The sequence below is a fragment of the Tachyglossus aculeatus genome, chromosome 6 (assembly GCF_015852505.1).
Source record: "Tachyglossus aculeatus isolate mTacAcu1 chromosome 6, mTacAcu1.pri, whole genome shotgun sequence".
NCBI lineage: Eukaryota > Metazoa > Chordata > Mammalia > Monotremata > Tachyglossidae > Tachyglossus > Tachyglossus aculeatus.
In genome coordinates this window covers 49,933,138-50,005,226 of record NC_052071.1, presented here as the reverse complement: position 1 = coordinate 50,005,226, position 72,089 = coordinate 49,933,138, and the positions used below count along the sequence as shown (strand labels likewise).

Genomic DNA, 72,089 nt, shown 5'->3' with positions numbered 1-72,089 from the left:
CTCCTCAAACACTTAATCAGAGAGCGCTAAACTGACATCTCTCTGCTTGGACTGATGCATCCGTCAATCTGTGATATTATTGAGCACTTCTTTTATGCAGTGTATTGTACCAAGTACTTGGAAGAGTGCAATACAATAGAGTTGGTAATAATAATAATTATGGTACTTATTAAGCATTATGTGCCTAGCATTGTTCTAAGTGCTGGGGTGGATACAAGCTAATCAGGTTGGACGCAGTCCCTGTCCCACGTGAAGGCTCACACTCTTAACCCTCACTGCACTCTCTCGAGCACTTAGTTCAATGCTCTGCACACAGTAAGTGCTCAATAAAGATCATTGATTGATTTGTCCTGCCTTTCCCCACCTGACTCTAGAATCCAAAAGTCCGTGTGTGGTTGCATTTAATGTAGAATACCCTCTCATCTTTTCTAGAGGGTGTTATTCTCTAACACCATGCTGAGCAAAATGGGAACAAGCCACTAGACGATTAGTGAACCCAAGCCATTGTGCAGGCTCGATGTGAGTGCCTGAAAGTTAATGGCAAACTGAATTTCATCCAGTTCACATACTCCTAATTATGACCGGCTGGTGTTTATAGGTCTTATGCCAATACAGGCGTCCAAAAACGACAAATGTAACTGGATCAGAGAGCACTTGGCTTTAATTCATTGTCAATTAGGAACAAGATGATGGATTCCAGATCCCCTTCTGAGTGGGTGTGAGTTTCAATTCTTTGCTTTTTCCCACCTCAACTCTCCCCAAATTGTACTGCAATGCAGCAAGGAGGGGTATCACTCTCAAACTAATTCTGGGGCAAAAGGAAACCCCATCATTTTCCTCGTAGTTTTACATTTTAAGCAAGGTAAACTTTCATTTACCCTTCAAAGGCAAGCAGACTAAACGGTGGCCAAAGAGGAGCTTCGTCCCAGAAATACAACATTATTAGAGGAGCAGCATGGCTTAGTGAAAGGAGCTTGGACCTGGGAATCAGAGAGGCTGTGTTAATTCCCAGCTGCAACGCTTGCTTTGTGTGTGACCTGAGCAAGTCACTTAACTTCTCTATGCCTCAGTTTTGTCATCTGTAAAATGGGGATTCGGTAATTCTTCTCCCTCCTACAAAGACCGCAAGCACCACATGGGACAGGGACTGTATCTGGGTATCTACTCCAGTGCTAAGCCCATAGTAAATGCTTACTAAATAAATATTAAATGCTTAATGCCACAGTCATCATCAATTGTAATAGTAATAATGGGATTCACTGAGCATCCACAGGGTGCAATACCAGAACTAAGTGCTCGGGAAAGTGGTGCAACAGAAGTTTAAGGCTGTTCCCTTCCCACAAAGGGCTTACACCTTAACGGGGCTGACTGACATAAACCTATTTCCAAAAAATGAAAGCAGAATACATAATGGGATGTACGACTGAATATAGATAGAAATACAAATGATGAGGATGGATATAATTAAATATATAAGTGATAGAGGTGGCTGTCAGTTTGACATAAACCAGTCAAACGACTTTCCAATGAGGGAGGAGAGAAGAAGTGAATGGTGGGGGGCAGGAATGTGGAGGGAGGGGCAAGAGAAACAACTGAGCTGAGAAACAAAAGTGCAACAAAGAGAAACAAAAGCGCTCAATGAATATGATTGAATGAATGAATGAATGAACTGGGAAAGATTGGAGTGGTGAAGAGGCCAGAAGACTAAATGGGAGAACTATTAAGATGAATTTGTCTCTGCTGGCCAGCTCTTCCCAGGGTCCTCACTGTCAGGTTTCTCCCCTCTCCCTAGTTCATTCCTCCCCTAAACTTCCTAAGCTGGCTGTCTCCCTCTTCTATTGTGAAGATGGAGTTGATTGGTCAGAAACTTTGGAAGACTGTCTGATATCCTGTCAACAGAGCCCATACTAATGGAAAGCAGAGGAGTAAGCTCCTCAAGGACGAGGATCATGTCTATCGTTCTCTGGTTTGAATAGGTCTTCACCCAAATTAAGGACTCTAGACTGTAAGCTCATTGTGGGCAGGGAACACACCTACCAACTCTGTTGTACTCTACCAAGCACTTAGCACAATGCTCTGCAGATAGTAAACACTCAGTAAATAAGATTGATTTATTGCCTTAATAATAATAATGTTGATATTTATTAAGTGCTTACTATGTGCCAAGCACTGTTCTAAGCGCTGGGGTAGATACAAAGTAATCAGGTTGTCCCACGTGGGGCTCACAGTCTTCATACTCATTTTTTACCACTGGTTAACTGATTGACTAGAGCAGAAAATCTAAACCCTAATAACTAAAGGTCAACTGTAATAATAATACTGTGGATTTATTAAGCCCTTTCTATAATGTCAAGCACTGTTCTAAACTCCGAGGTAAAGACAAGATAAGCAGGTTCTACATGGGCTCACAGCATAATAATAATAATAATGATGGAATTTATTAAGTGCTCACTATGTGCAAAGCACTGTTCTAAACGCTGGGGAGGTTACAGTGTGATCAGGTTGTCCCACAGGGGTCTCACAAACACACTTACCAACTCAGTTGTACTCTACCAGGCACTTAGCACAATGCTCTGCAGATAGTCAACACTCAGTAAATAAGATTGATTTATTGCCTTATTAAATACCACTGGTTAACTGATTGACTAGAGCAGCAAATCTAAACCCTAATGCCTAAAGGTCAATTGTAATAATAATAATGTGGATTTATTAAGCCCTTTCTATAATGTCAAGCACTTTTCTAAACTCTGAGGTAAAGACAAGATAAGCAGGTTCTACATGGGCTCACAGCATAATAATAATAATAATGGAATTTAAGTGCTCATTATGTGCCAAGCACTGTTCTAAGCACTGGGGAGGTTACAATGTGATCAGGTTGTCCCAAGGGGGTCTCACAGTCTTAATCCCAATTTTACAGATGAGGTAACTGAGGCACAGAGAAGTGAAGTGACTTGCCCAAAGTCACACAGCTGACAAATGACAGAGCCAAGATTTGAACCCATGACCTCTGACTCCAAACCCAGGCTCTTTCCACTGAGCCAGTGTAGGTAGAAGGGAGAAAAGGAATTGAATCCCCATTTTGCAGATGAAGGAACGGAGGCACTGAGAAGTTAAGTGCGTTGTCCAAACTTACACAGCAGGGGAGCAGCAGAGCTGGGATTAGAACCCAGGTTTTCTGACTCCCAGTCTTGTGCTCTTTACACTAGGCTATGCTCCTTCTCAATTGTCTACAAATTCCAATCAATCTTTGAAAAATGAACTGCAATTGTAAAATTAAAAAAAACTTTCTTAATCTTAAGATTCATAGTAAGGCCATTTTAAAGGCATGAACTAGGGTTATGGTTAGTGTTGGGAATCAGAGATAGGATTAGGGCTTTTGGTAAAGGCAAGACCCGTCGATTAGGACTGGGTGTTCACAGTCCTACTGTGGGAACACTGATTTTTCAATGACTGATCTGTAGATGTTGGTTTCTCAGCAGTTTTCCATTTCCACAGCAACAAACATACTCTATGAGGGAAATGGACACAGTCAGGGAAAAAATCCCTGTTTTGAAAATCCAGAAATCCTATTTTTCCCAAACCTCCAAATGGAAAGCAATGAGTACGTCTACCATATCTTTGTGTTTAAAAAAAACAAAGAAAAAAAAAAACCAAATGCACCCACGCAGTCACATTATGGCTAAGTCTGCAAGCATTTTTGAAGAGTGATTTCCTGGAAAAAATGCTGGGATAGCTATTTAGAATCATTTGGGTCAGGCCTGATGCTAAGAGCCAATCTAGCATTATTAGGGATTGTGCCATGCTGAAAGGACCCCAAATTTTAGAGCCAGTATCACTAGTCTCAGTGCCTGGCACAGGAAACTGGATGGCAGCCAATCCACCTTATTGACATATTTCAGTCTTTGCATCATTTGATTTTTTTAATAAATTTTAAGCACCAGGCACGGTCCTAAACACTGGGGTAGACACAAGAGAAGTGGGTTGGCCACAGTTCATGTCCTGCGTGGGGCTTGCAGTCTCAATCTCCATTTTGCAGATGAGATAACTGAGGCAAGAGTTGTGAAGTGACTTGCCCAAGGCCACACACCAGACAAGTGGCAGAGTTGCCCGTGCTACAGCTATAAGAGCATGCTGGTTCTCTAGTCTCCTACCTCATTCTTGATACTCTTTCTGAAAGGGGAATGTGTTTCATGCTTCTGTTGTTCTTTCCCAAGCACTCCATTCGGTGAATGGTGCCCAAAGGACACTCATTAAATATCTCCACCACCACCACCACCACAATCAGTCGATCAATCAGTGGAATTTACTGAGTGCTTACTGTGTGCCGACCCCTTTCTAAGGTACTTGTGAGAGGACAATATCATTCAGTTTTCTGCCCACAGAGGAACTTTTAGTCTTCAGGGGGAGACAGACATTAAAATAAATTACTGATAGGAGAAATGAGAGAGAATTTAGAGACATCCCCAATTCTTGTGGAACTGGGGCAAATGACCAGTTCATTCATTCATTCAATCGTATTTATTGAGCACTTACTGTGTGCAGGGCACTGTACTCAGTGCTTGGAAAGTACAATTCAGCAACAAAGAGAGACAATCCCTGCCCATGATGGGCTCACAGTCTAGAAGGGGGGAGACAATAATAATAATAATAACGTTGGTATGTGTTAAGCGCTTACTATGTGCCGAGCACTGTTCTAAGTGTTGGGGTATTCATTCATTCATTCAATTGTATTTATTGAGCACTTACTGTGTGCAGAGCACTGTACTAGGCACTTGGGAAGTACAAGTTGGCAACATATACAGACAGTCCCTACCCAACAGCGGGCTCACAATCTAGAAGGGGGAGACAGACAACAAAACATATTAACAAAATAAAATAAATAGAATAGTAAATATGTACATGTAAAATAAATAGAGTAATAAATCTGTACAAACATATATACAGGTGCTGTGGGGAGGGGAAGGAGGTAGGGTGGGGGGGATGGGGAGGGGAAGAGGAATGGGGGGGCTCATTCTGGGAAGGCAAGAGGTGAGCTCTCAGTAGGGCTTTGAAGGGAGGAAAAGAGCTAGCTTGGCGGATGCGCGGAGGGAGGGCATTCCAGGCCAGGGGAAGGACGTGGGCCGGGAGTTGATGGTGGGACAGGCAAGAACGAGGCACAGTGAGGAGGTTAGCGGCAGAGGAGCGGAGGGTGCGGGCTGGGCTGGAGAAGGAGAGAAGGGAGGTGAGGTAGGAAAGGGTGAGGTGATGGACAGCCTTGAAGCCGAGAGTGAGGATTTTTTGCCTGACGCGTAGGTTGACTGGTAGCCACTGGAGATTTTTGAGGAGGGGAGTATCATGCCCAGAGTGTTTCTGCACAAAGATGATCTGGGCAGTGGCATGAAGTATAGATTGAAGTGGGGAGAGACAGGACTATGGGAGATCAGAGAGGAGGCTGATACAGGGTAATCAGGTTGTCCCACGTGGGGCTCACAGTCTTAATCCCCATTTTACAGATGAGGGAACTGAGGCACAGAGAAGTTAAGTGACTTGCCCAAAGTCACACAGCTGACAAGTGGTGGAGTCGGGATTAGAACACACGACCTCTGACTCCTAAGTCCGTGCTCTTTCTGCTAACCATGCTGCTTCTCAAGGGCTTAAGGAGTACGGATCAAAGGTCATAGGCTTTGCAAAAGCAAGGGCGATTAGAAGGAATGAGGGTCTAGTACCAAAGTCATCTGGACATATTTAGGCTGGGGACAGGTTGAGTGGATCCACAGAACTTCCATCATCCCCTGGCAGCAGCTGTCAATCAAAAGGCTCTCATAAACAATCATACAATATATTCTCTTCTTGCATTAGCTCACTCTAATAGTCAGTCTGTTCATCATATCAAATTGCATCCAAGGGGGCTTTTTTGCTACACAACTGCTCCTCATCAAATTTTCACAAAGGCTAAGGTTTCTCCCTGGTAGTAGGTTTTGCCCTTTAGGAGGAATGAAACTTTTTCCTAACACTAGAAAATTACTGAGTGCAGAGGCATCAAACTACTGGAAAGAATGAGGGGCCAAGAGTCAGGAGACTCAGCTCCTAATTGCAACTCTACCAATGGTGGGCTGAATCTAGGCATTTAACCCCCCATGCCTGTTTTCTTATCTGTAAAATGGGTATAAAATAATTTCTCTTCCCAGTGCTTAGAAAGTGCTGCTCATTTAGGACGGGGACTATGTCTGCTCTGATTATTTTGCATTGCCCCATTATCTAACACAATGTTTTATCACTTAAAATCATAAATTAACTAGTTTGTCTCTTTAGTGTGGGTACACTATGGGCAGCAATGCACCAAACCAGGGGCTTTCAACCATTTTTAAGTACTCTCCCCCTGCAGCAGTGAATTCAATTAAGACTACTGACTGTGGCAAGCCATACTTAACATCCTGCTTTGGTAAGCCCCCCTTTCTGGTCTCACGGCCCATCTTCTTCACCCCACAAAGATTTTCACTTTTCTCCTAACATAAGTCACTAGAAATAGCTTACTGTAGTGCATTAGCCCTGGTTCAGATGAGCAGGGAGTGGATGAAAAATGAAAGGACTCAGAAATTCTGGAATATTAGTGATGCTTCAGGCAAGGAGGTGATCCGGAGAAAATAAGTTTAGTGGTAAAGTAAGAAAAAAGAGCTCTTTTTGGCCTTTGTACCAAGGACGGAAAATTCAACCTCAGCTCAGGAGAAATCAGAGGCTGAAAATGATACCATTGTCATCCACAATATTTATGTGCCAAGCGCTCTTCTAGGTGCTTAGGGAATTGAAGAAAGAAATAAAAGTCACAGCCCCTATCCAGACCAAACATCCATGACACCCCTGGCATGGTCCAGAGCTTTACTACATAAAAGTAATTTCTCTGATTTATTGTTTTTCCACCATTAAAATATGTTTTGTAAAGTCACGTGATACAGCCAGTAAATTAACAACAGATTTTCAGCATTTCTGTCCAGTTCCATCCAAGTCACTACACTCTTGGACACTTTTTTCTGTGACCTCAGACCTATCGCCAAAAGCGAAACAAAGTCCTTGGGAAGTTTAACACTGGAACTGCTTTGGGAAACTCTGTGCCAGATCACGGTCGAGAGAGCAATACAGATTGAAAGAGTCTTGGGAAGCAGCACTCTGAATTCTTCTGCAGTGACTCTCGTGCTAAACCAAAACACCCTCCCACAAAAGCCCTGCTTCTGGCCCTTCCGGTCAGCGTTCCTTAACCAAATGGTGCCACATCCCGAATCCCTTCTTGACCTAGACAATCCTCCCACATCACGGCCTAGAACCAGAGATTATTCTTAACTGTACACACGTACAATGCTGTCGTGATATCCATTTGAATATGTATCTAGGCTGTTACGGTCTAATTAAAATTCCAGTTGTAGTGGTAACAATATGAACCTTTATCCGACTTTCATTAAAATGCATTATTATATTCACCTGCACTTAACCAAGCAATTTATTTTGCATTTTATTTGGAGTGGAGCAGCAACACTGATCTATGATTGGAGGAAGAGGAAAAAAAACATATTTACTCTATTAATGATTTTTAGCAAACTGCCCTTGAACATCTCTAGATGTGATTTTCCTCAGTATTCTCTTATTAGCCCGAGGAGGCTTCTGATTACTTTGGAACCTGGTCATCGGACCATCACCAGGGGTTATGTCCCTCCCTAAGCAGAAATTCCACCAAAATGAAACGCTGTCACCCTGCCAAGGGAATGGATCTGTGCTCCGAACCCTCTGCAGGTGAGGGAGGGAGTCGGGAGTAAGGAGAGGACAAGGTTAGCGTGGGAGTTGGAAGGAACATCAAGATCACATAGATCTCATCCTTAGAAACCCTGGATTCCCATTAATGTTTCTCAGAAGGTTATTATATTTGTGCAATTTTTCTTTTCCCAAAGGAACTGTTTTTATTACATAGGTTAAGAAGGGTATTATTTAAAATAAATATAAAAAGTCACTTTAATTAGATTCCAATTGGGTTGCAAGAGAAATTCATTAAATGCGTACCAAACTTTCTAAAGCAACTTAGTTTTAACCACTGGAAAAGCACGTTCTGGAAAACCACACCTTTTCCTGAACTCCTGAACTTCACTGGGCCTCCCACCTGAAAGAGTGGGACCCACACTCAGGCCCGGAAAGAGCGAAGTTCCTTCCTGCCAGCCTAGCATTCTTTCTCTCACTCTGGCCAGCGGCTGTGAGAAGGGTCACCTCATCTGTGTGCTTTATCTCAGGGTCATATCTCTGTGAAGGTGAGCTTTTCGTTAAAGATGTTGGCCTTCCCACTGTACAGGTGGAGCAGATCAGCACCTATGGATTACACCTCTAAAGCTGCTTTTCAAAACAAAACTGCACAGAGAACCCCAGCCCCAGTGCCATCTCCTAGGTGTTCTTAGACCTCCCTGAAACAGAGTGATTTTTCCTTTGCCGTACTTTCCACCTCCATCCCTGCCCCTTATCTGGGTGTAGTCCCAGTGGCATCTCCAACAGCCAGGTAGTCTGGAATCTGGATGAAGACACCAAGATTGAGAATTCCTAGCCATCTCACCATCAGAAGAAGCATGGCGAAATGGATAGAACATGGGGCTGGGAGCCAGAAGGTCATGGGTTCTAATCCTGGCTCTGCCACTTGTCTGCTGTGTGGCCTTGGGCAAGTCACTTCACTTCTCTGTGCCTCAGTGACCTCATCTGTCAAACGGGGATTGAGACTATGAGCACCACGGGGGACAGGGACTGTGTCCAACCTGATTTGGTTGTGCCTGGCACAAAGTAAATGCTTAACAAATACTATTATTATTATTATTATTATTATTATTATCAACTGTCAACTAATCAATCAGCCAATCAGTCATCAACTGGCCTAGAGGAAAGAGCACGGACCAAAGAATCAGAGGAACTGGTTGCTAGTCCCAGCTCCACCAGGTGCCTGTTGTGTGACCTTGGGCAAGTCACTTAACTTCTCTGTACCTAAGTTTCCTCATCTTTAATATGAGGATTCATCATCTTCCTGTTTAGATTTTGAGCCTCATGTGGGACAGAAACTGTGTCTGACCCGTTTATTCTGTATTTTCACCAGTACTTAGAGCAGTACTAAGTACTGCTTAGTTTAGCAGTACTGTTAAACTACTAATTGTTGGTAGTAATTTACTAATTTACTACTAATTTAGCATACTAAACAATTAACAAATATGAGAATTATTATTAATCAGCATCCCAAACCAAGTAGATGGCTACACAGCCCCAACTGATATTTTCCGGAAAGGCTTTGCTGAATGCTGAGAAAAAACAACTTACTTTTATTAGGCTGGAAATGAGATATACAAACATCGCCTCTAATCTCTCATTTATCTGAAAAGTAGCATCTTAGTATGAATTAAGACCAGAAAAACAAAGTATTACTTTTCCATCTTAATTTACAGTCAATGTTTCCAATACGTTCCTGTGTGATCTTGACGTATAAAACCACCAGAGTCTTAAGTTTTCTCAGTAGTAAACAGAGTGAAATGTTGTGTGGATTAACTAATTATTCTCTTGACCATGTTTGCGAAACGGAAGCTATTAAATAATGGCAAGTTGAAAAAAATACTTACCCTGAAGCTGATATTCTCACTTTCTGCCTTCTGAACAGTTTTTGAAAAGATTTAACAAGAAAAATTAGGAACTTGATAATTGCCAAGAAATGTTAATAAACAATGCTTGCAAAGAAAGGTAAAGTGTGTTACCTCTAAATTACTCATAGCTTGGCCAGATAAAACACCCATGGCTCTTCTCATTTAGAACTCAAAATTAGAACTTCATGACTGTTCATCATTATCACCACATCACAAGGGAGTTCCTCTTTTCTGTGACTCACAGGATTAAGTACTAAGGGTGAAATCAAAGAGAAGCATCATGGCTTAAAGGAAAGAGCATGGGCCTGAGATCTAGGACCTGGGTTCTCATGCCTGCTCCTCCAGTTGTCAGCTGTGTGATCTTGGGCTAATAATTTTACTCCTCTGTGCCTCAGTTACCTCATCTGAAAAATGGGGATTGAGACTATGAGACATAGACTGTCTGTATCCAACCTGAATAACTTGTATCTAACCCGTAACTTAATACAGTGTCCAGAACATAGTAAGCACTTGGCAAACTCCATTAAAAAAACTACGAGAGGCACTAGATTGTGAATTCCTTGAGAACAGAGAACTTGTCTACCTTCTATATTGTACTCTCCCAATTGCTTAGCACAGGGCTCCACACACTAAAAGTGCTCAAAAATTCCAATGATTGAGTGATTTTACAGGAATGAAAACACTCACCCAGAAGAAGGTAAACATACATAGTATCATGAGGACATTTAATCTATTGTTGCAACTATATCTCTCTTACTTGAGTTCTTAAAATGAATTATCCATGGGCACAAGAGTGAAATGGAGAGCCCAGTTGGGCTGGGGAATAGTCTTCAATTTTAATTTGTAACCATTTTGCAAACTTGAAACTACCTGAAAAGCGATGCTAGCTAAAGTCCGGAATTAACTCTAACAGCAGCATTCGGTAGATTACCCAATCAAACCTCTGGAGTGTTTTGTTTGGAAAATGCTGGCTCCTTGGGATTACTTTGTGTTCTCAGATTCAGATAACAGTTACTTTTTACTAGCTGTTTCATATAGAACCACAAGAGAACTAACCTCTGTGACATGAAAAACAGCGGGGAAAGCAGGAAATGCTCTAAAATGTTGGTGAGAATACAGTTCCATTCACTAGGGCATTCAGCAGTATGTGTTGTGAGTAGTGATTTGTGATCACTGGCATTCTTTCAAAAAATCACATTTAAACTTCTCTTGGCTGGAAAAGTGAGAAGCCCTATTGGCAGAAATGGTGCAAGAGGTTATGTTAAAGGAACAAACAGGAAGATGACACATTTACCACAGCTAAACATTTGAGGTGATCCTCTGATCCCTAGCTTTGCTCTACACTGCATTCTTGGGCCTTTCTCCCTCCCCAAGCACAAGGGTCTTGAAGCTGGTGAGAAGCATGGTCATACATGGGATGTTTCCTACCTAAAGTTCCAAATCCATTTCAGTAACCCAACAGAATCCTTTCTTCAGTTAACACAAATCAATCAATCAATGGAATTTGTTGAGTGCTTACTGTGTGCGGAGCACCGCACTAAGTGCTTGGGAGAGTACATTGCAAAAGAGCTGCTAGATATGAGCCCTGTCTACTAGGGTCTAACTGTCTGGAGATGGAGACAGGCTGAAATAAATCACAGATACGGGAAACAGCAGAGTAGACAGCATGGTCTAGTGGATAGAGCACGGGCCTGGGAATCAGAAGGACCTGGGTTCTAATCCCGGCTCCACCATGAGTCTGCTGTGTGACCTGGGGCAAGTCACTCCACTTCTCTGGGCCTCAGTTATCTCATCTGTAAAATGGGAAATAAAACTGTGAGCCCAATGTGGGACAAGAACTGTGTTCAACCCAATTACGTTGGATCTACCCCAGCACTTAGTACAGTGCCTGGAACACAGTAAGTGCTTAATAAGTACTATAATAATTATTATTAGTAGTAGTAGTATTTACATAAGAACTACGGGGCTGCTGTATCAAAGTGCTTAAGGGGTACACAAAAATGTCTTTGACTAGTTTAAGCTTTGGGGATTGTCTGCCACTTACTCATATGATATATTTCCAGGATAAATCCAAATGCATGATTGTGCCGATTAAAATATGAAGAATATGAGTTGCTTCATGGGGCCAAATTCTTCCCTCAAGGCCCACTCATGTGAGTATCTCGGAGCAGTATTTGGCTCGTTGTTTCCACAGCAGGAATATTTAAATCAATTGTGTTGCCAGGGGTGAAATTATTCCACAATGACAACAACAGCCTGGTGCAAATATTAATGCTATGGCATGCTATCTTTCCTGCCAGAATTTTATAAACCTGGACCAGACCCTGCTTATGAATCAGCCACGTCCTGGTGAAGTTTTGATATTATCAATCAATCCATCAATAACATTTACTGAGATCTTACTGTGTACAGTATACTACATCAAGCACTGGGAAAAGTTTAATACAAAAGAGTTGGTAGATGTAATCCCTGCCCACAAGGAGCTTATAGCCTACAGAGTGGGTAGGACACCTTTTAGTAAATGAGTCAAAAGCAAACAGTCTGTCAGTTTTCCAGGAGGCTACACCCCAGAATCTAGGATCTGGTCCCCCAGATCTGTTTATCTGTCCCCTGCATTTATCCTGGGATAGAGTGGCTTGCTGCAGTAGCCTTCAGGGATATTCGTTGGGGACTTACTGTTTGCAGAGCACTTGAGAGAACACAATATACTTGGTAGGTACAATCCCTGCCCTCCAGGAGCTTGCAGTCTAATGGGGGAGACACACATTAAATGAAATTACAGGTACGGGAAGCAAATGAATATAAGGATAGCAGCAGCATAAGAAGCAGCATGGTGTAGTGAATAGAGCACGGGCCTGGGTCTCAGAATGTCATGGTTTCTAATCCCGCCTCCACCACCTGTCTTCTGCATGACCTTGGGCAAGTCACTTCACTGCTCTGTGCCTCCGTCACCTCATCTGTAAAATGGAAATCAAGACCATGACCCCTATGTGGGACAGGGACGGTGTCCAACCTGATTTGCTTGTAATCATCCCAGTACGTAGTACAGTGCCTGGCACACAGCAAATGCTTAACAAATACCATAATCATTATTATTTTTATTATTACACAAGTATTGTGGGGGTACTGTGTGGGAGTTCTTAATTTAGAATGCAAGGAAACCATTACACAAACTGACTCCAAATTTCAGTGGGATGAGGAAAGTATGAAATCTCAAATTGGACCCCTAGGACTGATAGCTTCATCCTTCTTAAGGAATGTCCCAAAGCAAGTTTCACAACAACAAGGAGTGGAGATTTGAAAACTCTCTGTTGAATTTGCTCCACTTACAAAACTCAAATGGGATATCTCAGGCCAAAAGCAAAATGACTCTGTGGGTAGACAGCTGCCCACAGAAAGGTGTTATTGAGTGGGTCACAGTACTTATTAAGCACTTATTATTGACCAAGGATTGGGCTAAATGCTGGAGTAGATTCAGGAAAAATTAATTAGACACAGCTCCTGCCCTTTAACCCAGCTCCAAGAGGAGGGGAGAGAAATTGGACTATCCCATTTTATTACACAGGAGAAACTGGGTACAGAGAGGTTGACTGTCTTTCCCAAAGTCATTCAGCAGCGCACTGACAGGAGTGGCATAAGAACCCAGTTGTCTCAACATCCAGTCTCGTGAACTTGCCATCAAGCCAACACTGTCATACACTGGGTGATGATCGAATAATTTTGGTGCAGAAAATACATGGCTAAAAAGCAAGATACCCAACACAGCTCCAGTGACCTCAATCCATTGACTATGGCAATGTCTTCTTATGTGTTTCTATCCACCCTCTGTACTAAAAGATTGTCTAGCTGATAAATCAGTCAATACCATAATCCCAGTCAACTTGCTTACCTATGTCAGACCTATGGAGCCCCATAAACATGACCTCCAGGGCAGCATCAGCTTCCTAACTACTTCCAAAAGAAGCAGCATGGCCTAGTGGATACAGCACAGGCCTAAGAGTCAGAGGAATTGACCCACCTGCCCGCTGTAAGACCTTCCACAAGTCATTTAAATTCTCTGTGCCTAGTTTCCTCGTCTGTAAAATAGTGATTCAATTCCTGTCCTCCCTCCTACTTAGACTGTGAATCGTAGATGGGAGATGGACTGTGTCCACCCTGATGATCTTGCAACTATCCCAGTGTTCTGTACAATGCATAGCGCAAAGCACAAACTTAACAAATACCACAATTATTATTATCATTATCACAATTCCAAGCAAACCTCAGGTTTGGTTTCTCCTTTATTAGAAGAACCAGGCTGCCTGACCTGGTTTGAATCATCCTAATGGCTGAGTTGAGTTAGAAAGTGTCAGATGACAACTTCTAACTGCACTTTGAAGCTGCAACTCCATGTCCTCAGAACAGAAATCTGCTCTGTGGGCTTGTTCCCAACTGTGCTGCGACGTGGCCGGAATTGATTTCTCTTGGCTTAAGCATGCTGCTGTCCTTCACCAGACATTTCATTTGGAAAACAATTCTCAGATGTTAAGAATTTCCTCCACAGAGCCAGAAATGGGTGTGAACATTTTTCAACCTAGCAAAAAGATGGCTCTTGGACAGAGCAAAGGCTCAGTTCCAGTAGATTCAGCTTCCAAGACAGGAAGAATTATTCTTTTCCAACTGACAAAATGCCCTTGTTTTCTTAACTGAGAGAAAAGCATTTTCCCCAACTTGAATTTTGAACCTAGCCATGACATTTCTTTCAACTAATGAAGTTACCCTGTTGCCTCTTTGGTGACGTTGAAACTTAATCACTGTTCCTGACCTGAACAGGACTCTCATTGTCAAACGAGGAATTATTTGGAAAGATTTGCTTTCAAATAACTAGGTTTCCAACTGAATTTCGTTAAACACTGCACAAGGTGATACTTCAAATGAGAGCCATTAAGAAAGATAATTTATCCTGGATCCAAAGAGTCTACTGGACATTCGACCCTTTAAATAAAGAGCTCACATTAGAAGGAAGGAATGGCATACTGGATTCCTTGGGCTCTCAACTACAGTCAAACTCTCATGAAAGCATAAGGGAGAAAAGTGAATTCGTGTAGCGTTCAGGCTTATGAACTCCTCCCTTGTTTTACAAAATGATGTTAAATGAACCAAAGGAGCAATTAACCCCTTAGAGGTACACAAATTTCAGGAATATTCCAGTGTCAGAGAGTCACAGTTCCTCCTAATCAATGAAATGAATTGTGTTCTTTTTATAGGTGCCTTGTTGGAATGAATTTTGCCAGCTATATCCTTCCATACAACCTCGAAGAGTTATAGCGACTGCCTCAAATCGGGTTTCTTTTTTAAGGACATATTAAATGTGAATGATTAGTTGTGTATGCCACATTAACCCTCCCTTATCCCCATTTGATTCTGCCCATCATTTAGTAAACTCTTTTATTTTACTAATGGAACATTTCAAGTTATTTTCCTAGTTTTATTATACTATTCCAAAAATAAAATCCTTAAACCTTGAAATCTGGAGACTCATCCTGTTTTCTCTAGCATTTTAAAAAAGACACTTTAACAATTCCCATGTAGTTTTCTTCTTTTGTCGAGTACACTTAGTCTAGTATCTTTATTGCCAAATCAGGAAGACATTACTTTGAAATTTGGGCAGCTTAAATGCAGCTTTAACTTTCTCCTTCCACGGCCTGTAATCGCAAGTGCATCTGCTAATGCACCTGGTTTCATTGTGATAGATCCTCAATCCTGCTCTAGCTCCAGCCTGGAACATTTCCAATTGTCTGTGAAATGTAAACACCATCAAGTGACCACAGAAGGCCAACAGATTCCCCTAAGGGGATGCTCAATGCTCTCCCAATTCTGCCCATTTAAAAATATTTTAATCCTCAAGAAAATTGCCTAGCTTTCCCCTAGGGATAGAAATGATAATAGTCATGATAACTATGGTATTCATTTAGCTCTTACTAGGTGCCAACTATTGTACTAAGTGCTGGGATAGATACCATATAATAAGTTCAGACACAGTCCCTGGCCCACATGGGGCTCCTTGTCTAAAGGGGAGGGAGAACAGATATTCCAATCCAAATTTACAGAAAATTGAGGCACAAATAAATTAGGTGATTTGCACAAGGTCATAGATTAGGCATGCGGCGGAGCTGGGAATAGAACCCCAGAACCACTGACTCCCAAACTCTTGCTCTTTCAACTAGGACTTACTTGAAAGTGCAATGCAGGCATATTGTAAGTGCTTAAGAAATACTATCATATGATCTCATTATCATCGTTACACCACAGTGTTTCCATGAATTAAATTATTCCTGGAGGTAAATTCTTTTGTGAGTTCTAGTTTGTGTTCTAGGTCCAAAAGCATCTTGGGCGTGAATGGGTAAGACGTGGCTGTTGTCCAGGGACCAGAATTTTCCCTGGCGGAAGGTTTCCCTGCAAAGTACACCCAGCATCTAAGCAATCCATGTGTGTTTTGTCTTAGGCAGGTATTAGCAGGGCCTCCAAGGGGCAAGTCCAAGCTTCTTTCTGGAAAAAGTATCTCCATACCACAGTTTTCTTAATGGCTTGATCATAATTGACTCCCTTTTCACTCAAATCATCCTGGGATCGGGAAATCTGCTCAGGCTAAAATGATCAGTAGGTGAAAAAGCAGTTTAGATAAATACATGGATGGAAGTGCCATAATAGGTTATTAGAGGGAAAGTTCAGGATGTTAATTAGCCTATCCCTCTCCAACAGAATTGACATCCAAAAGGGTAACAATCTCCCTGTTCCTCCAAAGCACCTGCTACTGCTATTTGGAGGTGGAATATTGGGCTGAGTGGGCCAGTAGTCTGATGCAACAGTGACATTTATGCTCTTTTGTTACCTTGCTAATATTTGGGGGTTGGTGGAAAACCACTTGCTTGAGCCTGTGATATTTAGAAAAGTTGGCTGTGATATTGTGTGCCTGAGACCCTCTTAATGAGCCACGGGGCTCCACCTTATTGATAAACACTGTCTTTAGGGGCAAAGATTATAATTACAATAATAATAATAAAAAATGAGCTTTTTGCTATGGGCTTACTATATGCCAAGCACTGTACTAGGCAATGGGACAGACACAAGATAATCGGGCTGGATGAAGTCTCTTTGACACAGAGTGCCCACACTTACTTAATGGACCTATTCTCTTCAATGTACTGTCAGCCTTATCGGGAGTGAGGATAAAGCAGTGAACCTCCTCAGGGTATCAGCTGAGTGTGATGGGGTGCTTGGAGTAGATAAATGGGAAGAGCTCATGACCAGCAGGAAGAAGGTGGGCTGAAGTCAGTAAGCAGGATGGAATTTGGGGCAGGATTTGTTGTATCTGGCTCCAAAAATCATTCTGTAACAATATACCAATCCTGCATCAGTTTCTTCAGCCATGCTGGGATAATGTCTCAGGCAAAATAGAATCATCTACTGATGTGAAGATATACATATATTGAGAGAGTGAGAGATGGAGTTGGGGGGGGAGGGAGGGAGAGAGAGAGAGAGAGACAGAGAGAGAGAGAGAGAGAGAGTGTATTGGCATCAAGGGTTAGAGTCATCCAGGACACGTTTCTTCCAGAAAACTTCATGCCAAAAAATGTGCCTTGCCCAGGGTTTCATTTGTTCATTGAATCGTATTTATTGAGTGCTTATTATGTGCAGAGCACTGTACTAAGCACTTGGGAAGTACAAGTCGGCAACATATAGTGACAGTCCCTACCCAACAACGGGCTCACAGTGTAGAAGAGGATGGATCCAGCCTGTAACGCTTGACAGAGTTATTGCTCTTCTCCACAGTCCAATGTTAGATTGAGATTTAACCTGGGCATTGGAAGAGGCATGTAAGACAAATCCTTGCAGTGATCCCCCATCTTGAACTACTTGGTGTTTCAGCTAGCTCAGCAAAGGAACAAAACACAGGTCCTGAGGAGAAACAGTATAGAACAAAGAAACTCCCCAAGAAGAAAGGGGCATCCCTGTCTGGTGGCCATTGCTGTCATTTCTCCTATCACGCACAAGCAGAAGAGGTTATTCCCAATTCCCTGGACTATCAAATCCTTAACCTCTCTGCTGCCCAAGACTATTTGGGTCTAATTAGCGTAATCCTATTACCAGAAAAAAGCCTCCCCCAATTGTGATAATGTGGCTTCTCAGCTCTTGTTCATGGTTTCCTCATTACAAGATATCTCAACTATAGGAAATGATTCCATTGACTAAAATTCCTTGTGGAACATCCTATCCAACATAGCCTCTCATTGGCCCCCTATCAATATCACTTTGTGAAATGAAAGATTACTCTCCACCATGAAGTAAGTAGAGACTGGAACTCCTTCCTATAGACTAGCATTCAATTTCCAACTGGGTAAAGCCCCCTAGGCTCTTTCAGAGGGTTTGAAAGATCCCTGGGTGTCATCTCTTTCCCTAATGTTATTTCCTTTCATCACAGGACTTCTGCCAGATGATGATGGTCACTACAAGCCTTTTCTTTTCTACCTCTTCTTTTCTAATCCAGGCTTGTCGGAGCAAGCTGGAAAAGCAAAAGCAGGAACACTATGTGAATTAAATGTCCATATTAAATTACTATTATTTTTGAGGGTGAAAACTTATCCAAGGACAAATGAGGAAGAAGCAACAAAAATACCAACTGGTGGATTTTGTTAGTTAACACTGATCCTGACTCCAGCAGCAAGCTGGAGACATATTTGTTTGAACTCATATAAACAGATTCCAGTACATCCGTCCCTCTCCACAAGTTGCCTGCCAGTGGTCTAGACAGGGAACATTGCTTCCTGGCCATTATTTGTCTGGACAGAAGACAAGCGATGAGTGTCCAAGAAGTTGACCAGCATTTTCCAAATGTCACCTTTCCCACCTTATTTTGCGCTTGAGATCCTCCAATCTTAATTACTGAAAAATGAAATGTGGAAAGGAGATGGCTTGCTTTAGGGTATGATCCTCGGCTTCAAAACTATTTAAAAAGAGCATTAACTGTGGCCCACACAGTTGGGCTTCATTGCCTGGGAAAGTCCCATTACACAGTGGAAGGTTCAAAACATCCTGTAGCCTTGAGTGGGCCAAACTGAAGCACTTGATTTAGGTAGCAAAGCTTAGGAAGAAACATGACACATTCTTTTTTTTTTAAATAGTATTTGTATTTGCCTATTACAACCCAGCCATCTCACTTTGCTTCTCTAATGTCATCCAAGTCACTATCACCTCAATCTCATCTATCTCACTGCTAACCTCTCACCCTCATCCTGCCTCTGGCCTGGAATACCCTCCCTCTTCATATCCAACAGGTGATCACTCTCCCCACCTTCAGTTCAAAGCCTAATTGAAGGTGCATCTCATGAGGCCTTTCCTGATTTGGACCTCATTCCATTCTCCTCCACAGCTTCTGTGTTGTCCTTGCACTTGGATTTGCTCCCTTTAAACACCCCTTACTCAGTATCACAGCACTTGTGCATATATCCGCAATTTCTTTATTTCTATTAATGTCGGTATCCCCGCCTAGACTGTAAACTCAGAATGGCAGGGAACTTGTCTGCTAACTCTGTTACACTGTACTCTCCTAAGTGCCTAGTACTCCGCCACTTAGCTGTGTGACTTTGGGCAAATCACTTAACTTCTCTGTGCCTCGGTTACCTCATCTGTAAAATGGGGATTCAGACTGTAAGCCCCATGTGGCACAACCTGATCACCTTGTAAACTCCCCAGTGCTTAGAACAGTGCTTTGCACATAGTAAGCGCTTAATAAATGCCATCGTTATTATTAGTAGTAATAGCAGTACAGTGCTCTGCACACAGTAAGCAGTCAGTAAATATGATTGATTGAATGATTGAGCACTTACTGTGTTCCAGATACTGACTAAGCACTGATTCCAAGAGTGGATTCAGTAGGGTTTTTTTATTTATAATGCAGCTCTCTCATAGATTGTAAGCTTCTCGAAGGCAGGGATCATCTCTCCTTACTCTGTTGATCTCTTCCAAGTGCTGAGGATAGTTCTCTGCACAGAATAAGCTCTCGATAAAAACTTTTGACTGATAGATCAATTCACGGATTTCTTTTTAGGGCCCTATAAAAGATGAAAAGTAGCCTCATTGTAAGCTGCATACATTTCTTTCAGAATAAACAAGGGAGAAATATTACGGGGGACAAGGAAGATCTATCAATCAATATTATTTAATGAGTACCTATTATATTTTTACCACTGTACTAAGCACTTGGGCGAGTGCAATAGAAAAAAATCTCATCAATAGCAAGAGCATACATAAATAGGTATCTTTCCTATTTGAAGATCCCACTAATGTTAACATTCACCAATGAGTGTACATGAAAAAGCCAATGTGGGGAATTTACAGTCCTGGCCATATTTTGCACACAAAAAAGGATCTCCCTGGTTGGATTATCAAGTCCAGAGTGCCTGGTCCTATTTTTTCTAAGTAGCTTGGGCAGAACCAATTGTTCTATTTGGAAACATGATAAAAATGATGGCGTTCTTCAGGAACCCAGTTCTCCACTCACCTGGAAGGAAAAGCAAACACATGATTTTCTCCAGAAGGAGAAAATTATTTTTTCTTGCCCCTGTTTATTGGGGGGCTCTGCCTGATGGAATCCCATCTGCATGGACCTCCCCCTCACTTGGAGTTAGTGTTCCTGAAAAATCCATTACAGAATTTTAAAAAGACTCTTTCATGTGCTTCTTTGGAAGTTAACTAATAGCTCCCCCAAAAGCAATATTCTTAGAGGTCTGCGTAGTTCACCACATCATTAAATGTGCTCTAGGACTCCCAAATATGGAAAAAATACCGTGCTTCATTCTCCCTCCTCTTTCCCAAGTGATCTTTCATCTCTGTTTTCCCCTCTACATCTCCTTCTTCAAAGAGTACACCTCCATGGAGGTGGATGGTTCTCTTTAATATGTAGAACACCCTCCCAGGCCCTGCTCCATTCCCTGGTATTCACCACCTCATTTCATTTTAACCAGTCAATCCATCAATGGTATTTATTGAGTGCATATTTTGTGTGCAGAGAACTTTATGAGACACTTGGGCGAGTAAAACCTAGTTGGAAGACATGAGTCCTGGACTCAAGGAGTTTATGGTCCAGCCTGAAAATAATATTGATGGAATGTGTTAAGCATTTGTTGTACGCCAAATGGGCTAACGTTACTAATGACCAGCTTCTGAGTACTGCCTTTTCGGCTTTGCTCTATGCCATCCTTTACCTACACAATCATTTCCCTCTTTTCAGCTCTCGGCTTTCAAAACATTTGGGGGAAAATTCCAATTTGTCCATGTGCCACTGTGGCAACTCCAGTCCACACAGCAACTATAATCTGGAAAATTTAGGTAGGAATGGCCTGCATAATTATGATAATAACACTAATAATAATGGTACTTGTTAAGCACATACTCTGTGCCAAGCACTGTTCTAAGCACTGGAGCACTGGACACAGTCCCTGTCCTAGTCCTATGTGAGGCTCACACTCTTAATCTCCATTTTTACAGATGAGGTAACTGAGGCCCAGAGAACTTAAGTGACTTGCCCAAGGTCACACAGCAGACATGTATGCAGTGCTTGAATTAGAACCCAGTTCCTTATGATTCTCAGGCTCATGCTCTATCTAGTAAGCCACATTGCATCTACCAGAACTCCTCGAGTAATATCGGAGTGAGATGTTTTGTGTGCATTAACTGGATAAATGCTTCTCTTCCAGCAGAACTCCCCACCTAGTCTTGCTGTGGAACGAGAGTCTTTCCTTCTTCTCTCCTAATCTCTTCAGCACGTCTTCCCCCAATTACCCTTCTTTTCTCTCTACTCTCCACTCCTAGGTCAACTCATCAGACCCTGTGCTTTTACAGTAATGACTGTACCTAAATGGAGTAATAGCTTCCATTTTTATCCCAGTGTTTCTACATTGCAGCTTGCATCAAACCTTGAGATCCTTCAGAGCAGCTCAATTCTGCCTTCTCTCTCTCTCTCTTGCTCACTTCCCCTCAATTATTTTAACTGTTTTCATGTCCTAAAGACTGTTGCCACCTAATCCTGTGCTACTAGAGTTGCCCTACTTTATCTCTGTAAAGTCCCTTCTTTTCTGCACCTTTTCCAAACACATTCCACTTGCTGGCTTTCCCGCTTCCTCTCTCAGGTAGCTCATCTGGTCTCAAGGCATCAACTGCCTCCTCTATAAAGATGACTCCCTAATCTACTTCTCTAAATGTTATCTCTCAGAATCTACAGTCCCCCATATCTTCATGCCTCAAAACAACTCCATTTGATGAGGAAGTAGCTTTCATCCTTTCAAGTATATTTATTGAGCCCTTACCTGTGGGCAGGGCACTGCACTAAGCACTTGGGAGAGGACGGTATAACAATAAACAGATATATTCCCTGCCTACAATGAGTTTCCAGTCTATAGGGGAGACAAGCATTAATATAAATAAATTACAGATAGGTAAATAAATTCTGTGGAGCTGTGAGGGGGGATGTAAAGAGAGGATGACCCAGAAAAGAGTGGGAGAAGAGGAAAGGAGGCTTTAGTCAGGGAAGGCCTCTTGGAGGAAACTAGCATGGCCTACTCAAAATATTCTGGGCCTGGGAGTTAGAAGGATCTGGGTTCTAATCCTGGCTCTGCCACTTGTCTGTCGTGTGACCTTCGGCAAATCACTTAACTGCTCTGTGCCTGGATTAACACTGTAAGCCCCATTTGAGACATGGATTGAATCCAACCTGATAATCTTGTATCTGTCCCAAGGCTTAGAACACTGCCTGGTACATAGTAAGTGCATAATAACAATAATAATAATAATAATAATAATAATAATAATAATAATAATAATAATAATGGTATTTGTTAAGTGCTTACTATGTGCAAAACACTGTTCTAAGCGCTGAGGAGGTTACAAGGTGATCAGGCTGTCCCACGGGGGGCTCACAGTTTTAATCCCCATTTTACAGATGAGGTAACTGAAGCACAGAGAAGTTAAGTGACTTGCTCAAAGTCACACAGCTGACAGTTGGCGGAGCCGGGATTTGAACCCTTGACCTCTGACCCCAAAGCCCATGCTCTTTCCACTGAGCCAAGCTGTGTCTCGTGCTTCTGCTGCATAACAAACACCATTAAAAAAAGTGGCAGGGCTGGAATTGGAACCCAGGTCCTTCCCAACTCCCAGACCCATGCTCTATCCACTAAGCCACCCTGCTTCTCTTGTCCCCAACTAAGGCCTCAGTGTGCTAGGTCAGCAAGGACCCAATTATCACAAAAGGATATGGGAATGACTCTAATGTCTGGCATCCTACTGAGAAGTGCAACTCATCATCAGGCCACTTTGGAAATCCTACCTCATCCAGGAAGCTTATCCTGATTTTACCCCCATAATAATAACTGTAGCATTTGCGAAGCACCTACTATGTTCCAAACTGTGCTAAGTGCTGAGGTAGAAAATCATCAGTCAGTCAATCATATTTATTGAGCACTTACCTTGTGCCAAAGGTAGAAGGAGGCAGAAGGAGATGGAGCCTGGAGAAGGGGGTGATGGACAGTGTCAAGGGCAGCTGAGAGGTGGAGGAGGATTAGGATGAGAAGAGGCCATTGGATTTGGAAAGTAAGAAATCATCTGTGACCTCTGAGAGGGCAGTTTCTGTGGAATGATGGGGGTGGAAGCCAGAGTGGAGGGGGTCAAGGAGAATTGGAGGAGAGGAACTTTAGACAGCTGGTCTAGACACACACGATCATCGGATCAGAAACAGTCCATGTCCCACATGGGCCACAGAGCCTGAGAGGGCATTCTCATTTTACAGATGAGAAAACTGAAGCCCAGAGAAGTTAAATGACTTGACAAAGATCTCACAGCCGGCAAGTCTCGGAATTGGGATTAGAACCCATATCGACCTTTAGCATTTAGGAATACAGAGTGATGCTCAACAGTCATGTATATAATGATTTGTGTACACTTTTTATTTATTCCCTTATCTATCTTTCCATTCACTTGATATTACTAGTGTATCTTTGTTATTCATGCTGCTCCCACTATCTGGAGACATTTGTGTCAGGCTCTGTTCTCTTGTGGGAAGAGATGGTGTATATTACTTAATAATAATAATGATGGTATTTGTTTAGCGCTTACTATGTGCAAAACACTGTTCTAAGCGCTGGGGAGGTTACCAGGTGATCAGGTTGTCCCACAGTGGGCTCACAGTTTTAATCCCCATTTTACAGATGAGGGAACTGAGGCCCAGAGAAGTTAAGTGACTTGCCCAAAGTCACACAGCTGACGGTGGAGCCGGGATTTGAACCCATGACCTCTGACTCCAAAGCCCGTGCTCTTTCCACTGAGCCCTGCTACTTCTATTGTACTCTCCCAAATGTTCAGTACTGTGCTCTACACACAGAAAGCTCTCAATAAATACTACTGATTGATCGCTTGACTCCTATCTGAGTCGGGATGACTGTTCACCAGGGAGTTGTTCGTGGGAATAATCCCTTCTTCAATGTCATGCTTCCTTGGGAATGGTGAATTTTCTATTTGAACTACATGAGCCTCAAGTCCTCATTAGCAAAAGCACACGGAAAATGTGTTCTCTGGCTGTTTCCGTATGTGCACATATTTAAACGCTCACCACCCATAGGTCACAGGTGCGCATTTTGTAGCGTGTAAAATTAAGGTTCTGCCACAGCTTTAATGGTGTGTGATGAGATTCACTGGGGGATGACGGGAGACAACAAGATTACCGTTAAAATATTCCTATTTGGAGAGGAAAGAAGCATTTGTCCTTGCCTTCTCTAAGGGAGAGAGGAGATAAAATGGTTTAGTTTTCCCTCCTACCTATTTGCAGATGTGCCCACAGCTGGCCCAAATGGAAGATGGAGATGGAAACAGCAGAGGGCCCATTAAACATTCGCCTGAACATTTAACAAGTGTTTCAACTAACCTGAGGAAAGTAGGGAAGGAACCCCAGTGAAGGAGGCTGAAACCTGTGATCAGACAGACACAAACTTCAGGGACATTGAATTTCAGTCAAGTAGGGGGAAGTGGGGTGAACAGATGACAGATCTCAGGGTACCCAATCTCATTTGCTTTTCCAGTCCACCTGGTGACATGCCTTAGTTTCTTGGATTTATCACCAGAAAAAGAAGCCGCAGGACATGCTCGATAAACTCGTCTCAGGAGCAGTTCTTTATTGCATGATGTTGATGAAATTGAGCAGCAGACAAGTAGGTGAGGTCAGTGCAAATGCCCAAAGTGTTCACTCTTGCTGAGGGCCAGATCACCGTTACATTTGGAAATTGGAAGGTACAGGAGATTCCTGATCTTATGCCCCCAAAGAGCTCAGTCTTCATCCTGGCTGCCGCTTGCAGTGGCTGCATGCTCTGTGGGGAGATTTTACCTTTGGAGATATTACTCCCTTCTCTGCACTGCTATGCTTAACTAGCATGCAGCTAATTAAGAGGGTAACCACAAATAGATCTCAATTTCCTAGGTTCTTGGAATCCCCCCACCAATCCCAGCCACATGTTCTGAATTTTTATGCTTTACTGGGATTCTCCTTAAAGGGCACATTCCTCTGAACTAAATAAAAGATGCATCACATGATAACTACAAACACAGAACGTAGCACATAGCAATTTGAGTAACAGGAACCCAGGTTTTAAAAAACATTAGGAACTTACAAGGTGGTAATTATTTTGCATGAAAGAAAGAGAGCGAAGATATTCTCGTATTATCAGTTTTGTGTTGCTGCAAGCATAGTTTGTACAACTCCCACCTGCTGTAATATTGTTATTCTACTGCTCTCCTGTTTCGCCTGATTTTTTTCCCTTCGCATAATTATCTCATAGTATCCTGTGTTCTATCTCTTTGCTCTTTCTTGCATGCAGAACATGTTTCCTGCAATCTGTTCTCTTTTTCCCGAGTGTCTTTCTTAAGGAAATCAGTTTACATTGACACCGAGCAGACAGTAGAGGAGTCCTGCTGAGTGCCCTCACCGTAACCTGATTTCCTTCCTATCTGTTCCATGGGAAATGGCTACCTGCAGTGTTTAAACACACTTTTAGACTGCTGATTCAGAACTAAACAACTTAAAAAGCAGACTGAAATGGGATTTGTAGGATCGCTTTGGAACGCTCGAGCTTTGGCTGGAAGCGTTTTCCAACAGCACTCGTCACAGTTATTGCAGAGTGATGGGAAACTTTGGAAAAGAGGAATATAATTCTCTTTTGTCCCAGTTTTAATGATGGTATTTGTTAAGTGCTTACTATGTGTCAGGCATTGTACTCAGCACTGGGAAGGATACAAGCAAATCAAGTTGGACACAGTCTCTATCCCACAGGGGCTCACAGTCTCAATCCCCATTTTACGGAACAGGTAAATGAGGTACAGAGAAGTGAAGTGACTTTCCCAAGGTCACACAGCAGGCAACTGGTGGGGCCAGGATTAGAACCCATGACCTTCTGACTCCGAAAGACCGTACTCTCTATAGTACAGTGCTCTGCACACAGTAAGCGCTCAATAAATATGATTGATTGATTGATCCACTAGACCATGCTGCTCCTCACACATGCTATTGCCACGCATGGCCCATGAAGGACATGCACTACCATGCATGTATGCTTATTTTTCAAACTAATTTCCCCTTGTTCACACACAGATGCCTTTCTGAGCCATCCAATGCTAAAAGATTTTTACACCTAAATGCATTTCTACAGGAGCATACTTCTGTATGGAAACAAGAGCTATTGAATGTGGTAATCTGATCCAGGCTGCTCAAAGACTTGGTTGTGATTTGTGCCCAAACTCATCATTCCAAGAGCGGTAGTCAGTGATGTACATTTAATACATTTCAAGGTGTAAGGCATCTCTTAAGCACCATAGCCGAGTACTGCCAAACTAGATCATAAGCTCCGTACAGTGCTCTGCACGCAGTAAGTGCTCAAAAAATACCATTGACTTTAATGGTATTTGTTAAGTACGTACTTTATGTCAAGCACTGTTCTAAATGCTGGGTTTGATACAAGTCTATCAAACTGAGTACCAACAGGGCTCACAGTCTAAGTAGGTGGGAGTAAGATTTAATCTTCATTTTTCAGTTGAAGAAACTGAGGCACAAAAAAGTTAAGTGATTTGCTCAAGGGGGTTCTAAGCCCAGCTCTGTAACTTGTCTGCTGTATGATCTTGGGTATGTAGGGGAAGGGGAATAGTAGGGATAAGACATCAAGCTGCTCTTGATATACTTTCCTATTCTGCTATCAAGACCTGGGTTTTACTCCCAGCTCTGCCACTTGTCAGCTGTGTGACCTTGAGCGACTCCCTTCACTTCTTTGTGCCTCAGTTACCTCATCTCTAAAATGATGATTGAGACTGTGAACCCCATGTGGGACAGGGACTGTGTCCAACCTGATATGCTTGTATCCACCCCAGCACTTAGTACAGTGCCTGGCACATGGTAAGCACTTAACAAATACCACAATTATTATTATTATTATTAGTAGTAGTAGTAGTATAAGCCAGTCACTTCTATGATCTAAATGAAAATAGTGATTGGAGACCACACATCTGTACTGTACATCAAATTACCAACAAAGCCTGGAAATGCGGGAGGGAGGAGTTGCCTGTGAGGTAATATGATGATGATGATGATGATGGCATTTATTAAGCGCTTACTATGTGCAAAGCACTGTTCTAAGCGCTGGGGAGGTTACAAGGTGATCAGGTTGTCCCACGAGGGGCTCAAAGTCTTCATCCCCATTTTACAGATGAGGTAACTGAGGCTCAGAGAAGTTAAGTGACTTGCCCAAGGTCACACAGCAGACTTGTGGTGGAGCCAGAATTCGAACCCATGACCTCTGACTCCAAAGCCCAGGCTCTTTCCACTGAGCCACGCCGCTTCTCAATATGGGCACCAGACTCAGAGCAGGGCTTTGAGGAGGAATTCATTCATTCATTCATTCATTCATTCAATCATATTTATTGAGCGCTTACTGTGTGCAGAGCACTGTACTAAATGCTTGGACAGTACAATTCAGCAAGAGAGACAATTCCTATAATAATAATAATAATAATAATAATAGTATTTGTTGAGCACTTATTATGTGCCAAACACTGTTCTAAGCACTGGGGGAGATAGGTTGCCCCACGTGGGGCTCACAGTTTTAATCCCCATTTTACAGATGAGGTAACTGAGGCCCAAAGAAGTTAAGTGACCTGCCCAAAGTCACACAGCTGGTAAGCGGCGGAGTTAGGATTAGAACCCACAACCTCTGACTCCAAAGCCTGGGCTCTTTCCGCTAAGCCATGCCCTACCCAACAATGGGCTCACAGTCTAGGAGGGGGGAGACAGACAAAACAAACAAGTAGACAGGCATCAATAGCATCAATATAAGAGACTGATTAGAGAAGCAGCATGGCTCAGTGGAAAGAGAATGGGCTTTGGAGTCAGAGGTCATGGGTTCAAATCTCGGTTCCGCCAACTGTCAGCTGTGTGACCGGGCAAATCACTTAACTTCTCTGGGCCTCAGTTCCCTCATCTGTAAAATGGGGATTAAGACTGTGAGCCCCCCATGGGACAACCTGATCACCCTGTAACCTCCCCAGCGCTTAGAACAGTGTTTTGCACATAGTAAGCACTTAATAAATGCCATTATTATTATTATATATACACATCATTAATAAAATAGAATAATAAATATGTACAAATCTACACAAGTGCTGTGGGCAGGGAGGGGGGTAGGGCAGAGGCAGGGATTCGGGGCGACTGAGACGGGAGGAGGAGCAGAGGAAAAGGGGGGGGCTCAGTCTGGGAAGGCCTCCTAGAGGAGGTGAGCTTTCAGTAGGGCTTTGAAGGGGGGGATTTAATCTTCATTTTTCAGTTGAGGAAACTGAAGGGAATTGGGGAAAGTGCTTAAACTAATGTGCTTGGGAGAATGTTGATAGTGAAGGGAGCATAGAACTGGGAGACACACTTGCCTGTAGTGTGACTTCGGGCAAGCCACTTGACTGCTCTGTTTCCTCATCTGCAAAATGGGAATTCACTATTTGTTAATAATAATAATAATGACATTTATTAAGTGCTTACTATGTGCAAAGCACTGTTCTAAGTGCTGGGGAGGTTACAAGGTGATCATGTTGTCCCACATGGGGCTCACAGTCTTAATCCCCATTTTACAGATGAGGTAACTGAGGCCCAGAGAAGTTAAGTGACTTGCCCAAAGTCACCCAGCTGACAATTGGCGGAGCTGGGATTTGAACCCATGACCTCTGACTCCAAAGCCCAGGCTCTTTCCACTGAGCCACGCTGCTTCTCATGAAAGGGCTGTGAGTCCCACAAGAGAAAGGGACTGTGTCTGACCTGGTTTTCTCATACCTACCCCAGTACTTAGCACAGTGTTTATCATAGTAAATGTTTAACAGATAGCAGAAGCAACATTTTGATTATTAGGCTCTATTGGGGTTTTTATGGAAATGCCTTCAAAGGAGAACAACCTTGATGGTTTCCTTTCAAACTTACAGCCTGTTGCTGGGGCCCAGTGATTTTAGGTACAAGGCAAAAATTGTAGTATTTATAAGTGTTTATTATGTGCCAAGCATGGGGGCAAGTTCCCAAACAGGGATCACAGTCTAAGAGGAAAAATGAGCTAAGGGATCTTAGCTTAGAGAAGCAGCGTGGCTCAGTGGAAAGAGCACAAGCTTTGGAGTCAGAGGTCATGGGTTCGAATCCCAGCTCCGCCACATGTCTGCTGTGTGACCTTGGGCAAGTCACTTAACTTCTCTGAACCTCAGTTCCCTCATCTGTAAAATGGGGATGAAGACTGTGAGCCCCACGTGGGACAACCTGATCACCTTGTATCCCCCCCAGCACTTAGAACAGTGCTTTGCACATAGTAAGCACTTAATAAATGCTATTATTATTATTATTATTATTATTATTATTGTTATTATCTCCATTTTACAGATGGAGAAACTGTGACATCGATTGTTTAGCTCTCTTACCCAGGGTCATACAGAAGACCAGTGCTTTAGCAGGGATCTGAACCTTGGTCTACTGGTTACCAAGCGCATACTGTTTCCAAGATACCATGCTGTCTGAAGTCAGTGTGTCCTTCAGGAATGCCGCGATTTCACCAATTCCACTCGATGTTTCCAGATTTCAAGTTAAGGTTGGGGAAGCAGTGTGGCCTAGTCCATAGAGCACGGGCCCGGGAGTCAAAAGGACCTGGGTTCTCATCCCAACTCTGGCACTTGTCTGCTGTGTGACCTTCAGCAAATCACTTAACTTCTCTGTGCCTCGGTAACCTCAACTGTAAAATGGAGATTAGGACTTCGTGCCCCATGTGGGACTGGGACTGTGTCCAACCTGATTAGCTTGTATCTACCCCAGCACTTCAAAGAGCGCTTGACGCATAGTAAGCACTTAAAAATATTATTATCATCATTATTATTATCTTTGCAGAAGCTCCCTGGAAGGATAGACTCTTCTTGAGCATATTCCCACAGACAATGTTTCCTCCAGGAAAATCATCAAGAATTGAAGTGTAATTAAAAACAAAACCTGGAAAACCATGGCTCCTCTGAGAGTTGGTCTTTCTACTAGTAGGAGAGGAGCCTGGATGCCGGTCTGGGAGTGACAGCATGCCAGGGATCTGAAGGGAATGGGTGAGGAATTGGTTCCCTTGAAAATCCTTTTTCCTTAAGTTTAATCTGAGCCAGAGCCAGGAAAATCAAAGCAGAAATGAAGATGAGAATGTGTTATCCAAAGAGATATAGTCTTTGACACATTTTCTCATTCCATTAACTGTCTGTCAGCATCTGATGCTAATTGGACAGTTTATTAATCACAATTACAGCACTTACTGGATTTGCTCCATTGCATCTTTCAGAACACTGTGAATCTTCCAGTTTTACAAGTTATTGTATTTTAGTTGTTGCTTGAGCACAGAATACAGGCATGTCTTACAAAAAATTAACACGGTTATTCACAAACATTAAAGGTAAGTGATGAACTATCACACCTAAAAGTTCCAGGTTCAGTTCCCATGCTTTCATAAGGTAAATGGAATAGGTTCAAACGCAGCTTGAAAGATAATAAAGAACATATTGGTGCACTCTTGGTTTATGCTAAATCAAGCCAAATTTTAAATCACAAACATACACACTTTTTCATTTTTTACCATCCTTACTTTCAGTTTTTTGTTTTCTCTTTCCTTCTTGTTCACTTTAATCTTGGATTTTTGAGGGCTCACCTTTTTAGGAGAGGTTGATGTTATTGTCCGTCGTGGGATAAAGTTAAGGCTTCAAGTTGTGGGGTTGTTCATTTATGATTATAAACTTCAGGGTGAAGTTCAGAAAGTCAAATAAAGATGAATAAGCTCAGCTGCTTTCACTCTCCCTTATTTGTATTTACTTGAAGCCTAATTCCACCTATTCTTGTTAAGTAAAACGTAAATATTCTGAATGCTATCATGATTTTTTAAAAGAAACTTAAAGGAAAGGTGAGATGCTAACGAGAGGTGCCCCAGTGTGAGATTTTAGGAGAAATGATTAATGAAAAGCAGGATATTAACTGTCAACCAGATCTTGACAATCAGATCAGATCAATTTGACAGCTGACTAGTGGTGATAGTGTTTTCAAATACTGTTTCAAATATCTTATATTAAATCTATCAAACCCTTCACAAATTCACTGAGGACTTGTTTTCATGCCCCTTTGCATTCTTCATGAAAGTGTACCTAAAGGAAAGGGGAATCACTTTTTCAAGGATTATTGTACTCATCCACGCATTTAGTACAGTGTTCTGTAACCAGTAAGCTCTCAATAATACCACTGAGTGAATATTTGAAACTAAGACTACATATGTGTATGTAATGGCTGCTTAACTTTGGCTTGTGCTACTTGTAGTTCGTTTCATCCTGAGCGATAATTTTGACTGAGTTTCACTGGACATCTTCAGAATGGCCGTCTGTACTATAAAACCTTTCTCTGGCTGCCCTTTTGAGTCAAGGGCAGCATGGCTCAGTGGAAAAAGCCCGGGCTTTGGAGTCAGAGGTCATGGGTTCAAATCCCGGCTCTGCCAACTGTCAGCTGGGTGACTTTGGGCAAGTCACTTAACTTCTTTGGGCCATAGTTACCTCATCTGTAAAATGGGGATGAAGACTGTGAGCCCCCCGTGGGACAACCTGATCACCTTGTAACTTCCCCAGTGCTTAGAACAGTGTTTTGCACATAGTAAGTGCTTAATAAATGCTATCATTATTATTATTAAATAGCTCAAAGAGTTGTGGGGGGCGGGGTTGGGGGACTGATGCTCATGGGTTATGTTCTCTTTATTCATTCAATAGCATTTATTGTGCACTTACTGTGTGCAGAGCACTGTCCTAAGTGCTTGGAAAGTACAATACAGCAATAAAGTCCACAATGGGCTCACAGTCTAGAGGTGATGACATTGATTGTACTTTGGAACCCATAGTTCAGCAGTACTTGGTGGGGCCGTTGTGATTTTTACTTAGAATGGTTGGTGACGGTATTAGTTGATAGTAGACAGGTCTTTGACAGAAGTAGCAGTCTGTTATGAGACATGCACAAGCAATATAATGGCATCATATGGCTCTTTTAAAGGAGACTCTCAGTTTAGAGCATGTCTTTGGAAGACCAACTACCAAGTAGTCAGTGGTAGTCAGTGAAATTTTGTTTCAAAGTTGAACAAAGCACTTCAATGAGAAAACATATATATATATATATATAGCACACACTCTGAAACTATAAAGTGTGTTTGTGTGTGTGTGTGTGAGAGAGAGAGAGAGAGAATGTAAATTCACGTTAGATTAGTGCTTACTTGGGACTTTCTCAAAAGCCAAGATTCTATATGAATAGTACCTGAAACACATATATGAACACTTCAGAAGCTGAAAACAAGCACAGAACTGAAATATAGACCAAAAAGTGAAAATAAACTTAAAAAACAGCAAACACACCTTAGAAATATGGAAACGACTACTCCAGAGGTACAAACAGGAGCTAGCATATTTGGATGGCATATGTCAGGCTATACACAAAACCCCGGCATTTATATAAAAAAAAAATACTTTTGAAAAACAAGTCTCTCAGTTTCTCCCTTGAGGACTTCTAGAAAATTTGGCTCCTTGAATTGTCACACAACTTTATGAGGTTTTTAAATTAAGAAACCAAGGCTCTAGAGATTCCATTTTAAACAGGTCACTTACTACTAATTCAAGCAATCACATTTGTTTATCTCATTAATTGTCATATTCTGAAGAGCAATATATTGGTTTTAGTGACAAGTATATGCTGACTTTGATAATACATTTATCTGACCTTCTCTCTGTATGTAGATATTTGTTTCCCTCTTAATAAGACTAGGGACATTTTGATGCTTCAAATCAAAGGCATAAAGGCATAAACATGCGTGTTGTCCATTCTAAAAAAGAGAGACTCCCATTATAATTGGAGAAGGGTAGTGATTATTACACACTATGTGGCAAATACTGATCTAATCACTGGGGAAGCTACATTACAGTCAGATTAAATACAGTCTCCTAGCCGCAGGGGGAGGGAGAAGAGGTATCTTATTGCTATTTTTCAGATGAGGAAGCCGAAGTAAAGAAAAGGTAAGTGACTTTTCCAAGGTCACACAAAAGGAAATTCTCTCATAAAGAATCAAAGTTGTCCTTAATCTAAGAGGACCCCTACCCTTCATGGATGTCCCTTGACTCCCCCATCTTCTATGGGTGATGCAGAAAATACTGTTGGTATATTCCAGGGTTTCTAAAAAGCTGGCTCCCTGTTTCTCTAGTTCCATGCTGCAGAGGGCCCAGGGAAAGCCTCTGTGTCTCCTTAGGAAGAGGGAAACCCAGCTCTCCCTGAGGGACTAGTAAATCTGGAACTCCAAGCAAATTCCTAAACTCCAAGGGGAAAGCCTGAATGCCCCCAGAGCCAGAGGGCCAAAATCAGCTTTGTCAACCTCCTCCTCAAAGAAGAGGATCTGGTGCCAGGAGCCGCAGGTGGGAAAGCTACTTTGAAATTGTGATATATTACCCCCTCCTAAATACTGACTTGTCACAATTGCTGGCTGATCGCACTGCTAACTAAAACTTATAAATCAAGCTTCAAAAGGAAAAGCCACTGCTCATGACCACATTCCTGCAGAGGTGTTTAGCGGTCTCTCTGCTGTCCATAATACGGGCATGGGAAGAAATGTCAAAAGCGTGCAAAGATGTGCCCAGTGTCCAACTGTTGAAGAGGAAGGTATTGGCCATGTCCAATGTCTTGTCTATAGCAAAGACCAAATAAACTAGATAGTAACAAGTTGCCAAGACCAAATGGCATCCATCAGAGAGTTCAGATGAAACACCAAGGGCAAGTTGTGGAATTACTCTCAAGAATATATGATTAATCAGTAAATATGGCTACTGTATCAGAGCACTGGGAATTATCAATATAATTCTCATTTCTAAAAAGCGTTCAAAAACCTGTCATAGGAATCATAGTGGGGTGAGCCTCAATTCCACAACTTGGAAAATTAGTAGATGTTATAATGAATTTTGAGGCCTGTGTGCACTTGGGAAAACACACCTGCTGGGGAAAGTCAACACGGATTTTCAAAAGAGAATTCATGCCTCACTGTTATGCTGGAGTTCCATGGAGAAGTCAGAAAGTGAATGGATTAAAAGGGACCAGAGCACATAATAATAGATCTTTGCTGTGCTTATGAATTTGTCTCACCATTGCTTGTCTATTGAAATGTGGCTATGAACAGAGGACTCCCTATGCACTTGGAGAACATACAGAAGGAGTGTGAGATGAAATTCCTCACCTTGGGAAGCTTAGAGGTGAATCGAAAAGACAAGCTGACATCAATCGACAGAAAGCATAATTAAAAGAATGCAAGAATAGATACAAATAATGAACCTGAGGGGATAAATAATAAGTCCAAATGGAATTGGGAAGGATGAGTCAGGAACTGCAGAAATCAGTTCGTCTAAACCCCCTTTTAGCTTTCTTAATTGGTTCCACAAATATAGAGTGTTAAGCTAAAGAGCACTAAGCAAAATATATTTTCCCATAGAAAACAATATATGGTGCATTAATGCAGTCACAAGAGCCGAACTATTGACGAGAGCAATATAAATATAGTAGAAAAGAGTGATAAAAAATACAATATAGTTACATGACCCAAGAGCAATGAAAGTTTGGACCAATAATGAATTCATTAAATTGGATTTTTTATATGCATTTTTTTTCAGTAAAGACACTCTGTGCCAACAAACTAGAGATCTGTTTTTATCTCTACCATATAGGTGTCATTGTCTAGAGCTAATGCTACTCAAGTCATTCATAATCCTTCCAAGGGAGCAGAAGATGAGTATTTAGGCCAAGTTAAACTTGCACCTAATCTTAAAGTTAGATAACTAGGAAGACATTATCATACAAAAGTGCTATAAGCATTATGTTGGGGTTGGCTGTAGTGAGAAAGGAGATACTCTTGAAGGAGTCCACTCGGAGTTAATAGTTTCTGATCTGGCAAACATGCCCTGTCAGCATCCCTGGAAATACAGTCAAAAACCAATACCACGTTGACTGTGTTCAACATTTTTTTAATGACAAAACTTGAAAGTCACAGTTCAACAGGTCTTTTCCTTCACTGCGAAGGGTCTCCTTTCTCCTGTTCTGCAGTGGCAGCATTAGGTTGCTCTCTGTGCATTCACGAGCTCTCAGAACACCTATGCATGAAGCCTACATACCTTATTAGTTAAGCAGTACCTTCTCCTTCTTCCTCCTAACTGTGATTTATTTTAATATCTGTCACCCCCACTTGATGGTGAATTCCATGTCTTCTCATTTTATCATACTCTCCCAAAGTGCTTAGTACCGTGCTCTGCATATAGTAGATCTTGTCTTGTGCCGTCGAGTCGTGTTCGACCCATAGAGACACCGCAGATACATCTCTCCCAGAATGTCCTGCTCTCCATCTGCAATTGTTCTGGTAATGTAGCTGTAGAGTTTTCTTGGTAAAAGTATGGAAGTGGTTTACCATTGCCTTCTTCTGCGCAGTAAACTTGAGTCTCTGACTCTCTTGTGTGCCGCTGCTGCCCAGCACAGGTGAGTTTTGACTTGTAGCCGATTGCCTTCCACTCGCTAGCCACTGCCCAAGCTAGGAATGGAATGGGTATGCCTCTGCTTGGCTCTCCCTCCCATAGCTGAGACTGGTAGAGTACTAAAACTCTCCAGGTGTGACCCCAAGAAGGGGATATAGTAAGTACTCATTATTATTAATTTATTGAGGAAGATCAATTTTCTCCTCAGAGCAGTGTTCTGTGAACAACCACAGCTACTCTCAGCAATAAGTTCAGTGTGGCCTAATGTGAAGATGAAAGACCTGAACGGCAAAAGGTCCTGGGTTCAAATCCCAACACTCTGCTACGTGGGCAAGTCACTTAACTTCTCTGTACCTCAATTCCTCATCTGTAAAATGGGGATTAAGACTGTGAGCCCCAAGAGGGACAGGGATTGGGTCCAACCCAATCTGTTTGTATCCACCCCAGTGCTTAGAATAGTGTCTGGCACATAGTAAGCACTAAATAAATACCACAATTATTTTCATTATTATTATTATCATCATTATTATCTATAAAATGGGGGATAAGATTGTGAGCAAGTTGATTAGCTTGTATCTACCTCAGTGCTTAGTACAATGCCTACAGATAGAAGAGCCTAAAACATGCCATATAAAAAGGACTGTAAGCTCATCACTAGACTGTAAACCCATTCAGGGACTGGAATAATAATGATGGCATTTGTTAAGCACTTACTCTGTGCAAAGCACTGTTCTAAGTACTGGGGAGGATACAAGGTGATCAGGCTGTTCTACGTGGGACTCACAGTCTCAATCCCCATTTTACAGATGAAGGAACTGAGGCACAGAGAAGTGAAGTGACTTGCCCAAAGTCACACAGCTGACAATTGGCAGAGCCAGGATTTGAACCCATGACCTCTGACTCCCAAGCTCGTACTCTTTCCACTGAGCCATGCTGCTTCTCTTGGAATGTGGATTGGATTGGAATGTGTCTGCTAACTCTGTTGTACTCTCCCAAGCACTTAGTACAGTCTCAGCACATAATACATGCTCAATAAATACAATTGATTGACTGATTAAAAAATCATATAGGTTGTCCTTGGTCAATCCCGGTTTCACAGCCATATGGAAAAGGATGGATATTACAATACTGTATTGTAATAATAACAATCTGAATCTTGATACTATGCTAAATATCACACTCAGGTAATATCCCAAGGATTGTTGGAAAGTTGAGAGACAGGAGTGAAAACACAGTAGCCGGGGTACAGCAATTCAACATAGTGTTACTCCCTCAGAACAAACTCTGGGGCAGAATATAGAGGCCCAAAGAGGACTAAAACAGGAAAAAATACTATGGATAGCCAATGTGACAGTCCAGCAAGAGGCTAGCTCCACGTTTACAGGTGGGGAGTGGATTATCAGTCAGCAGTTTTATCAGCTATGCTTGCACATAATGACAAAAATCTCACTGTCGGTAGCATCATTTTCCAACTCCAAGGATGGTTATAAATAATATTCTCTGACTTGCAGGCAACCATGTAGTAGCTTATTCTGTCTGGAAGGTGACCTTTTCCATCAACAAACATTCATTCAAGTTTCAGTTCAAACTAGCGAAAGGCAAACTCTGGAAAAACACAAAGTTTGGGATAAGCATCCTTACGATTCCTACTTCACCTTACAATTCCCTTCTTTATTCTCTATTGTCCATGAGTAAAATAAAAGACTTGTGGGTATATCTGCATAGGGTCTTGAGAAATAATCTTATTCAGCCTCTCCAATATCACTTAAGGCATTTTCTAAGCATTTGTTGTAAACAGAGTTCTGTACTCTGCTTGGGAGAGTACAATACTTCAGAGTTGGTCTAGAGGAGGTCTCATTCTCTTTTAAAAAAGCAACTCTAGTGAAAGAGATCCCACAACATATTTAGCATAGTCTGAGCATCATCAGTGGTATTTATTGAGCACTAACTGTGTGCAGAACAATGAACTAAGTGCTTGGGAGAGTATAATGCAACAGAGTTGGTAGACACTTTCCTTGCCACAATAAGCTTACGGTCTGTTGAATTAAGTGAGTACTCAATGAGTTTGTATAGATGATGAAAGTTCATGTGACCGTATAGTGGTAAATATTTCTTAAAAATCATCTTTTCTATGTATTTTCTTAGAACAAATTGTTTCTGTTTGTCTCCAATGCAGGGACTCTCAATGAGAATAAGATCAGAGCCCTGAAAGTTGCACCCATTTTGCCTGGAAAAGAGTTAATATAACATTATAAGTTGGTATAACTCCGAAAGATATTTAAATGTCAAAGTAGGGCATTTTTGATCAATGCGGAATGCCAATAAATTCCATACGGTTTAATGGAAATAGATAGTGTTTTCTGAATTTGAAATGAATCTCGCAGTTGATTCCTGTACAAGTTGTCATTTCCTCATTAGAGCAGAAGAGAGGGAGCTGGCGTAAAAACGATTACAGTGAGTCCAGACTAGGAAACACTGCAGTGTAAATCAGCGTCTCAAAATCAGTGAAGCTTTAAACAGGTCTCAAGGTGGATCTGTAGACAGGTAATATAAGGTGGATGATACAAAGCTGTTTTGACAACATGATCGATACAGGCCCTGAAGCAGGGGAAAGGTGCCAGCCAAGGAAGATACCAAAGTTCCCCACCGCAGACTTAGATAGACTTGCAATATCATCAAAATTGAGAGGTGCTGGCTGCCCCAAGACGATTGAGCGGTGCTGGCTGCCCTAAACAGCCGATCTTTCAACTGTGTGCTCTCCAATCAGGGCAGGGAGTGGGAGGGGAAGAGGTGTTTGGTTGCTTCCAGGAATCTCCTGCAAGAGAAATACCTGGACAAAATCTGGAAAAACCAACCAGTTAGGAAGAGGATATAATATGGACGTGGAGTAAGGAAACCAAAGAGAATTAGCTACATTATTGGAATTCAATTTTAAATAGCAGGGTTTTCAATGTTGGGACCAATTTCAAAGTCACTACAGAAGAAACATACCATGAACACACAACTTGCTAGGAAGGGGAAGTCTAGAGAAAGGATTTGATTGTGATATTCAGAATTACAAAGGGGTCGATCATCTCATCTGACTCTCCTTTTGACCGCATTAGGAGGGATATTTTTGGAAAGAATAAACGGAAAATATTCATCTTTCTCCATAGTGAGCCAACCAGTAGGCTACCCCACAAAACAGAAAGTCATTATGATAACCCAGTAGTTTTGTGAAAAATAAAACGTAATGTTGGGAAAGCATTTTCTGGCCTCATTTAGTTTGTCAGTTTCTTTCCAGCTAAATTAGTCAAATAAATCCTTGCTTCGGAATTTAGGGTGATTATTCCATCAAAGATCTTCTTGGACACCTCTGCCACTTCCCTCTTGAGTGACCTTGGGCAAGTCACTTGACTAATCTTCACCTCAGTTTCCTCCTCTGTCATGTAGGAATTAGATTCCTATTGTACCTACTTCTTGGGACTGTGAGCAGGGACTGAGTCCAACGTGACTACCTATGTATCTATGTATAAGCACAATTTCAGATTAATGCAATTTTTGTTTTTCCCTAATATTAATTTCTGGATTAATTCTACACTAACCTTGTAATGACTGTTTTGTTTTCCTGCACACCATATAATGTATTCCAATAATTCAGCAAGAGAAAGGAAGTTTATCCCTTTTATTACTTTTGGTAGCCTGTGGCTGCTTATGCTCTGAGCATTTAACTGCGTCTATGTGCCCCCAACAAACCCTGATTGTTGTCTCTGAATTCTCACAACGTCCACCAACAGTCACCGCAAGACCTTTGTGAGCATATCAATCAATCATTGGTATTTATCAAACATCTGTGCACATCACCTCACTAACTTGGGAAAATGTAACGTCAAAAAGCTAACAATCCAGCAGGGGAGACAGGCATTAAAATGAATTGCCATTAGAGGATTAATATCCCAAGGACTTAATAAGCTGGGGAGGTATCATTGAAATAGAGAATCTAATGTCTTTTATTCTACTGCAGCCCTAAATTCCAAATTTTATTCAGACTTCCTTCTGAAGGCTTCTGTCAAACTTTCACCAATCCCAAGACAACCTCGCTAGCAGAATCTGCAAAGATCAAAGAACAGAAGAGCACGGGTGAGACTGAAAATTCAGGAAAAGTGATCATATAATTGTTTGTTCTTTTGCATTCGAAAAATGCTGAGCCCCGCATCAAGAATGTCCCCAATTTTTTAAATCCCCCACTGCCTCCCACTCAAGGCAGATTGCAGTGTGGTTCATTTGAAGAAACACACGGCTCTCTGATTGGATTTTTCTGGCTGTCTATTTTCAATCAGCAATTCTGTGCTTTTTAAAACAGGCTCAAGACAAAACACCTTTAAGGAAGAGAGACTCTGTGTATTTGTGTGTGTGTGTGTGTGTGTGTGTGTGTGGGTGGGTGGGTGTGTGTGTAGGAGACTACAAAAAATGCCAAATTTGCAACAGTCACATTCTCTCTGCAGATGCTAGTGTAGCACAGAGGCCACAGAGAAAAATCAGGAGTGGTGATTGCAATTGGAAAAACTTCTAATTTGCAGCAGCAGTTGGGGATGGGTACTAACATCTGAGCACCAGCCAGGAGCTGTAAAACCTAATGAAAATGGATGAAACCATGTAAATTAATGCCACCCTGAGACTGGTTGGGCTCCTTGTTCAGAAGAAAGTGTCTCAGAAGTTCGCAGAACACATTCCAAAGTTATGCACACCATTTCCCGTTTGTATTTTGGGTTGGATGTCAAAAGTGGTGGACCCTAAACAATCTCTTTTTCAGCAACTGCTTCTGTTGCCAGGTGACATAAAGACCAGAGTTCTCCTGCATGGAGCAGGTCAATGGGGATCCTGCATTTCTGAAACAGGAGCTATGGGTACTTCATTCCTCAGAGGGTTGGTGCTGGGAAGCACTTGGTAAGACACTTGATGCCACTGTTGAAAACTGAATAATAATGTTATCACAAAGAACAGAATCACAATGATCGGGGGGGGGGGGGGGGGTTTGTTTTGTTTTTTAACCCATGGAGATATGCGTGAGGAAGCAGGAGCAGAGATTTTGCCCAGCCTCAGAGCAAAACGATAGAGAGTGCTTTTGGCATAATCTCTGACCTTCTATTTTACTGTGTAAAGCCAAAATTTAAGAGTCGGCATTTATTTACCTATGCGATATCAGGCATCAGCTCCCTCTCTGGCCTTCCTGCCTCCACCCTTCCCCCTTCGGTTCCTATTACATGCTTCTGCCCAGATGACCTTTCTAAATGAATACTCAGAATACGTCTCTTCACCTCTCGAAACCCTCTGATGACCTCACATCTCCCTTCACATCAAACATAGGTTTTTTCCTTCAACTCTTCACCCACTCCTCAAATCACCCACTCTTCACTGCTCCCAAAGTCACCTCCAATCCCTTCCTTGCTCACACTGTTTCCCAGGCCTCAAACTCCTCTCCAATTCTCCCTCCCAAATCCATCCATTCTTGGCCTCCACATAGTCAAAGCTCTCTTAAAGTCTCACGTCTTCCAACAGACATTCCCCAATTAATTCCCAATACCCTGATTTGAATCAGCCCACCCTCATCACTTGCATATTCAATTTTACATGCAATTATTTGTTTGGATTCCACTATTTTTAAATATTTTAATTTCTGCCTCCCTGGGTAACTGTAAGCTCTCTGAGGAAATGGAGCATACACTTGTACCACATAATCTGTGGTGCTTTCCCAAATGCCAGGACAGCGCATTGTGCTTAATACTAAGGTCTAGTAAAAAGAGCACATGCCTGGGAGTCGAGAGTACCTGGGTTCTAATTCTGGATTGGGTGAACTTGGGTAAATCACTTAACTTCTCTGTGCCTCAGTTTTCTCATCTGTAAACTAATGATGGTATTTGTTAAGCACTTACTACATGCCAAGCACTGTTCTAAGTGTTGGGGATTCAACATCTATTCTCCCTCCTACTCAGACTGTGAGTCCTATATAGGATAGAGATTGTCCTACTGGATTTTATTTTATCTGCCCAGTGCTTACTATTGGGTTTAGCACACAGTAAGCACTTTAAAAATATCACGGTTATCATTATTAGTAGTATATGGTGCTTAATAATAACAATAATGACATTTGTTAAGTGCTTACTATGTGTGAAGCACTGTTCTAAGCGTTGGGGGGGGACACAAGGTTATCAGGTTGTCCCACGTGGGGCTCACAGTCTTAATCCCCATTTTACAGATGAGGTAACAGACTCAGAGAAGTAAAGTGACTTGCCCAAGGTCACACAGCAGACATCTGGAGGAGCCAGGATTAGAACCCATGACCTCTGACTCCCAAGCCTGTGCTCTTTCCACTGAGCCATGCTGCTTCACTAAATACCATTAGCCTGATATTACTACTAGTAGATGTGGTAATGTATGAAAAAATAAGGCCCTTTTTTTTTTTACATGCTGACCCTTTCAGTTGCTGTATGTTTGGTATGTGGAATATCAAATGGAAAGACAAGATCATAAACAATGAAGTAGGCCACCAGCCAAACTGCCTCCTTGAATTATTCATAATGAAAAACCCTGGAACACCTGGGCAGGAATTTTTAAAAGGAGATTCAGCCTTTTATTTGTTGAAGATCACTGAAATCTCAGCCAGGGAAATGGGGATTTTTATTACCCACTTTATTCCACCTAACTGTGTATGTAAAATGAGTCGGTGGTCTGTCTTCCTCTCCTAGAGAACAGTGCCAAATCTCCCCCATAACTCTAGCACAATTAGCATTAATCAGAAGCATGGTTGGTAGCTTTAAGGAAAGTGGACAATGTCACTGTTGCTTTGTGGGCCAGTGGAAGTCAACTGTTCATTCATTCAATTGTATTTATTGAGCGCTTACTGTGTGCAGAGCACTGTACTAAGTGCTCAATAAATATGATTGGGATGACCCTTCCAGGATTAAGTGGTCATCCCAATGGATGGACATCACAGTTCACTTCCACTGGACTGAGAGGAAACACAATGACCCGGCTGCTATTTTGGGAATGGGAATATGGACTTTACTTCTCAGACATAATAATAATAACATAATATGATGGTATTTATTAAGCGCTTACTATGTGCAAAGCACTGTTCTAAGCGCTGGGGAGGTTACAAGGTGATCAGGTTGTCCCACGGGGGGCTCACAGTCTTAATCCCCATTTTACAGATGAAGGTAACTGAGGCCAGAGAAGTTAAGTGACTTGCCCAAAGTCACACAGCTGACAATTGCGAGAGCCGGGATTTGAACCCATAACCTCTGACTCCAAAGCCCGTGCTCTTCCCACTGAGCCACGCTGCTTCTCCAACTGTTCATTCATCATGAGCACGTAGGTGATTGAAACACTATCCCTAAAATACATTTCAATATTCCATCTACTTAAAGGTAGCTGTAAAATATCTGTTTGTCCTTTTGTTTCACAGAAAGCCTAGTTAAATATCACTCTAGCTGATACATAAAGCTTTGCCACAATTCAAACTATTATAGAGTGCAGATACACTGCACTGTTTGGTTTGGCAATTACTCTTGCATTTAGTTTTATAAATGTTACCTCTGTATATTAACTGAAATGGGGATAGTTTGCATAATGCCATGATTTAAAGTGACCAGTATGGCATCTGTTTCGAGATTCCACATTTGAACACTTTTCTGAGTTGTTATGAAAAGCTTTCATATTGAAAAAAGAGATAACCGGAAAGTCCGCTCTATAACTCAAAGAAGGTGGTAATGAAGGCAATGATGCGATTGATTTTCAGCTCTTGACTGGAAAAATTGAAGGCAAGGGAAAAACATTTGAGGTAGAAAACGTTTACATTTTAAAATGCAGTGAAATTGATAAATAGCTTAAAGGAAAAATTCCCAAATGCATTAATCCTTCCAGTTCATACACTTTGATTAAAGAATCGTAGAAGTTGTATCATAAATTTGAATTAAAATTTCCATATTTTATCAAGCAATTCAGGGGTTTTATTTCAATGAAATACTCCTTCTCTATAAGAGTCAATGAGTGCATCAGTTCTAGACAAATTGATTACTGTGAGCAATGAATAAGATTTCCATTCCTACACTACAATCTTTTCAAATTTTTGAACAACGACTAGAGTAGAAGTCAGAATTAAGAAAGCTATGTTCACTCTTTGTCCATTACCTGCAACTTCCTCCTCATCCAATGCACCCCATTTTTTCCACCTGGACTGGATTACTCAAGAAATTTTCCATCTTTTAAAACTAACTATATCCCAGAATGCACTAGCTCACTAGCTGCCCTCCCTACTCTTAGTTCAAGGATCCACTTTCGGATCATCAAATGATCCACTTTTCCGTCTTGAAAAACACTGCTCCTAACCTCCTTCTTTCTCCCTCCTCCATTCCTCACTTTCAGCCTTTCTTCCTCTACAGAAATTCCCTCTTCCCTCTGGAACTTATTTTCTGTCATTAATATCTTCCCTTCTTTTCCTTACCCTCTAAATGCAGGTGTCCTTTCAAGGCATATGCCCTTTCCTCTGATGGATCTCAACTGAATGAATTATTTTTCAATCTCAACCCTAACTATTCAGACGATTGAGCTCAGACATCATCACCATCATCATCATCATCATCAACGGCACTTAACTGAGAATGTATTGTGTGCAAAGGCCTCTTCTAAGCCCCAGGGAGTGTATAACAGCAGCAAGACACACGGTCACTGCCCTCCCTTAATTTTTCTCAAGTTGTGTATTCCCTCCAATGACTCCTTGGTCTGATCAAGTCTCTTCTCTTCTCCATCTTGCTGCCACTTGAATCAAATTACAATCCTTGACCTTGAGCTTCAGCACTCTCTTAAACAACAGGCCTTACCTGCTAAACCTCAACGTGTTCCCAAATGTGTCCAAACCATGACCCAACCCTATTTCAAAAAGCAATTTAAAGTCCATCTCCACCACGAAGCCTTCTGATTATCCTTCCCTGAAGTTATCCCAATACTGCAGATACCTGTATTTCTGGCCATAAGCAATGTATTTCTATAAATTTTATTGTGAAGGCATTTTTTTTTGTTCCTAGCATTTGTATTTTTTAATCTATTCTTATGCTTGAGCTTTTGCTTCTCTTCTGTCTGTTCTTAGCTAGTAATCTGTCCGAGGATGGGGACCTTTGCTCTCTTCTGCAATCCCTTTCCACCCTCACTGCCTAGTAAAGAACTCTGCACACAGGAGTTATTCTACCACTGATGATGATAAGGTAAACTCTATTAACTTCCTCTAAGTATAATATATCTAAACAGCTATTCTGAGGCTATCTGAGCATGATTACCTCCAAAAAAAATTCAGCACAAAATTTTTGTACTTGGACAGATGCCAGTGGAAAAATAATGTTGGGTGAGTACTACCAAAAAATAGCCCACTTGTATGATTGATTCACATATGAAAATTCTTCTTTCCAAAAACGTACATAACAGGCAGGGGTTCTTTGGAAAACCTCCAACTCTACCTGCCATCCTATGCACATTTTATTTTGCCTTTCAAACATTCTAGTGTTAGATGCTTCTGACACCCTTACTGCCCACATTAGTTTCAACAACTCAACTGTTGAAGCTATTTCATAGCCTGGGGTGCTTTAACTTCAACATGTTCATTCTCCTCTTAAGTCTTTTTTTACAAGTTTAATGAAACACATTTTTAATTAGCAGCACACTAATGAATAAATATAAACAGATATATGCCCCAATGCACAACCCTAGTGAATGAGCCTAAAAGCAGGAAGATGAAACTTTAGAACCTTCATTCAAAAGCCAAATATTATGAATAAATAATGGATATCAAACACCCACTGATGATAACAAACCCAAAATAAAATCAGTCAAATTTTTGAGGAATGAAAAATGACGGCAGAAGCTAATTTGTGATTCGATTTCCCCTGTCCTGTTCATTCCATCAGCCGGGGAAGTGGCCTTGTTTTTTGTAATTGTTCGGGTGAATTTGTTGGGCAGTATCCAATCCTTCTGGTTAGAGTAGAGTGTCACTTAGGGAAAATGCTAAAGAACATCTGCTCACCAGTGCATGAGATATCAACAATTCAGATTAAGCTAGCCACTGGGCACCACAGATATCATCATCAACGGTACTTAACTGAGACAATACAGTTGTTGTATTATCAGACCCCTTAACCTGAAAGAAGGATTTAAGACCCTATGGTCCTAAGTTGGGTAAGGAGGCAGACACAAGTCTGGAGACACAGAAAATCAGAGAACCCTGGACCAACTTTGCATGTGGATCATTCTAATCTGACCTGGAGGGTCTCCTGGGCCTCCAGTAAAAAATGATCTATTATTATTAATAATAATGATAATATATTAATAATAATATTATTATGTATAATGTATAATATAATAATAATGGCATTTGTTAAGCACTTATTATGTGCCAAGCACTGTTCTAAGCTCTGAGGTAGATACAAGGTCATCAGTTTGTCCCACATGGGGCTCACAGCCTTAATCCCTATTTTACAGATGAGGTAACTGAGGCACAGAGACATTAAGTGACTTGCCCAAAGTCACACAGCTGACATGTGGCAGAGGCAGGATTAGAACCCAAGACCTATGACTCCCAAACCCATGCTCTTTCCACTAAGCCATGCTGCTTCTCTATTCTTCACCTCCAGCACGGGAGGCCGTTTGCATTTCTTGGTGTGCCACTGAATGTCTAACAACTGCCATGTTCCATCATCTCTTAACCAAAACAACCCTTCCCCTTTGGCATGGTCAAACAGCTATTGGAAAGATCCACTAAACTATGCTGCTTCTTGATGTTTCCATACTGCATCAAGGCACTTGGAAGTTTTAGCCAATACCATCAATGTAGATTTGATAAAACAACTTAGAAGATACTAATTATAATCTGAAAATGATATCCCTGATTTTGAAATTTACCTATATATGAGGGAAGATGGGGGTCGGTTGGGATAATAATAATAATAATGGTATTTTGTTAAGCACTTATTACGTGCCAAGCACTGTTCTAAGAGCTGGGGGGGGGGGGGGATACAAGGTCATCAGGTTGTCCCACGTGGGGCTCATAGTCAATCCCCATTTTACAGATGAGGTAACTGAGGCCCAGAGAAGTGAAGTGACTTGCCCGAAGTCACACAGCTGATAAGTGACAGATCCTGGATTAGAACCCATGACCTCTGATTCCCAAGCCCGTGTTCTTTCCACTGAGCAACACTGCTTCTCTGAGGCCCAGAGAAGTGAAGTGACTTGCCCAAAGTCACACAGCTGTTAAGTGGGGAAGCCAGGATTAGAACCCATGACCTCTGCTACCCAGGCCCGTGTTCTTTCCACTAAGCCATGCTGTGTGTGTGGTGGGGTGGGTATGCATAGACTCATGCAAGCACAGTCATTCTCCATTATAACAGAGATATTCATTGATTCATTCAATTGTATTTATTGAGTGCTTACTGCTCTGCACACAGTAAGTGCTCAATAAATACGATTGAATGAATGAATGAATGAATGAATCAATCAATCAATCGCATTTATTGAGCGCTTACTGTGTGCAGAGCACTGTACTAAGCGCTTGGGAAGTACAAGTTGGCAACATATAGAGACAGTCCCTACCCAACAGTGGGCTCACAGTCTAAAAGGGGGAGACAGAGAACAAAATGAAACACTATGAATATCTCTGTTATAATGGAGAATAACTGTTCTTGCATGAGTCACTATAACTACAAGGACTTTGACGATGATGTACCTTTAAGAAGGGGGATTTAAACCACAGCTGAGCACCCCTGAGCCTCTAGCCACTGGACTGCCAAGCAAACCCACCAGTAACCCCCAACTGTTTCCTAGCACATGACCCCTAGGACTCTTTCTCTCTACATGCCCCAGGCAAGCAACTGTGGGGACCTTAAGCTGCAGCAGCCTCAGGCCCCTAAAACCTTTAGAACTGGGGAAAGCTGTACACTCTATGATCTCACGGCAACACCTTGGGGTCCCTGTAAGTCCCCTTTTCCACTGGACTTGATGGATTGTTAACTTTGCATTTCATTTTCTTATTGTACAAACATTATCCCCTCTCAGGATCACACCTGGAGAGTTTCCAGTCCTCTACCAGTCTCGACTACGGGAGGGAGAGTCAAGCAGAGGCATACCCATTCCATTCTTAGCTTGGGCAGTGGGCAGCGGGTGGAAGCCAATCTGCTACAAGTCAAAACTCAGCTGGGCTGGGTAGCAGTGGCATGGGAGAGTTGAGGGTGGAGACCCAGGTTTACTGCATGGAAGGAGGAAATGGTAAACCCCTTACATATTTTTACCAAGAAAGCTCTATGGATACACTACCAGAACGAACACAGGTGGGGTATTCTGAGAGAGATGTGTCCATGGAGTTGCTAAGGGCTGGAGACAACATGACAGCATAAGACGAGACAAGACACGCATTATTTCCCCTTTCGTGTCTGTCACCAAACCTTTCCCCACCTTATTTTTGATTGTGCTGTCCTGGAAAGCCAAGGACTAATGTCTAACTCCTGGCTGTGTATTTTTTCCCAGCGCTTAGAAAAGTGCTCGTCACACACTAAGCACTTAATTAAACACTATTACTACCACTACCTGATGTGAAATGTCAGAGTGATATTGTGATCCAGCTGAATGCTATGTCCTGCAGGCAGAGCACATCGAACATATCGAGTTGCAGGCGAACTCGATGGGACAGAAAGCTTCATCTCCCAGCCCCTGAAGATTATGAAATGGATATGTTGGATGTAAAACCAACGACGGGCCATTGGCCCATCTTATTTGTGAGATAATGGCAATGCAGCTAACTGGAAGACAGTTTAATGCAGTCTGGCTTTTCTCCCTGATGTTACTAAGCAACTTCAGGGAAACCTGTATTTTCAGGTATTAACAGGATGCACTGAAAAGTTAATAATCCATCCCGCTCCTATGAAACACTAAAAATAAAATGATCTTTATGAATAAGAAAAAAACATTGGCAACGGCACAATACCTTTAGCATAACTTGCCCTATTTTTCTGTAAGAACGGAACACAGCTTTAATTGAGCTGAAAGGTTATATTTCCATTGTTATGCAAGGACCCTACCCCAGGTTGGGCAAGAAACATTTGAATTGCCATGTAAGGTCATCCGTCTGCCTCTTCCCATTTTCTCCATCACACTTCCAATAAGAAAATGTGCTTTCTGCTGTTACAGCAGCTGACGTTGAGGTCGGAGGGTGAGGAGGGGTACTCAAAATGTATGTATGGAGAGAAATTACAGGAAGGAGCAGGAGGGTGGAGTGGGACAGTTACCAGTAATCAAACATATTTACTGAGTGCTTACAGTCTGAGTGCTTACAGTGTGCAGAGCACTGTATTAAGCGCTTGGGAAAGTACAATACAACAGCATTGGTAGGCACAATACCTACCCGCAAGGAGCGTACAGTCTACAGAGGGAGACGAACATTAATAGAATAGAGAAAGGTGAAATAATAGAGTTCATGAATATGTACATTTGAATTGTGAGGCTAAGGTGAAAATCAAAGTGCTTAAGAGCTACACAGCCCGGTGTATTGTTGACCAGGAGCAGAGGACAGAGGAGGAAATGAAGGGCTTAAGAGAGACTTTAACAAGAACAGATAATAAGATCATCTCCTGGAAGAGAGTAATCAGGGACAGACAGGAAATCTCCCCTCCCTCCCTTCCCAGACCCTTTCTCTCTAGATGATCAGAGAGCAGAGTTCTAGCCAAGTACAGAGGTCATATTAGCTGAACTCCCCACAGCCTTTTGCAAAGACCACACAGACTCTTGACCAGAGAGAACCCCAGTATATGCAGAAATATCTCAGGAACTGCCCGGAGTCATGTCTGAGGCAAGGAAGCCCATCACCGGGTTGGAATTAGGGATTCATTCATTCAATCATATTTCATTCATTCAATCATATTTCATTCATTCAATCATATTTATTGAGCACTTACTGTGTGCAGAGCACTGTACTAAGCACTTGGGAAGTACAGGTTGGCAACATATAGAGACGGTCCCTACCCAACAGCAGGCTCACAGTCTAGAAGGGGGAGACAAATAACAAAACAAAACATATTAACAAAATAAAATAAATAGAATAGTAAATATGTACATGTAAAATAAATAGAGTAATAAATCTGTACAAACATATATACAGGTGCTGTGGGGAGGGGAAGGAGGTAGGGTGGGGGGATGGGGAGGGGGAGAGGAAAAAGGGGGCTCAGTCTGGGAAGGCCTCCTGGAGGAGGTGAGCTCTCAGTAGGGCTTTGAAGAGAGGAAGAGAGCTAGCTTGGCGGATGTGCAGAGGGAGGGCATTCCAGGCCAAGGGGAGGATGTGGGCCGGGGGTCGACAGCGGGACAGGCGAGAACGAGGCACAGTGAGGAGGTTAGCGGCAGAGGAGTGGAGGGTGCGGGCTGGGCTGTAGAAGGAAAGAAGGGAGGTGAGGTAGGAGGGAGCGAGGCAATGGAGAGCCTTGAAGCCGAGAGTGAGGAGTTTTTTGCCTGATGTGTAGGTTGCTTGGTAGCCACTGGAGATTTTTGAGGAGGGGAGTAACATGCCCAGAGCGTTTCTGCACAGAGATGATCCGGGCAGCAGCATGAAGTATAGATTGAAGTGGGGAGAGAGAGGAGGATGGGAGATTGGAGAGGAGGCTGATGCAGTAATCCAGTCAGGATAGGATGAGAGATACTAACAAGTTTGTATCAACCCCAGGGCATAGTACAGTGCTTGGCATTTAATAAATACCAAATACCATGAAAAAAAAAGAGAAGCCAGAAAACTGAATTACTTACCTGGCTCTTGGGTTGGTAATTATCACGAGAGGATGGGTACATTCTTTCTCTTTGGGGAGTTTCTAATATAAGAATCCCAATATGTTGTTGAGAGCGGGCACTACAAAACTTGGGTTAGCCATTAAGTCACAGAGGAGCTGGATGAGGTGGTTTTATTGTCCTATGACCATCTTGGGGATGGACAGTGCTGCTAAGGCATTGGAGAATAATAAAAAAGAGAAAACAGCTTAGGATGCAGGTGAAAATAGGGCTTAGAACAAATACGAAAGCTTCCTCTATAAGCAGCTTAGAGAAGGAAATACTGGCTTTCCCTATAGAGCTTTTATAGTTCAGGTTTAGAAAGATTGGAAAAATGAAAGATGGTACATAAAGTGACACACCTTTAATCTTAGGTCTAAGGAAAAGAAAGAAGAAATGAGAAAAGGAGAGGGAATTTGGACACAATTGTAGAGAATTAGGAATGGCAGAGTTGGTTGCAGGCAGAAAAAAAGAAGAAAAATATGTTGTTTGTAATGTATTAGAAATCTGAAAGTTGGATCAGGTGTCTGTTCTAAGAGAAGTCAAATTATTGTACCAAAAAAACCCCCAAAAAAACGTTTAGGGAACAATGATCAAAGCGCAAAGCTTGACCCCAAAATTATGCTATAGAATACTGAGCACTAACCACATCGCTTGGGAAGAGTTGTTGAAAAAAGGAAAAGAAGGAAAGGCAAACACAATGTTAAAGTACCTTGAGACTTCAAATACTGCAAGAGTTCACAAGATTCTTTACGAAACCAAAACTTTACTGCAGTTGAATTGATCTTACCAGCTGCCAGGCCAGTGACCTGCTGTACTCTCCAAAACACAGAATTGTTACTACATGGTCTGGGAACAGGGAATGCCACTCACCATCAGAAATGGAGAATCTTTAGCTGAGAAAATGAGTAGCCTAATAGCAATGTAGTAGGTGTGCAGTCCTCTTAAGGAAGACTCTACATTCTCTGAAAATAATCACTGGCATTTTATTCATTTTGCTGTCTATTGCCTACTCTAAAGTTAGTGGATTTCATTTTTCAAATTTTCTATGTTTGCATTATTTTGGGTTGAGGAATCAATACAAAAATATTTGGTAGGGCAGCAAGCAACAAAATATGAGGTTTGCTGAGATGTGCTGTGATGTAAAACACAGAATTCAGTCAATTAACAAAAAATGATATTAATTAGCACAGTTTGGGATGCACTCTATTCAGTCTTAGGGAGAATCCACGATGAGGAATTCAGGCACACCTCCTAGCCCAGGAGGGACTTGTAATCTTAAGTGTGGGAGAACACATGGAGAGAAAAGTTAACAAATAAAAGGTGACACAAGTTGGAATTGAGCGGATCATGGTGACTTGCAGGGCAGGGTGATCAAGTTCTTGGCTGCACCAGTGAGCTCTGTCCTGATTCCCAGTGACAACTTCCCCAATATTCCTAATGACCTGCCCACCCATCAACTCTGTGTGTAGAGGCGCTTCTCTCCCACAGTGAAGCCAGGGGGAATGAAATGAGTCAAGACCACCAGTTGAGATCTTGCAAATGTTCCTTACTGGGGGACCCAATGAAAGGGCAAACTTGTATGTAAAAATCACTCCTTGCAAAGGCAGTCCCTCTACCTTCCTCAAGAAAAATGAATATACCTCGTGTGTGTGTTGCAAGCCCCCCTGCAACCCCCGCCTCATACCAACCAGGACCTTCCCAGACTGGGGAAGCCTCAGTGAAAACGTAGTAGAGTCAAACCACACCACTGATCCCAAGGTTACTGTGGAAAGGTTTTCTTTTGTTTTAACCAACGTGCAAGGGAGTGACACATAAACACACTCACTCGCTTCCCTCCACCAAGGGTCCAATACCAGTCTGCTAGTCAAGGGAGTCCTTTCTGCCAATGCTTCTTCTTTGCTTTCAAGTACTGCTGCCTTCTGCGGCTTCTGAGTGCTGCTCTTCTGTTTCAATGCTGCTCTCAGCATGCTTCCTTCTTGCTTCTCCTCTGCATGCTTCTTGCCCTACGTGCTGCTCTCTGCATGTCTCCTGCGTGCTTTCTCACGATTCAGAGCAACCGCCTGGCAGTCGTTTATTGTTCCAGGCCCATTGCCGTGTGGAACAGGGACAGAAAGCCACGGCTCCCTCCATGCTCCTTCCCCACAGGCCTGCAATCACTTGCCTCAAGTGGAGTGCATCAGTGCCTTCTCCAGTCTTTTCCTTGTTGTCATTGTTCACGGGATCACAAACAGTCACTAGTGAGGCAGCTTGTTGTGGGCTCACCACACTGTGCCCTAAAAATTCCCAGTTAAAGAAGTGGTAGGGAGGAGTGAACTCTGATTCCCATGGTCAGCAGGGGTGAAAGTAAGACCATAGTGCTGCTATGGGCTAGAGCAAGGTCTTCAGACTCATTAAAATTTCAAAGCTGAAACTCCGTGTACCATTAGCATGTGCAATCTACTGCCTTCAATGTGAAAAATATTTGCCTTTATTGAGCGATCTAGCAGTCAAAAGCCGCCACAATTTCAACCAAAGAACCTTTCTCAAAGACCGCATATTTATGTATTCTAAATTGTCTTTTATATTTTTGTCAAATGAATGATTTGAACCAAAGATAAGGTTTGTAGAATCCTTATAACTCTTATTAACAGTCTCAACACCTGTTCAACTAAGTTGGGTTTCGTATGCTTGTGCACAAACGCAAGCAGTTTCTCCATCACACACACATTCTCCATACAGGAGATAGATTCATTCTAAATGAACAACATACTAACCAAGTTACCTCTCATTAGTTGTACCTCTGTTCTTCCGTTCACTTTGAATAGCAGTTGCTTTTCTAGTTTTGTCTGTTATTAAGACTTTCTGATCTAATAGGAAGTAAATCCCTCTGCCCACAAGCAGCTGCTCAGACAGTGGGGCTGTCCTGCATTATTGGCTTTTACTACACGTTCACATATTCACCCCTCGTGCTTCTTCACCCCTTCATCCCTGACTTTACACCACCTCTGTGGCATCTCTTCAAAGTGCCGCTCACATCTCCAGGTCAACCCAAAAGAAAATGCAATAAATATCTTTCCCTTCCTTTTCTTCTCTACTGTTGAGCTCTCACTCGAAAGGAAGCTCTGGGAAATCAGTCTCTGGACACAAATATGTGGCTTAGAAAGAGTACTAATTAGAAGACCTCTATAAGTTGATTGTGATTTGAATTTTTAAACAACACTGAACTTGTCTACGCCTTTAGATGAAGAGCCTAGGGAGGACCTGGGTAAATCCTGACCCCTCTTAACTTCTCCAGGAGGGCCACTTTGGGTTCGGTGGTCCACCCAAGATCAATCAATCAATCATATTTATTGAGCGCTTACTGTGTGCAGAGCACTGTACTAAGCGATTAGTACAAGATGGTCAGCTGGAGTGGGACTGAACCCATAGTGTTACTACTGGCTGGAACAAGATTCCCATGATCACTCAAATCCCTGCTTAAACTTCTTGGGTCACCTTGGGGACAACCTTGGAGGCACCCTTGTAGTAGCAATAGGATTTTATTAATAGTATTTATCATTAGGTGCAGTGCATAGTACCAAGAACTTAGAAAGTATACAATGTTCCTTGCTCTTCAGGAGCTAACAGTCTAGTAGGGGAGAGAGTCACTTAGATAAGTTATAGAGAAGGGGAGTAATAAAGTTAATCAGGGGAATTTACCAGAACCCTCCCAGGTCTCTGTCAAGAGATGTGTTTCCAACCAAGGCTGAAAAGGCCCCAAATGGTACCTTCCTGTTCTGCTATCTCTTCAAAGTCTGCCCCTCCCCAGTCCCGGTCCCCACTAAAATCCCTGTTCCTTTTCTCCCCAACCCTCAAAATTAAAAGTTGGCACCTCTTCCATAAAAGGTATTATGATCCTGAAGGAAATTTGTACATGCCGGAAATAAAATTCTCCCAAAATTATACTGAATAGAGAAACCATGATGTGCTCAATGAGTTGTACATATTCACTTAGTCGCTTATACATACCCATCCTCGGCATCTTAGTATATATTTATTCAATTTTACGTTTACTTTGATTAATCTATGTGTAAATATTTTTAGGTCTTGCTCACCCAGTAGAGACTAATCAGGGGTCCTCTAGACTATAAACTTGTTGTGGGCAGGGAATGTGTCTGTTTATTGTTGCACTGTACTCTTCCAAGCACTTAGCACAGTGCTCAGCACACAGTAACCACTCACTAAATGCAATTGAATGAATACCACTTCTGTTTTGTACTTCCCAATTGCTTAATTACAGTGCACTTCAATCTCTCAAAGATAGTTTTTAATCAAGCTCCTACTCAGCAGAGCACCACACTACATGCTTGGGAGAGTATGACAGACTTAATAGACACAATCTTTCACTTCAAGAATCTTATAATCTACCAGGAGAAACACACTAAAATAAATTACAGGTAAGGGGAAGCAACAGAGGATAAAGAAATATCTAAGTGCTATGGGGTATGGGGGAATTTTACTCAGCAGCCACTCATTAAATGTTATTATTACTCCAAATAGTCTGTAATTTTAACTGTGGATGTAAAGGAGATCTTTGATGTCAGAGTGAAAAATCTGGGGGTCAGGCTTCCCAACAAGAAGGTGGTTTACCCACATCTGGAAATACTTAAAAGAAGAATTGACAGCCATCTCATTCTATCACACCAGGATATCATCCTTAGCCTGTAGATACCAATTTATCTGCCCAATATATTGATTTTAGTTTTTCAACTTATCTTTCAACTGTGTTTTCATTTATAAAATCTTTTCATACTCTAGAGATTTACCAGTTGTGTTTTTGTTCTTCCTCATCCTTCCACTATTTTTAAATAATTTGTTGCTGTCAGTCACTTTTCTTTATTTGTGATCTCCTAGAGGGCAGAGTTAATGATTCTTACTTTCATTATACTTTTCCTAGCATTATCCACAGCCTTCCTCTGACCAGTAACACCCTCCTTTTTCATATCCAACAGACAATTACTCTCCGCAAATTCAAAGCCTTAATGAAGGTACATCTCCTCGTGTTTCTGGGACACCACCCTATTCTAGGTCCAGTGAAAATGGACTTTTCTGGGAATTAGGAGAGCTGGGTTCTAGGTCCTGGTTCTGCTAGCTGGAGGCATCTATCGAAAGTGAAAGTTTCAAACCAAAGAATCACCCAAGTTGCTCCACAAAGAGGATGGGCCCAGAAGAAATCCCGAAAAATAGTTGGCTATTGCAGGCAGCAAAGATCACAGTATTGGCAATGGGGCTGTCTTTGCATGTACTATAAAAGGCTTTACAGTCCTTCCTGACTACTCATTTCACTCTCAACCCCAATGAGATCATGATGGGGAAGGAAGAGGTTGTAAAAGCTCAACCGAGCACATTGCTATCTGTCCCAAGGTGACCCTGGGGTACCGGCCATCTCAAGGTCAAATGATATCTCGTGACCACCTGAGCCAGCAGGTAGAACTCGGAAGTGAGTATGGGATACCACTCCCACAACCAAAACTGCTACATTGACAGCCCAAGCCGGGAATACAGAAGGTGTCCCTCACCCCCGTGCCAATCAAATTAGGTATGGAGGAGGGGGGAGGGCAGAGATTGGGTCAACTGAGGCCAGAAGCTGGAATGGCCTAGGAGCACAGGTAATAAATACCTGTCGCATCTGACCTTCTGGGCGCAGAACATCAAGACACGCAGCCGCAGGAGGAGCAGCCGTGCAGCAGCAGTGGCCCATGTGTCTTTCTCTGCCCAGAAGGCCCACTTTGCAACCAGAACCAACACAATGAGGAAAGGGCCGAGGGATGGGTGAATGTCTCGTGGGTGGGAGCCAGGTGCCTAGCTGCAGACGGGGAACATAAGTAGATATCTCCCATGTAGAGAGAGCATGTGGGGAGAGCTAGCCGCCCACCACGTGCGTGGGTAGTGTAATGGATTCCTCCCCTGTGGGAAATTAAGTGGATTCCTCCTGTGTGGGAAAGTAAGTGGATTCTTCCCATGTGGGAAAGCACATGGATTCTTCCTGAATGGGAAGTGCACAGGGGTGAGAGCTAGCCGCCTTACCCATGAGGGAGTAACTTATGATTGTGTTCCTCCCATCAGGGAAGCTTTAATATTACTAATCATATTCCTCCTGAAAGGGAAGTTCAATTCATTGCGCCTAAACAATTAAATAATTCAATTCACCTCATGGAATAAATTTTATATAAAACTCAGGCATTCCGTCCCCGGCCTCTCTCTCTCTCTCTCTCTCACCACGCCGATTACTGAATGAACCTGTCCCCAGACGACGGGTGACACTATCACAATATGGATTTCTGCACAGCCTCTTGGCCCTGAAGTTGCATGGACTGAGGCTTTTCTGTCATTGCCATTAGGAGACTCACTCAATACTTTGGGTGGTTACCTATTTACCTGCCTAGAAGCAGGTGGCTGTATGGTCTCTATATCTTAAGGTCCAGAATGCTATGATTTTTTTTTCTCTTGTATTAACTTTAGGAAGACAGTTCTAAGGAAAAGGAGACGTCATTCTGCAGGTCTCTGTTCAGTTTGTCTCTCAAGACTAGATAGACTGTAATTTCCTTGTAGGCAGGGATCGTGCTTGCCATCTTTGTTGTACTTACTTTCCCAAATGCTTAGTACAGTGCTCGGCACCCCGTAAGTGCTCAATTAATACTCTGGATTGATTTAGTTGATTGAAGATGGATCCTCACATCCATGCAGGTTGGACCAATATGAATTTGCCTGCTGCAGTTTAACCCCACAGGACAAACTGTGGGTTCGGAATACTTACAACTCGTTCAGAAAAGCCAAGTCATAATGACAAAAATGAAAAGTGATCTGAAGTCCAGTGAACACCCAACCTACCCAACTCTTACTCTGATCTTGGGGTAACAAAAAGCCTGTCAAAACAAAAGAGGGATTCTGGATTCCAACATTTCCCAGAGTGAGGTGTGGAGAAGGGCAAATAGCAAACAGGATGTCAAGGAAGCCACTGTAACTCAGTGTCAAAGCATCGCTTGAACTTTAAGGAACCGCGGATCCTCAAGAAAAAGGTGTAATAGCCATCACTCATTTCCTTTTCTAGTTCACTGACTCTAGAGATTTTAATGATGACTGAAAAGATGTAGAATCCCTCTTCTTCCAAAGTTTTGTGCAGGCTTTCTATCTACCTTCAGAGTCCCCACACAGATACCCCATCTCACAAGCTGTGATGACCTCCTCCATTACTGACTGGTGACTTTTTCAGGAAATAACTTTTCAATATATTAACATTGAAGACATCCCAAATACTGTGTGTACTAACTACTGAGATTGAAGGTTTTGCTTAATAGTTGTGAACCACTGTCTCTAGAAACAGAAGCAGGGGCTGAAAAGGAAAACTTGGAATCCTTACAGAATGAATCAGGGACTTACACTGCAGGGACCCCACATTTCTTGGAGGAAAATTCTGCTTGGCTCAAATCTGTGCCAAGATGAGTGAACTAATATTAATTGTGGTATTTGTCGAATACTGACTATGTGCCAAGCACTGAACTAAGAGCTGGGGAAGATGTAAGAAATCCGGTTGGACATAGTCTCTTTTTTTTCTTACGGCATTTGTTAAGTGCTTAGTATGTGCCAGCCACTGTACTAAAGGCTGGAGTAGATAGATGATAATCATGTTGAATACAGTGCATGTCTGACATGGGGCTCACAGTCTTAGTCCCCATTTTGCAGAGGAGGTAACTGAGGAACAGAGAAGTTGAGCAACTTGTCCAAGGTCACACAACAGACAAGAAGGGACATGGCTTATTGGATAGACCATGAGACAGGGAGTCAGAAAGACCTGGTTTCTCATCTTGACTCTGTCACTTATCTACTGTGTGACCTTGGGTAAGTCACTTCTCTTTGCTACAGTTACCTTATCTGTAAAATGGGCATTGAGACTGTGAGACCCACGTGGGACAGGGACTGTGTTCAACCCAATTTGCTTGTATCCACACAGCATTTAGTGCAGTGTCTTGTATATAACTAGCATTTAACAAATACCACAATTACTATTATCAAGTGTTGGAAATGGGACTAGAGAGCCCAGGTCCTTCTGAATCCTAGGACCATTCTCTAGCCTCTAGGCCAAGTTGATTCTCACATAGAGTTCACAGCAGAAGTGGGAGGGAGAACAGGTGTCCAACCCTCAACTTACAGATGAGGAAACTGAGGCACAGAGACGTTAGTGACAAGGTCACAAGGGAGTCAAATGGTTGAACCGGGATTAGAACTCAAGTTTTCTAACACCCAGGCCCATGGTCTGCCCACCAGACCATGCTGTTTCCCTATGGAGCACTATAAACTTCAGCCTCTCCAGGCAAATTGTAGTAATATTTGGGGAGACAAAGCCTACTCGTTCCATTTCCAAGCCCCCCAAGGAACCCGAATGTCAGTATATTTACCTGACTGTCAGAGAGCATTTTGCACTTTTGACATCCTGAGCCAGTGTCCCAATTTTTCTGTCCCTGTCAGTGTCCATAATGCAAATCCCAAAGTCCAGCTATTGTTGGGGGAAAGTTTTCCTTAGGACCACTCAGGAAGTCAGGGTAGTTTGCAGGAGCTCTTCCTTCTATCCCTCCCACTGACACAAAAAGCAGGGTTGCAGAATAATAATAATAGTAATAATAATAATAATAATAATAATAATAATAATGGTATTTGTTAAGCACTTACTTTGTGCCAGGCACAGTACTAAGCCCTGGGGTGGACACAAGCAAATGAGTTTGGACACAGTCCCTGTCCCATGTGGGGCTTACAGTCTCATGGTAGAGTACCCTACTGACAGCTCACCTCCTCCAGGAGGCCTTCCCAGACTGAACCCCCCCCCCCCCCTCCTGCTCCTCCCCTCCCCATCGTCCCCCCTGCCCTTCCCCTCCCCATGGCACTTGTGCATATTTGTACACATTTATTACTCTGTTTATTTTATTAATGATGTGTACATAGCTATAATTCTATTTATTCTGATGGTATTGACACCTGTCTACTTGTTTTGTTTTGTCTTCTGTCTCCCCCTTCTAGACTGTGAACCCACTGTTGGGTAGGCACCGTCTCTATATGTTGCCGATTTGTACTTCCCAAGCACTTAGTACAGTGCGCTGCACACAGTAAGCACTCAATAAATACGATTGATCAAATGAATCAGTCAATCCCCATTTTACAGATGAGGTCACTGAGGCACAGAGAAGTGACATGACTTACCCAAGGTCACACAGCCGACAAGTGGCGGAGCCAGGATTAGAACCCATGACCTTCTGACTCCCAGCACTATATAGCTACTGATACTGCAAAATCAATGGGTTAAGAGATTTGACTTACAAATTTTTGCAAATTGTTGCTGATCAGCCCAAAAGAAATCAGCACTTCTGGGCAGCGGCTCTCAGACAAGTAGAGTCACGTGTCACGAGACTTGACTGGGAGGGAATCACAGAAAGAAACCTTCTGATGGTACTGCATGTACTCTTCAGCCCTTTTCGACTGATAGGTGCAAAATGAGGCTGCTACTGTTAGTACCAATAAGAAACAGATTCTTCCATTCTTAATTAAACATTTATTTCATTTGGATTTACTTTAATATCGATCTCCCCCTCTAGACCGTAAGCTCCTTGTGGACAGAAAAAGTGTCTACCAACTCTGTTGTATTGTTCCCTCCCAAGTGCTTTGTACAGTGCTCCGCACAAAATAAGCCCTCAATGATAAATAGCATTAATTGATTCACACTGGCCCAATCATTGGTCATAGGTTTAAAGGGTCAAGCAACATTGGGTTAAAAATGGTTTAAAGATTTGACACTGTCTTAACGCCCTAACCAATGGCTATCTTGTAGTCAGCCAAAAATGAGGAGCTTTGCTACTGGTGCTTTTTGTCACAATTCAACATGGAAGTATTGAATTCTTAGGTTGAGGACTGGCAGACCAGCTGTTCACAGCAAAATTGTATTCCTATGCCTTGCTACTGCTTGGTACAGAAGCTCTTCTGATTGACAGTTGCCACCTACAAGTGCCACCTCACATGCTGTACTGAGATGACACGGTCAATTGGTTTGCCCCAAGCAGATTAATTATGAAAATAATCAGTTTTCCCCTGGAGGAATTCCTGTAGAAAACATTTCTGTCTGCCCTTTGTCTACTACACAGGTATTCATTTTCTGGAACTACAAGATTAAAGTCTCTAGATTTGCATTTTGAGCTGGGCTATCATTTACTCTGTAGGTAGTTAGCCCCATCTCATCACTCCTCCCTGCCTGAACTTGATTCTTCAGTGTAAGTTCCTAAACAAGGGAAGGTGGTTCACTTCACTAATTAAGGTTCGTTAATGCTTGGAGATACTCCTATGAAAAACACTTAAATAGTGCTTCTTAGTACACTGCTCTGCCCACAGTAAGCACTCAATAAATATCATTCATTCATTCAATCGTATTTATTGAGCGCTTACTGTGCACAGAGCACTGTACTAAGCACTTGGGAAGTACAAATCGGCAACATATAGAGACGTTCCCTACCCAACAATGGGCTCACAGTCTAGAAGGGGAAGATTGATTGTAAGCTCACTGATTGTAAGCTCCTTGTGGGCTATGATTATGTCTACCAGCAGCATAGTCTAGTGGAAAGATCAAGGCCCGAGAGTCAAGAGGATCTGAGTTCTAGTTCTGGCTCTGCTACTTGTCTGCTGTATGATCTTGGGTCAGACACTTAATGAATGTGTGAATCAGTTCCCTCACTGTAAAATGAGAATTTGGTACCCGTTCTCCCTCCTACTTAGACTGTGAGCCCCATGCGGGACAGGAACTATATCTGACCTGATTAACTAGTATCTATTTACCCCAGCACTTAGAAAGATGCTTGACACATGACTAAGTGCTTAACAAATGATACGATAATACTAATAATAATAATTCTGGTATTTGTTAAGCACTTACTATGCACCAAGTACTGTTCTAAGTGCTGGGAAGGATACAAGGTGATCAGGTTGTCCCACGTGGGGCTCACAATCTTAATCACCACTTTCCAGATGAGGTAACTGAGGCACAGAGAAGTTAAGTGACTCGCCCAAAGTCACACAGCTGACAAGTGGTGGAGCTGGGATTTATAATAATGATCACTAATATGATAATGATCACTCTCTAATATCTCCCACGTGCTTAGTACATTGCTCTGCACCCAAGTGCTCAATAGATGATCGATTTATCATGTTTATTTTACTGCCCACTGTTGGGTAGGGTCTGTCTCTATGTGTTGCCAATTTGTACCTCCCAAGCGCTTAGTACAGTGCTCTGCACATAGTAAGCGCTCAATAAATACGATTGATTGATTGATTGATTGAAATGCCTCATAAGTTATTTAGGAAAGAAAGTCTGTAGGTGTATACATTTCCTTTAAGGGGCTTTAAATATTTTACTATTTCTATTCAAACAGGGCACTGTATTTTAGAAAGCAATGGGGTGCTTTTGAGGCCCTGGGAAGAGTCTCCCCTCTCTCACCCCGGTAGGTGATAAAGACCCTCCTGGGCCTTTTTATCACAGGAAAGATGTTCAGAGATGTCAGATGACAACTCTTCAACACTCCAGGAACGATTGACTGACTTTTCAGTTGAAATCCTTTCAAATGCACAGAAAGCTCAGGCAGCTAAAACCAAATAGACAACCTATGACTTGGGAGCAAATGTTCTAAAGCTGGAGATTTGTTTCTTGAATAATGACATCCCCATTTGTACAGCTCATTGTTGAAGGGGTGGGGAGGAATCAGGAGGGACAATATATTCAATGGAATGCTCAATTAAAGAGCTCGGACAGTCTGTACTGTAATGTATTTGATTTGGAAGAACAGCCTGTGCATCTATGATGCATTTATGAATATTGTGAAAATTTAATCCTGCATTTCAGTAAGAGGGGATGTGTCTTTGGGGACTTGGCTGAATATCTCAGCAGCTGTGAAATTTTAATGTACTGCAGGAATGAGGAGCACCTGCCTTTGTCCAGACTGGTGCCTTTTCACAACTGAAGCCCAGCACGGCTTAGTGGATAGAGCACGGGCCTAGGGGTCAGAAGGACCTGGGTTCTAATCCTGTCTCTTGACCTTGGGCAAGTCACTTGACTTCTCTGTGCCTCAGTTACCTTATCTGGTAAATGGAGATTAAGACTGTTGACCTCATGCGGGACATGGACTCTGTCCGATCGGATTAGCCTGAATCTACCCGAGCAACTAGTACAGTGCCTGGAACATTGTAAGTGCTTAACAAATACCATTAAAAAATATATTAAAACAGCAACTTAACACAGAACTAACCACCTTAGTATACACTGCTTTTCAGCCTAAGTAGTATTGTTTGGATAAGTGCTAACATATCAGATATTTCAGCTGTTTTCTGTAATTGCTTTTTCCCTTCTTCTTAGAAAAAAGGGAGGATATATTATTGAGTGAAAAACTAGAATCTCTCACTTAAGAGGAAAGTGAAGGAAAGAAATATCTTCCATTAGATTTGTCTGCTCTTTGAGGTCAGGGGACATGTTTCTTACTAAGCCTCCCCACACCTCAAACATTTCTCTAGTGGTTGCCCATCCACCTCTGCGTTATTATTACTATGGTCTTTGTTAAGCGCTTACTACCTGTCAAGCAATGTTCTAAGTGCTGGGGAAGATATGTCAATCAGGTTGGAAACAGCCCCCATCCCAAAAGGCGTTCACAGTCTAAGTAGGAGGGAGTAGGCTAGACTGTGAGCCCGTTGTCTAGACTGTGAGCCTGTTGATGGGTAGGGACCGTCTCTATATGTTGCCAACTTGTACTTCCCAAGCACTTAGTACAGGGCTCTTGACACAGTAAGCGCTCAATAAATACAATTGAATGAATTTAATCCCCATTTTACGGTTGAGGAACTGTGGTACAGAGAAGTTAAGGTAATAATAATGATGGCATTTGTGCAAAGCACTGTTCTAAGCACTGGAAGTACTTGCCTAAGGTTACACTGCAAGCAATTGGCAGTCAGGATTGGAACGCAGGTCCCCTAAGTCTCAGGCCTTTGCTCCTTCCACTAGGCCACACTGCTTCTCCACATCAAGCAGAAATTCCTTAACAGCAGCTTTAAAGCACTCGATCAGCTTGCCCCCTCCTATCTTACCAAGCTGATTTCCTACTTCAACCCAGTCTACACAATTTACTCTTCCAGAGCCAACCAACCCACTGAACCTCTATCCCATCTATCTCACTGCTGCTATCTCACGTCCTCCCTCTGGCTTGGAACTCCCTCCCCCTTCATACCCAACAGATCACCACTCTCCGCACCTTCAAAACCTTATTAAAATCACATCTCCTTCAAGAGGCCTTCCCCAGCTAAGCCCTCATTTCCCCTACTCCCCTTCCCTTCTGTATCGACTATGCACTTGGATCTGTACACTTTAAGTACTTGATTTTCACACATAATTTATTTTAATGTCTGTTTTTCCCTCTAGACTGTTTCCCCTGCCCTGGTGGGCAGGAAACAAGTCTACCAGCTCTTCTGTATTATACTCTTCATTCATTCATTCAATTGTATTTATTGAGCATTTACTGTGTGCAGAGCACTGTACTAAGCACTTGGGAAGTACAAGTCGGCAACAACTTCTCAGCGCTTCGTACCTCATCTGTTTCCAGTAAGCGATCAATAAATACCAATGATTGATTGATGTAATCTCCCAAGTCCTTATTACAGTATCTTGCACTCAGTAGGGGTTCAATAAATGGCATTTCCCTGATACTTTCACCTCAGTGGCTATTATTCATCCAGTTCTGATACACCTAACCCATATGTCCTCAAATAAGCCAATAGCAATGGCTGGACTTTGCCCTAGAAACAACCACCTAAAAATAGTTGAAGTGCACAATTTGTTCAGCGGGTGATATGAACATCAAAGAAGTTGTGGGGATGTACGACAAAGGCAATTCACCTCTACAACTCAAGAATCAGCAAGCGCTTTAACACTTAAATAAATTGGTTAGCTTCTTTCCTTCCTTTCTGTCTTATCTCGAGTGACTTTTAGACTAGTTCACATTGCATTACCCTGCAAGCCCCTCTACTCAACTGTGTGAGAGACTTCTGAAGGAAGAGTACGCTATCCTGTAACAGAACAAGCCAACAAACGGACAAATGCAAACAAAAATGGAGGCCAAGAAAATGAATGCAAATTGTCAACATAATTCTCTATCCCCTGTGTGCCCTTAATGAAATGGTGGGCTTTCATGAATAGCCTAAGGTTTTGAGGAGCCCTAGTTTAGCATCTTCCAATGAAATGATCTAAAAAATAAAATTAAGACCCTGCTTTCTATAGTTAGGTTGAACATTAAACATTGTTTTTGTTTTTGATTTTAATGGCAATTGTCAGGCACTTACTATATAATAGGCACTGTACTAAGTGCTGGTGTAGATGCAATATAATCAGATTGGACACAGTCTGTGTCCCACATGGGGCTCACAGTCTTGATCCCCATTTTACAGATAAGGGACTGAAGCACAGCAAAGTGAAGTGACTTGCCCAAGATCACACAGCAGACAAGTGGCATTGCTGGGATTAGAACCCAGATCCTTCTGACTTCATGGACTATCCTTTTTCCACTAGGCCACGCTTCTTCTCCGCACCAAACGGAAATTCCTTACATCAGCTTTAAAGCGCTCAATCAGCTCACCATCTCCTATCTTAACTCACTGATTTCCAAATACAACCCAGTCCACACACTTTTCTTTTTCTTAAAAGCAACAGAGTATTTATCGGATTGAATACTGGGATACAGAGTTTCATATCGAGCTTGGATACCTTCCCTTTTCCCCTCTGTGGCTACACGAATGAACCAGGGAGCTAACAGCACCAGTAATCTTCAAAGTCAATTCAGTAAGTTCCAGAATGCTGTGGGAAAGGGACAAATATGCTTCTACCCTCATACAGAAGTCCAAACAATTTAAGGGAACAAGAACAGCTTCGATTTGGTGCAACCTTGACTCCAGGATTTTTGCAATTCAATCAATCAATCAATCAATCACATTTATTGAGCGCTTACTGTGTGCAGAACACAGCTGGCAATTGGCAGAGCCAGGATTTGAACCCATGACCTCTGACTCCAAAGCCCGTGCTCTTTCCACTGAGCCACGCAGCTTCGCCTTCTCCTTTGTCTTTCTTCTGTGCATTTGTTCTCAGTTCATTGAGAGCACTGAACAGTGTTTAGGAGGCAACAGGTAGCATAATGGTATCATCATCATCGTCATCATCATCAGTCGTATTTATTGAGCGCTTACTGTGTGCAGAGCACTGTACTAAGCGCTTGGGAAGTACAAGTTGGCAACATATAGAGACAGTCCCTACCCAACAGCGGGCTCACAGTCTAGAAGGGGGAGACACAGAACAAAACCAAACATACTAACAAAATAAAATAAATAGAATAGATATGGAAGTCTTTACTTCTATTTATTCTGATGACTTGACACCTGTCCACATGTTTTGTTTTGCTGTCTGCCTCCCCCTTCTAGACTGTGAGCCTGTTGTTGGGTAGGGACTGTCTCTATATGTTGCCAACTTGTACTTCCCAAGCGCTTAGTACAGTGCTCTGCACACAGTAAGCGCTCAATAAATACGATTGAATGAATGAATGAATGAATGAGTGAGTGAATGAAAAGCACGATGGTACCTGCCACCTTCCCACCTGCCGGTGAAAGCCCTGCTCCTGGCATGCTCTTTGCATGCTAGGCCAAGTATAAAAGCTGCCCCCATGAACTCTCATGATTGTCCGCCATTGCCGAGGAGAGTACCATATAAACTGTCACCTTCTGTCCCTTCAACAAGGGGCTCCAACCCCAGTATGCTCTGGGCAGGCTGGGGAGAAAAGCAGCCCCCATGCATGCTCTAACGATAGTCCACTGCTGACAAGGAAAGCACCATGGAAACCATCGCCTTATCTCCCACCATCAAGGGGCCCTGCTTCCAGCATGCTCTGGTTAGAGGGTAAGAGCTGCCCCCACTTGTTATCACAATTGTCTACTGCTGCTGAGGAAAACACCATGGAAACTGTCACTTTCTCTCCCACCATAGAGAGGCCCCACTCCCAGCATGCTCTAGACATGCCAGGGATAAAAGCTGCCCCCACATGTTATCACGATTGTCCACCAGTGATGAGGAAAGCACCAGGAAAACTATCACCTCCTCCCCCACCATCAAGGAATCCCACTCCCAGCACGCTCTGGGCCCAGCGGGGACAAAAGTTGCCCGGGGCATGCTCTCAGACTCCTCTACCCACTGTTGGGTAGGGACTGTCTCTATATGTTGCCAACTTGTACTTCCCAAGCGCTTAGTACAGTGCTCTGCACACAGTAAACACGCAATAAATAGGATTGATTGATTGAGGAAGGCACTGCAGTGGCCACTGCCTTCTTGCCCACTACCAAGGGTCCCCACTCCTAGCATGCTCCAGGTGTACAGGGGATAAAATCTGATCCCAAGTGTCCTTGACCTCCTCCATCAACACTGAGAAAAGCACTGCATAACCAATGCCTTCCCTCCCACCACTCAGTGTACCTGCTCCTGGTTAACTCCTGCAGCTCTCAGATTCCTCCACCGAAGGCGAGACTTGGAGCCCATTTTGTCTCCTTGTGTTGTATTTAATGTTTCATCACCTTTTCTCTGAATCCAATCCTTTCATCTCACTTCAACCTTTAGATTATGAACCCCATGAGTGACAGGGACCTTGTCTAAATCCCACCTTTGTTTTCTTCCAGAGCTTAGTACAATGTTCTGCACACAGGAAGCACTTAATACTATCGCCACTACTGCTACAGTGGCTTTAAGACATTCCATCAATTGTCTCCCAAATATCTATTCACTCTCCTCCTACTACACCCCAGCTTACCCTCTCCACTCCTCCCATTATGCCTTGTTCTCTACTCTCCCTCCTCTGACTCCAGGCTCACATACTTCCTCCAGTCTGGAACTCCAAACACCTTTTTATTCACCAGAACACAACTCTTCCCCAGGTTCAAAACTCTTCTGAAAGCCCACCTTCTCCAGAAATCTTGCCCTGATTGTTTTTTATTTATATTTGAACACTTGTTTCTTGTAGCTTCAGATTCCTTTGTCTCCCCCTTAGACTGCAAGTTCCTTGAGACTTTAAGCTGCTTGTGGGCAGAAATACCATCTTCTACTTTTACTATACTTTCACAAATGATTAGTAAAGTGCTCTGCATGCAGTAGGCACTCAGTAAATATTATTGATTTAATTGCTGCCTAATAAATGCTGCTCGAGTCACCCTGGTTTAAAATAGTTTAGTACCAACTAAGACCACCACACTACTCATCTCCTGTCTACAGCAGCCTTACCTCAAAGAGGGGCTCTGACTGCAGGCTAGAATAAACTGCTAGACTCTTTGTATTAGGCAAAGAACCCAAGGATTTGAGGGTTAGACATTTGTATTTTAGTTTCAAATTTAATCTGCGCCTCTTTCAAATAAAAACTAAACAGGCTTATCACCTGCATGGATTTAAATTTTCTTGTCATGGTTTATTCAATCTCCTGTGCACATCATGGAAGCACGCTGATTTCCCAGGGAAGCTCACTCAAGTCCCTCTGGCTCTGGAAGAAAATGAGCTTCCTGATGTTGGTTGCCTAATATAGCTGCAGGTTGAAGCGTTTTTGCAATTCCACCTCAAAGTCACTTTTTCCAGAGTCAGGTGTGAATCATTTCAATCTTAGGAAATACTCAGGAGGCTGCAGTACATTTCAGCCTAGTAGAATGACCATGGGGTGAAGCTCAGAGAGGAGAGGGTCTCGGGTGCATTTCTCCGTGTGCTCTAGTAAGTTCAGGGAAACATGGCATAGTCTTCACATCAAATGAGTGTGAAGACTTTACTGTGTGTTCTTGAATGTGTCAAGAGAAAGCAAACTGTGGAAACAGAGAACTCAAAGAACCAATATAGATGAGTGACAAGATTTTGCATTTAAAAAGATCACCTCAAAGAGACTGATTCTTGAAAGCTTTATATCATGAGTTCAATTAAAGGATTTCAATATTCACTTACACTTTGAATTATCACTGTCAGCTCAGTTAAAATCTACCCTTTTAGGAGAAAGAGACTGAAAAAAAACTTCCCACTTGACATTTTCCATTTATGATCAGGCGGCATTAAAATTGAAAAGTCCAATTTAAAAAAATTCATTCTAGTAATTTTGTTTTTTCTTATAAGATTTTTCTTGAAATTATGTCTTTTGCTCAAGAGTGAGCTTGAGAATACTCCACATGGATAAATAATTTTGGAGAGGAGGAAAGAAATGATGGAGAGTATCTCCAGGCGGGTGAAGATTAGGTATTCGACTAGAAAATCATTAATTCATAAACCTCCACTAAAACTAACGGGAAATTCAAACTGAAAGTAAAGAAATATGGGAGCAGGGAGTACTGGGTGGGAATGAGGGGAAATGTAGAAAGAAGCTAGGGGATTTAGAGGAAAGGTAGGTAGGAGTAGGAGAAAGAGGGAAGGGAAAGGAGACAGGGAGAAAGGAGAGAGAAGAAAGGAAAAAGCGTTCATAGGGAAAAAAGAAAATCAGGATGGGGAAGAAAAGAGAAGAGGAGGAGAGGTGGTGGAAAAAGAAGAAAAGATGAGTGGAAAGAGAGAAGGAGGAAGAAAAGGAAACAAAGCGGGTTTTGTTGGTAATGTAAAGTGGGGAGGATTTTAGAAGTAGGTTTGTGGGGAAGAAGCCTTCCACTGAAAGAGGGTCAGGAGAGGAACTCCTCAAAAAATCTTGAAAATTATGTACTACTTGAGGGAAAAATGGAGCAGTTAATTTGTCAATATGGATATTTTAAGATAAAAATGAAATCTGATGTCAAAATATAATGCTATGTGACACTGGGTGTGTCACTTAACTTCTTTGTGCCTCAGTTACCTCATCTGCAAAATGAGGATTAAGACTGTGAGCCCCATATGGCACACGAACTGCATCCAATCTGATTAACTCATATCTTCCCCAGTGTTTTGTTACAGTCCCCAACACACAGTGCCTAGCAAATACCATAAAAAGAATTATACCAAAATTTGAAATGTCCAGTGTTTCACCAATGTGGCAGTCTCCTTCCAACATCCTTCTCCCACTCTCTCTCTCTCCATCCAACCCTCCGACTCCTGCCCAATTAGTAATTGAATTTATCTTAGAAGAATGGGCCACAACCCGTGGTTGGAAGGGAGGGGCTGCGAGATGATATTGACATCAGCTCCTCTTTCTCTTTTGGTTATCCTCACTTAAACTGTGAGTACTACTCTCACCTAGCTGGGCAACTTTGGTACAGTACAAGGCTTCAGGTTGTGCAATCAGGGTCAGGCTACAGAAGCACACATCCCATCTTTACCTGATTGTCACTCATGTGATGTAGCTGATTGCATGATTTTTATGGTTTAGGATTTACCTTATTTTGGATTTACATGAGTTGGCTGACAACACTCTAAGTATATTCAGGATTAGAGTTGTCCGACACTTCCCATCCCCGACTAACCTAAGGTACTTTTATAACCACTTACCTGACCAATTAAGAGTTGTGCCCAAGTTCCTGGAATTATTTTTTTAAAAACAAGTGTTTCATTTCTATTAGTCTAACGTATTTTTTTGTTCCTCTGAACCTTGATAAGCACTTCTCTGATGGGAAAGAATGGTATTTTCGTTGAAAAGGTGGGTGTCATGTATTTTTTTTAAACAAAAATGGAAAGTCATTTGGAATATTTTCGGTCCTTCTTGCCAATTCCTCGCAACCACAATTATTTCATATAAAACAAAGTACCTTTCAGAACACAGAAAGAAAAGAGTAGCTGAGGTAGTAATAGATGACATTTGAAAAGCTACTTCCAAATAGCATTCAATTGAAGTGTTCCCATGGATCATTTTTAAATGGATGCAAAGAACTTGGCTGATCTCCCACAGTGCACTGAATGGAGGTGTGGAAGACGGAAAGGGAGAAAGAAGATGAGCAGAATGGATTGGGATGTGAAGAGGTTTTGGAGAAGCATTGCGTTTATGTCCCATGCTAACCAAAGGCCTGGTAAACTCAGGTTAGAAAATGGGTAACCTGTTCCTAGTTGGAAATTATCCTGGTAATGATTGGTGACCAATAGCTATTGATCTCCAAAAGCCCTTCAATGACTTATTTGAAAGAGTCTGGCAGTTCTCTGACTTTGACTCTGCAAATAAGAGTCAACATCCCAGATTCATCCAGTACCTTTGTCTATCTTAGCCGATAGATCTCCAGTTGGAAATCCCCTGTCGGCCTGGTAACCGCTCAGACAGGACTGGGGTCTTGGTATCGTCCTGTGGTGGTGTTCTGGGGGTCTTGGTATCACTCTGTGGTGGTGGCCTGGGGAAAGCTTGAGCTCATTGCATAGTCAGTGCATGCCCCAAAGCCATTCATTAAGGTGACAAACTGTCCCTTGGAAAGAACACTAGATTCACTTAAAAATAAAATTATGGAGAAAGCATTACACTCAAACAGTAGTGGATATTCTTCATAGTTTATAGCTGGCTCATAAACGTTGAGTGTTATGGGGAAAATGGACTTATTTGCTCCATAATATGCAAACAGTACAATCTCTGAGAAGCGAACAGTGTCTGACAGACTGATTGCACTTTGGAAGGCAGTGAGAGGGTCAGGATGGTGTCATGCTTGAGCTGCTTGACATATTACAATGGAAATATCACATCATCATTCCAAAAGAAGATAGCTGGAAGGACGCTGGATTCTAAGGATACAGTATGGAATGACTGAGGTAGAAAAAAAAGGAGGCTGGAGCTGGGAGGAGCGGGAAATATTTTAGGGAGTTCTTGGTGCTAGATAATGTCAGGTGAAGTGAAACAAAAGTTAATGATGAAGTTAATGGGAAATGTCAAACTTCAAAAGGTAGCCAAATGTATATGGGGAGTGAGGGGGAGAGACAATAAGGAGGAATGGAAAATTATATTATTTGCCAAAAATAAGAAAGAAAGAACATATGACAGAGAGATAGGAAAAATATACCTGTGGTGTGTTTTGGGGTCAAAATAGTAGTAATAGTATCAAAAACTTTGTGCAGAGCACTGCCATAAGCACTTGGAAAGAGTATTCAGGTGAGATGTTTTGCATCCCACTAATTTCAATCAGGGAGAAAACCCAATGAGAGGGAGAGTGGGCTAAGGAGAAGTGCACAGGATGGAAGTCAGGAGAACTGGATTCCATTCTAGTACTGCCTCTTGCCTGCTGTGCAGGCTTGGACAAAGCTGACTCTGTCCATCAGTAGTATTTATTGAGTGCTCATTCTGTGCCAAATACTACACTAAGAACTTAGGTGAGGACAAAAGGGTTAGTAGATATGAACCCTGCCCTTGAGGAGCTTAGACTGATAGTAGGTGATTCTTTTGTCCATGTTTAATGTGGCTACTAAGACTGGTAGCTTACTAGCTATCTTACTAGCTTACTAGCTCTCAGTGGCTTAACAGCTACCTAGATGGTAAGCTTATTGTGGGCAGGGAATGTGTC

At 42.2% G+C, this 72,089-nt stretch overlaps 2 non-coding genes across 2 annotated transcripts; one reads left to right on the top strand and one right to left on the bottom strand.

The window, feature by feature from the left end:
* Positions 1-35,764: 35,764 nt before the first annotated feature.
* Positions 35,765-35,901, bottom strand: LOC119930231. The gene has a single exon (XR_005451718.1). It is a non-coding gene; the product is annotated as a small nucleolar RNA SNORA7 (small nucleolar RNA).
* Positions 35,902-47,815: 11,914 nt separating this feature from the next.
* On the top strand, positions 47,816-47,953 carry LOC119930251. The gene has a single exon (XR_005451735.1). It is a non-coding gene; the product is annotated as a small nucleolar RNA SNORA7 (small nucleolar RNA).
* The last annotated feature ends 24,136 nt before the right edge of the window (positions 47,954-72,089 follow it).